Source organism: Sphaeramia orbicularis, chromosome 16, assembly GCF_902148855.1.
Source record: "Sphaeramia orbicularis chromosome 16, fSphaOr1.1, whole genome shotgun sequence".
NCBI classification, from domain to species: domain Eukaryota; kingdom Metazoa; phylum Chordata; class Actinopteri; order Kurtiformes; family Apogonidae; genus Sphaeramia; species Sphaeramia orbicularis.
The window spans coordinates 23,194,574-23,247,794 of record NC_043972.1 but is presented as its reverse complement, the minus strand read 5'-3'; the positions used below and the strand labels follow the sequence as shown (position 1 = coordinate 23,247,794).

The following is a 53,221-nucleotide window of genomic DNA, read 5'->3' as shown; positions in this document are numbered from 1 at the left end:
GTCATTAACCCTCAGCGCTATTATGTTAATTTGTCTGGAAGTAGTTGTAACGAGTCTACAGTTTAGTGACAAAACCAATATAACATTAGAAAGTTTATGTAGATTGTATAGACCTACACCTCATAGAGCAGACAGGATTTCAGAAACTATACTTAATCCTGAACACGGGCAGTTCTATGGTAACCCTTAAAGACCTAGAAACCTTTTTGTGGCAGCCTACAAATCATTTTTTTCTGTCATTTTCCTATTTCATTTACTGATCATGTCAACATTCATAAAAGCTCAGAGTAAATTCAAAAGTTATTATAGGTAGGTATTATATCGGAATAGAGAAAACTGAAGAAAAAGTGAACATGAAACACATAAAAACTGAACATAGGAACTACCATCTCCAACTGCGGTCATTTGTCAAACTACATGGGTTTATTGGTGAATCAATGATGCGCAAGATAACTGTTTCCACCTGCACTACAGAGGTTCTGAACGTCCAAATGGGTCATATCTGATGACCATGAAAAGATAATGAACTGCATTTTACCAGAATTAATCAAATGTATAAATGGGCTAAGTGTCTCAAAAAGAATTAGACATTTATAATTGGTAGATGCTTTGGTTGTTGGCAGTTGTTTAGGTGTTTGAGGGTTAAACAGGTCGATAAATGAGCAGCAGGTAGTGAGACATGCTCAGACTACCTGTTTTCACCAAGACATTCACATAATTCTGTTGAACAGAAGTGAGTTTTTCTCATAACAGATGATTATTTAGCAGTTTTCAATAATTATTTAAGGTGAACAGGTACTGAAATAGTACCCTGATGACAGGACTCAGAAACTGTTTGAAAAGTGTTAATTATTAGCTGCATTATTTATGTAAATGGGATTTTTTTGTATTGAATCACCTGTTGTTTTTGTCGGTGTTCTCATCTTGTGATTCATGATTTAGGTTTAATAAACTGATCCTAATAATAATCATAATAATCATTGCTTCATGTAAAGTACATTTATATTTATATTGAACATCAACATGTTGGTTTGTAAGACCCAAATGATCGAACTGTGTTGTGATTAATTCAGTTATTGTTTAAGTTTTAATATTTTAACATCAGTATTTTCCAACTGTACTTATTCTGAAATTAATAAAAATGCCTGCCTTTATTTTATTTTACTACAACCTTGATAAATAAAATGATTTATTATTTTATTTTTTCCATTTCCTCTTTTCTAACTTTAAACCTGTTCACAGAGTCTTATTTTGAAGGCTCAGGTGACTTCCTGTCTACAGGTGAGACTGCTCGGCTCCAACCCACACACACACCAGTTTGTCACTGAACGAGTTTCTGACTCGAATCACACCAACATTTCAACACTTTTAAACATAGAACCAGTAGTTCTTTCTCTATGGAGTCAAGACCCGGACCAGTACCAGGACCAGGACCAGGACCTGCAGCTGTGAGGAGGAAGTCCTGTCTGTTGCGGATCAGAGAGAACTGTCCATTCAGGAAGCTTCGCAGGAAAACATACGGTACAAAGAAAGCACATATATATATTTTAGAATTTATAGATTAAATTAACTTCTACAAGAAACTGAAGATTGTTTTTTTCCTTTCAAAACTCTGGTTCTATTTTTTTAGGTTTAAGGTTAAATGAACACATGCATGTTCAACATTAATCAGTCACTTATTCATTTTTATTAACATATTGTCTCTTTATCAAACAGTTGTTAATGTTTTATTGTTGAATAAATGGTAACTGAATGCTAAACAAACATAAAATGAGAATATGAGATCCTGTGATCTATTTAAAGGTTCACATTAGCCCACAAGGTTATTTTGATTCAGTGGTAATTTAGTGATTATTTTGATAATTTTCATTCATGACTTTGTTCATGGTTAACATTTTAATATTCAATGATAATGATGATAATTATATAATTTTTATCAGAAGTTCCCATTCATTTGTTTTAATGAACATTTTGTCACATGAGGATGTTAACATAAAAATATTTGAGTTCAGATAAACATATTAAACACTTAACTATTTATGAAGCAGTGACTTCAACATGTCATTAACGTGTCATAACAGGTAATAAATATCATCCAAACACTTAAATACATGTATCAATGTGATTTATAATCAGACAAAGCATTTAAATGAAGCCAGTGATTTATTATGTTTAACTGTTTAAGTGTAATGCTGCTAAAGGCCATTGGTTGCTGTTCCAAACAAGTACTAAATTAATCTTTTTTTTTCCCAGGCATCATTCTGATCTCAATAAAAACACATTTTTATCTTGACAAACAACTAAACAAGAATTATAGTTAACAAGTAATACTAAAAACACTGTTACTATTTTATCATTTCATCAAGCTAGCATTTAGCATTAGCTCACCCATGACCCCCTGCAGCTCTGCCCCTTTTGTCTAAATATGGTCACTACTGGATATTAAAGGCCAATATGGCGACATGTAATAAATATAATCTAAACACTTAAATACATCTATCAGTGTGATTTATCTGGGTGTTCAGACAAAGTGTTTAGATGAAGCCAATGATTTATTGTGTTTAACTGTTTAAGTGTAACACTGCTGATGGCCATTGGTTGCTGTTCCAAAAAAGTACTAAATTAATAATTTTTCCCAGGCATCATTCTGATCTCCATATAACACATTTTTATCCTGACAAATAACTCAACAAGAATTATTGTTAACAAGTAATAATAAAAAGACTGTTACTATTTTACCATTTCAAGCTAGCATTTAGCATTAGCTCACCCTTGACCTCCCACAGCCAATATGGCGACAGCTAAACTGCAAACTACTGTTTACAAAATGACAGCTCAGAAACCCATGGGACAGTTCCTACAACCACATGTACAGTCTATGGTTCAGACAATCAAACATTAATAAGTATTTCATAAAGAGACAATATGATATTTATGTATTTGTTAATAACACACCAGTTTTCTTCATAATTTCAAGCAATGGATGCGTTTAGTATGAAGTTGTGTTTTGAGTCACTACAGATGTTATAAGTCCTATGATCAATAACACTATCAATACTATCCTTTTCTATTAATTTTTTGGTTTTCAGCAATAAAATCAAACCTTTTTTTCACTTGCGTAACGCTATGACCTCTGACCTTTTAATAGATGTGTCATCAGCAAAATCTTCTGCCATTGGCCCATACTGGAACGACACCAACCTGCCCTCTAACAACAAGCCAATCAGTGTGGTGTCCTCGGAGCCCCTCCCATCTCTGAACAGGTGTCACATTGTGTTTGAGGACGACCAATCAGAGGCAGCAGCAGGTGAGCATCTGCTGAGGGAGAAACTTAGAATTAATGTGAAAAAATATGATATTGTGATACTAAACAATCACAACATGAACACCAATTATCAACATAACATTCAGCCACCAGGAGCAAAGAATATCACAGTCAGAGGCAGTGTCTGTAAAAAGGAGAGAGGCACAGACGTCATCATATATTTCATCATGTGAAACTATCAGCATACGATATTATCACCATATGAAGCAGTAACGATATTATAAGGATACATAACATCAGAATGCAATAGAACCACCACAATTCATGTATTAGGACTAGGTGATAAAATCTACTGTGGAACCTTGCCAAGGGGGGGTGAAGATTGCTGCTGGGTGTGTTTTTTTTTTCTTCAGGCCAGGACATGTAGCAGACAGAACAAATGTTTTTTTAATCAGAGCTCATTTTAGGGATGTACAAACAACAAATCCACTGCCATGGTGATCTGTCACTTGACTAGACAAAAAGTGTGAGCTTGGAGAATGGACAAATATTTTACTGGGGCGAAAAGAAAGAAGTGCAACGTTTCTGTTTTTGTACAGCTTGTACTGTTTGCAGTTTATTGTTCGGAGGATATGTGCAATCTAAAGCAGGCTCATTGCAGCCACTGATACTGGTCAAATATTAATCTTTGTCATGGAAAAGAAATTGTTCTAAAAATAATTTACTTATAGATAATCATATCTTTAATCAGAAAAATAGTCTCATGGAGCATTATTGTTGAATTTACTTGTATTGTTTTTAATTTGCACAACAAAGTATTCAAAGAAAAGCCAAATGAATGGTTATGATATTGATGTTTCTTTCAATAGAAGTTCAGTGTTTATTGGAGTTGAGGGGAGCCTGACAGAAAAAAATTTAAGAATCACTGCCATAAGGTGAAATAAGCAGGAATGACATTGAGTCAAATCTTTTGTACAGTCAGGCTTGACTAGTAACTTTAGGTGTGGTCAATAGTCGATATAAAGGCAGCAAAGAAAACACTGAAATGTTTTTGCCAGCTTATAATGCCACGACTTATGATACAACAAAGAGAACGTACCATTGACACATTTTGAGCAGGTCTGAGCTGTGGTGAAGTCGCTGTCTGCGCGGTCATCGCAGCACAATCAGTCATCTGAGTGCCAGATCGGCATTGGATTGGACCAGATCCCTCAGGACAGGATCACAAGACTTGTCATTTCCATGCGTGGTCACTGTACTGATTGTTTGGAAGCAAGAGGTGGACACACCCGATATTGAATGATAACACTTTCAATTTCTGAGTACCTGTATTCAGTCACTGAATAAACATGTTGAGCTGATCACTATTTGTCCACAATTCATTCTCTAATGACCAATGCTTCCCTCTTTAATATAAAAGTAACCCCAAACCAATCATATATATATATATATATATATATATATATATATATATACATATATATATATATATATATATATATATATATATATATATATATATATATATATATATATATATATACATATATATATATATATATATATATATATATATATATATATATATATATATATATACACACACACACACACACACACACAGGGTGGGGAAGCAAAATGTACAATATTTTGAGGCAGGAATTGAAAGACAGTGTATGACCAATTAGTTTATTGAAAGTCATGAGAATTTATTTGCCACAAGAAAATTTACATAATAGAAAATGTTTTTATTCTATGTGTCCTCCTTTTTTCTCAATAACTGCCTTCACACGCTTCCTGAAACTTGCGCAAGTGTTCCTCAAATATTTGGGTGACAACTTCTCCCATTCTTCTTTAATAGTATCTTCCAGACTTTCTCGTAATAGTTTTGCTCATAGTCATTCTCTTCTTTACATTATAAACAGTCTTTATGGACACTCCAACTATTTTTGAAATCTCCTTTGGTGTGACAAGTGCATTCAGCAAATCACACACTCTTTGATGTTTGCTTTCCTGATTACTCATATGGGCAAAAGTTTCTGAAAAGGTATGGATAATAGCGTTAGGTATGATTATGACATCAATATATGTTTGGTTTCAAAACAACTGACGTAGTGCTTGCTGAGAAAAAACAACTAAATGTTCATTGTAAATTTTGCTTCCTCACCCTGTATTTATATATATATATATATATATATATATATATATATATATATATATATATATATATATATATATATATATATATATATATTTATATCAACAGATGTACTTGATCCCCAGGGGAAAATCACTTCTTTCACCAGCTTTATCAAATGAAAGAAAGAAAGAAAGAAAGAAAGAAAGAAAGAAAGAAAGAAAAAACAAAACAAAAAAACGAAAACAAGGAATCATCAGTCCATTAGCCATCAGACTGTGGTATTGTCAGCTCTGATGGCATGATGGATCTTCTAAACCTGTCAGTCCTGCATCTTTATGATATTAGTCGCCCACTGCAACTGCTTTTCTGGTTTGTCAGAAAAAGACGAGGAGGTTGATCTGGATTTTCCCAGATGCCCCACCTTCCTCAGTGTGTATCTCGTAGTCTTACAGTCCCTAGTGTGCTCAGCTTCTCTTCAAATAAAACAGCTTTTTTCGACAGTTTGTCCTGCCAATTTGTATCCTTTTATCTGTAGTTACCTTCACAGCAGACACAGCATAGAAGAGAGCAAAACATGTGTAGTATCTAAAAGCAGATGTCAAAATAGCTGACTGTCCCAATTGATAGCATGCATCAGGAACAATTCCATCAGGTTGTCCAGATGCACACCAAGATATTTTTATATGGGTATCTCACCATCCACCTCACATATGTTGACTGGTTGAAGAGGAGGATTAGTCTCTCTCTCTCCATCATTTATTTGGTCTTTTCGGTGTTCAGAAAGGCACTTTTTGTGATTCCATTCACAGAAGATGTTGTGAACTGAATTAGTATCATAATAAAATGTGATTTCCCAATGAGTTTTAAATGAAAGCTCAGAACAGTGTTTTTGAGTTGAGGAGATACAAACTGGGAAAAGATGGGATTGTATTTTATCCTTCTGACAGTGGGCAGAGTCTGTGACCTATCAATCAAGTCTGTATGTTTTTCTCCGGTTTATCTTTTTACTGGTTTTTGTGTCTGAACTGCAGACGTCCACATGGAGGAGGATCCTCCTGCAGTACAGATTCACCAGAACCATCAAGTCCACCAGATCCATCAGAATCATCAGGTCCTCCAGAACCCGGCTGAGGACTGCATGGGTGAGCCAGATAGTTTAAGCATTATTTTCTCTGTCATTAGTTTGAGCGAGTCCAGAAGATGAGATGAATGTCTGTTAGAATTTATAAAAATCAAATAGTGAAAGAATTTGCTAAAAACAAGTGAGGTTTTCAAAAAGTGAACAAAAGCGTCCTCAAGTTACTCTCTATTAAAGTTATGGCCAAAAACCGCAACCTCTGGCCACTTGCCTTTCATCAGTCCACCCTTCATTCCAAGTGTATGTTTGTGGTAAATTTATAGACATTCTGTCAAACTGTTGCAGAGATATCACTTTTTACAAAAATAGTGCAGACTGACCTCACAGCGATAAGAGGATGTATCCAAAAGCTGACAGAATGACAGGTCAACTTTATTTTTTTTCCCAACAAAGTTAATGCTTTCTGCTGAATGTGGACTTTAAATAAACAACAGATTTCTAAATTATACCTTTCATCTGACCTTTTTTAATTCTCTTGAAACCTTGAAAATCTGAAAAAATCAAACTAAGACTTAAGAAAAACTCAGCAAAAACAGGCCAATTCATCTAAATAAAACAGTAACACTACTTATGTACTGGTAAATCTGCAGAATATAAGTTGTTTTGCAGCTTCATTTCCTCTGGACTCTGTAGCTGGAAACAAAGTGGATGTGAATCATGATTGTATTGCTGCTATAAATTTCATGTGGGAGAACTGTCAGCCTTTTGATCTCCTTTCTGTTGTCTGATGGTTGAAAGGTAGTTGCCGGTAGATCAGTATTTCGGTTCTATGTTCATCCTGTAGATCGAGATAATCTAACACTGTGAATTACAGTGTATCAGATTCACCACCTTCACAGAATACTAGGAAACTCGTCCACTGTTACCACCACTGGGAACCATCGAGAAATTCACAGAACCATAGTTACATTCATTATTTTAACATCATATCACTCTCTTGCTGTTACCATGACAACAGCTTGAGACGCTTTGACTTCTGGACAGATTGGTTAATGATGTATGAGTGCTGTATTTCTGTTTGTGGTTTCAGACCTGGGTGATGGCGTTGACCCAGAAACTGGAGAGCGAGCACAGGGATGATACAGTCCACTACCTGTCAATCACACTGACTCCAAGTGGCCAAAGACAGCACTGCAGCTTCAGCTTCCTGCAAACACAGGAAGTGTTGAGAGGATGACACCTGGTGATGTGACGTGACCTGTTACAAGCCCGAAACATATCAGTTACATGCTGTCTCCTCAGCTGACACCAGAGATGACGCAAACAGCTGACCAGTTTCTCCTTTATAGTTTAAAAAAAAACAAAAACATTCAGTCCATTCATTGTTTATTACACGTTAAGTAAAATGTAAAGACATATAAGACATAGAACATGGTGTTATTTACATTGAAGTCTGTTACATCCTGTTTGTTTTTTCCTTTAGTGAATGTGAAAAGATGTTAGTGTTTTAACAAGAAAAAACAAACATCCATGAGTTCATTACAGATTCTTAACTGATATAAACCAGATTAAACTAGTAAAAATGGAATAAATTAGTCTAATCTGGATTTATCTCTCTGTTATTCTGGTGTAAACTTGTCTAATCCAGTTTAATCGGGTCAAAACTAATTTAATATATTATACCTTTGTCTGATCCAGTTTTATTTGTTCTGCTGTTTAATGTGGTCGGATCCAGGACAGAAAACAGGTCTTAATGTAAAACTCTTTTATTGAAAAAAACTTATATTTTTACAAAAACAATAAATAATACATTTACATTTATTTACAGACTTTTATATGTATAATAAATACACCTTTTACCATCTGCTGTGAATCCTTTCAAAATAAAACTTCTGAAAAGTCTTCAACTATGTAATTTGTGTCACTGATGAACCTGAAACTCCTGTGATTGGTTCAGTTCAGTCTTCATCTTCATTGGCCACTGCTGCTTCAGTGGGTGGAGCTTCATCCTCTGAGCTGGTCTGACGAGCGGCTGTCCGAAAGAGACGCATCAAATCACGAAACCTCTGAGAGACCTGCACAGACCACGATAGTTTAAAAAAAAAACACTCTGAGGGACCTGCAGAGATGATGACAATTAGGAAGAGGACAGGACCACCAGCCACTCACCTCAGAGGGAGTCTTGTTGCCAAGCAGACTGGAGATCTCCTGGAACGTGTTCTGATTGGCTCCTTCCTGCTGACAGGTGGTCAAAATGACTCGATCAGCTTCTCTGAAAAAAAGGCCGCAAGAGTCAGGGTCATACTCAAGATTCATCTGGTTTCAACTGTTTTTTGTCTAAAGGGGAGGTCAGGTCTTATGAAGGGGCAACTTTGGAAAAATAATTTAATAACAACAGGAAAAAAGCTGATTAATGACAAGTATTAATCCAAGTCTTCATTATGTATATGGTGAAATGACCATGTTGAGGTTTACCTGGTCCACAGGATGACCTTCTCTCCACTCGCCGTCAGAGAAATGTTCTTGGCACAAACGGGGAGGTCAGGAGGAGGACTAGGCCGAGGAGGACTGGGCCAAGGAGGAGGACCAGCAGGACTAGAAGTGGAGGAGGCAGCAGGAGGTGAGCTGGGTTGGAGCGCCTCATCTCTCCTAGTCTTGTTCAAAGCTGGACTTTGCTCCTTCTCACTGCTCTTGGTCTCCTCCTCATCTTCCTCATCCTCCTCATCTTCTAATTCATCCTCCTCTTCCTCCTTCTCATCATTCAAAGGGAACGAGCCCTCCCATGATGCTGCTCTGCAATCTGTCGACAGAAACAGACTTCAGTTTCCTGTTTTTTCAATATCCTGCTTTCAGTGTTGGTTAGTTTTGTGTAATAAAGTACAAAATAAATACAACTACAATCAGTTAGCATTAGTGAGAAAAACCTTCCTGCTCTAAATATTGTGGACAAAAACTTTTACATATTCTTTTACATAAAATGTATGTGTTAAATATAATGGTTAATCACACCAAGAACATCCTTCAGAGGTGAAATTCAATATTTGCCTTCAACGTTACTGTACAATTTTGGATTAAATTGAAATTTTCGGGATTGAAATTTTTTGTATGGTTTAAACATTGGTTAGTAAATGAATCATGAAGTCATCAAATGCAATGAATGACATGACACTGGTGAGGTGATTTAAACAGCACCATAATGTATTACCTTATACACAGAATAGACTAAATACAGTTAAGTTATAACTTGTAAAGTGATCTAAACTGGTCTAATCTGGACTAATTTAGTCTAAACTAACAATCACATCTATGAGCAGGTTTTGATGAAAACAATGATAAAAAGCCTAAACTTGAATGAAGATATTCAGCATCACAAAGGCTCAGAAATTCCAAGCTAATCCAGCCAGCCATTAATAAATAAAACTCCTCAAACTGTTTCTATAAAGTTTCATATGTAGTTTCAGCTGAAGTAATACTTAAATAACTCAGGGTAAGACTAACAGCAATTAAGAACTTAGCTAAAATTAGTCTAAAACTACTTTAAAAAGTGATAAATGTTCAAAAGACAATAATAAATTAAAGCCGCAAGCGGCATCTAAAGGCCCTCGCCAAGGGCACGTCCAGTGGAAGTATGCTCATCGTTCAACAGGTGGCGCTCTAGCACCAAATTTTGTGTCTTCTGATGAATGGGTGTAGGCCTGGGACACTGACAATTGACTCAAATTTGAGACAAATCAGTGTTCATATGTCCGAATTGAACAAAATTTTGCATGAATAAATCTGTAGGGGGCGCTATGAGCCAAAATTCAATTTGTTCCATTGAATGGGTGTAGGCCTGCGAGATGTACCACTGAGTCAAATTTGAGCCAAATCGGTGTTCGTATGTCTGAACTGATGCAATTTTCGTGAAGGTAAATTTGTAGGGGGCGCTATTGTGTGAAATGGCATTTTCTTTTGATAAATGGGTGTAGGCATTGACAACTGTTTCAAATTTGAGCCAAATTGGTGTTCATATGTCTGAAGTGAAGTAATTTATGTAAAAGTAAAATTGTAGGGGGCGCTATAGGTCCAAATTTCAAATTTGTCTGATAAATGGGTGTAGGCCTGATAGATAGATGTCTGAGTCAAATTTGAGCCAAATTGGTGTTCGTATGTCCGAACTGAAGCAATTTGAATAAAAATTTTTTTTAAAAAGCTTGTAGGGGGCACTGTAGTGCGAAATTTCAGTTTTTTTGACAAGTAGGTGTAGGCACGGGAGACAGATGTCTGAGTAAAATCTGAGCCAAATCGGTGGTCGTATGTCCGAACTGATGTCATTTTTGTAAATGTACATTTGTAGGGGGCGCTATAGTGTGAAATTTCAATTTCTTTTAATAAATGGGTGTAGGCCTGGGAGATGGACGACTCCTTCAAATTTGAGCCAAATCGGTGTTTGTATGTCTAAGCTGAAGCAATTTTTGTAATGGTAAATTACCGAAGAAACTTTGCGAAGTTTGCGACATCGTCACACAAAAACAGTAACACCGATCCAAAAAATTCGGCTAACTTTTGATGCCCCACTTCTCTAGATACTGTATACCAATTTTGAGCTCATTTGGCCGAACGGCTTAGTAGGAGATAGTTAAAATACGACGTCAGCGAAAACGCTGACTCAGCATTTTGGAAATTTCAATCCAATATGGCTGACTAAGGGTGGGTTTAGGGGCGTGGCCATAATTATATTTTTTGTTTGTCTCCTCATGATGAATCTGTGTACCGATTTTTGTGGCTATACGACAAACTTTATGTTGGACGTGCTCCCATTGACGCAATGCATTTCCACTTTTCAAGGGGGCGCTGCAGCAACATTTCTTAACCGGCATCTACGAAACCTATATGTAAATTCAATTTTGCACATTTCTGAATTTTGGGCAAAATTTGGTGAGTTTTCGTAAATGTTTAGGGGGTCAAATTTTAGCTCAAAGCGCAGGAGAAAGAAAAATAAACATTAAATAAAAAATAATTAAAAAAAAAATAATAATCTGAGCAAGAACAATATAGCCGTTTCCGTGGCAACCAGGTATTTGACCTTATTTGAAAGTTGTCGAGCTCCCCCACATGTCTGTAGGGTCAGAGGTCACGTGTCGTGCACTTAAACACATGTGACTGACCCCGACTGAGTGTGTCCCATTGACTCCCATTCATTCTGAGCAGGTGTAAATATGCGATTTGTGCACATGTCATATACATCGTCGGAAAGGTCTCAGTGCCGTGAATGTGAATATGTGTGAGAGTGGCGACAGTGGCGAAAGGCGACCGCGTCACTGGCGATTTCGTCCCCATGCGCCCACTGCAGACTCAATAGGCCCTGCGCCAGCTTTACTCGGCTCGGGCCTAAATATTAAAAATTTTTGTAGGGGGCGCTGTATTGCAAAATTTCAGTTTCTTTTGATAAATAGGTGTAGGCCTTGGAGACAGATGTCTGAGTCAAATTTGAGCCAAATCAGTGTTCATATGTCCGAACTGAAGCAATTTTAATAAAAAATTTTTTTTTTAAACTTGTAGGGGGCGCTGTCGTGCAAAATTTCAGTTTCTTTTGACAAATAGGTGTAGGCCTGGGAGACAGATGTCTGAGTCAAATTTCAGCCAAATCGGTGTTCGTATGTCCGAACTGATGTTATTTTTGTAAATGTACATTTGTAGGGGGCGCTATAGTGCGAAATTTCAATTTCTTGTAATAAATAGGTGTAGGCCTGGGAGATGGACGTCTGAGTCAAATTTGAGCCAAATCGGTCTTCGTATGTCTGAGCTGAAGCAATGTTTGTAATGGTAAATTCACAAAGAAACTTTGCAAAGTTTGCGACGTCGTCACAAAAAAACGGTGACACCAATCCAAAAAATTCGGCTAACTTTTGATGCCCCACTTCTCTAGATACTGTACACCGATTTTCAGCTCATTTGGCCAAACAGCCAAGGAGAAGATAGTTAAAATACGACGTCAGCGAAAACGCTGACTCAGCATTTTGGAAATTTCAATCCAATATGGCCGACTAAGGGTTGGTTTTGGGGCGTGACCATAATTATATTTTTTGTTTGTCTCCTCATGATGAATCTGTCTACCGATTTTCGTGGCCCTACGACAAACTTTATGTTGGACGTGCTCCCATTGGCGCAATGCATTTCCACTTTTCAAGGGGGCGCTGCCACCACATTTCTTTACCGACATCTACGAAACCTATATGTAAATTAAATTTTGCACATTTCTGAATTTTGTGCAAAATTTGGTGAGTTTTCGTAAATGTTCAGGGGGTCAAAATTGAGCTCAAAGCACAGGAGAAAGAAAAATAAAAAAAAATAAAAAAAATAATAATAATAATCTGAGCAAGAACAATATAGCCGTTTCTATGGCAACCACGTATTTGGCCTTATGTTAAAGCTCTCGAGGTCCCCCACATGTCTGTTGGGTCAGAGGTCACGTGTCGTGCACTTTCACCCACGTGACTGACCCCGACTTGGCGTGTCCCATTGACTCCCATTCATTCTGAGCAGGTGTAAATATGCGATTTGTGCACATGTCATATACATCTTCGGAAAGGTCTCAGTGCCGTGAATGTGAATATGTGTGAGAGTGGCGACAGTGGCGAAAGGCGACCGCGTCACTGGCGATTTCGTCCCCATGCGCCCACTGCAGACTCAATAGGCCCTGCGCCGGCTTTACTCGGCTCGGGCCTAAAAATAAATAAAAGTGGCAAGTACAAGTACAAAGTTCAACAAAGAAAATGTTTAAAAAATTGACAAATGTTAACTAATCAACAAAAAACATGTTAAAAAATGTAAAGCTTTTGATTGGATGTTACTGTGTCAATATAAACATCATATGGATGGAATACAACCAGACCTGGTAGTGGACTGTCGTCGTCTTCCTTCTGGACCAGGTCTCGGTCTTTGTCAACTGGTTCATCGTGGGCTGAGCCCATCTGAGCGTACAGAGGGTCCAGACTTTTCATGGCTCTGGACACGCCCCCTGAGCTCTGGGAGAACATCAACAGGTGTTTCAGGTGAGTTTTCGGTCAGTGACTCACTATATACATCATAGGTTGAGGACGTACCTTGTTGCCATGGCAACGGGAACATTCTTTCTTCCTGTGTCTGCGGATTTTCACCTGATGGCAGAGGCAGGGCCAGGCTTTATCCGGCCAATCACATTCCTGATTCAGACATGACACATGTTGATCAGTCACAAGACTGTTTGCTTTGATGTTTATCTGTTTGTTTGTTTGTTTATTTACTGACCTTATAGTTCCTGTGAGTCTCTATCTTCCTTCTCTGACGCCGAACCACCATTGGTCGTATTTTATGCCCCTCCTCCTCTTCTTCAAGCTCAGGTAGTGTGACCTCCTCAAAACCACTGCTTGCTCCACCCCCTAAACCTAAGCCAATGCCCTCTCCACCGTCTGACCCACCTCCTGCATCCTCTGGCCAATGAGCTTCCTCAAACTGGCCCGGGCGAGCTGGAGGGGGGCGGAGCTCATCAAAAAATACCCAGAATTCAGCCTGAAGATGCGTGTGGCCTTTCAGAAGGGCAGCCATCTGTGCCTTTAGCTGAAAGAGCAAAAACTTTAAACTACACACTCCTGTTTCGGTCATTGTTAACTATGCCAAATCTAGAGTTTCAGATTTAATAAACTCTGCTATGTGCGCCGTATGTTTTAGTTTCAGTAAACTCTGCCACACATCAAGTTTCAGGTTGAGTAAACTCTGCCATACCTCGTGGATACTGGTAGGACTCAAGTCTGGACCAGTCTGTAGGGCCTTGATGATCTTCTGATAGTGAGACGGATTATCTCCAAAACTAATCTCCAACTGTCTGAGGAAACGACGACTGCGATCAAAAGCCTGTTGCTCCTCAAACTGAAAACCAGAAGCAGGAGACACAAGAATCAAGCTGCTAGTTTATGTACATGCATCATAGAAAATTTAACAGTAATTTTATAATGAATGGTTTGTCTCAGTTATTCATTAAACAGTCAAAGTTATTTGTCATTCTTTCATCAGTCTGGATATTTAGGATGTTCACGTTTCAAACAGATTCTCTGGTTAAAAAAATTCCGTCCTGTTCCTCACCAGTCCACACTCCAGAGCCTGATCTGGACGTAGGAAGGCAGCAAAGTCTCGAAGGAGGTCTGTCCGTTCTCCCAGGATGGATCGCAGCCTTCTGAACAGTAGCACCACTTCCTGTCCTTCTCCAACCTGTTCAAACTCACTCAGCAGAGACACGAACTCCTCCACCTTCACAGGTGCGTCCTGCAGTGCTTCACGTACCTGAGCACATCAAAAACACATCAACAAGTCACCTCATGCACCCAAACACATCAAAAAGATATCATCAGGTCACCTCAGGCACCTGAACAAATGTTATTAACGGCCCAAATAGAGCTGATACCTGTTCCAATATAAACACAGATCCAGGTTTAAACTAGAATCCATGCCTCACGGTTGTACCACCTCCACAACCAGTCACTTTACATCCTTGTCTCTTCAGACTCATACATGTAGGGGGGATTACATAAGTTTTTGCCCATGTCTAATAGTTTCTGTATGAAGCAACACACTGGATTGGAGCATTTATAACGAATTTTATCTCTAAGACAAAGCAGGCACTTTTGAGTTGAACAAAATGAAACTGTCAGGACACTGAATTAGAGTGTAGCACTAATGCAGCTGGTTTGACACTCACCAATAAGCACTAAATGAGGCTAGAGTGAGGCAGCACCATGTTAATCATTACTGATGCAAGTTGGATTTAGAGTAGAGTTTTTCTTGTCATTGTTTTTTAGCATGCATGTTCTCCCCATGTTTGTATATTTTAGCCCTGTGATGAACTGGTGATATATCCAGGGTGTACTCCACCTTCACCCCCAGGTAGATTACCTGTAAGACTATGACTACAATAAGTCAGGAGAAATCAAATAAAAGCCCTAAAAATGAACTTTACTTGAAAAATAACAAACAAATGTGCCTTAACAGACTCACCCTGTTAAGATAACTCTGAGCAAAGGCCACATCTTTGCTTTCTCTGTGAGGATCGTTGTCCAGTATGTTTTCGTCGTACAGCAACAGCAGTTTGGATGTATCCTTACTGTGACGCTCCTGACGACTCCTCCTCAGACCACGAGGAGGCCGACTCCTACCTGAGAAGACAGAGGAGGAGGAGGAGATTTTAGCCTGTTATCAATGAATTGAGTAAGCAGATAACAGATGTCTGACCAAACAAACTAAATATGTTTATAGTAGAAATGTGCACATCTGACCTCGCCCTCGTCCTGGTCCTCGCCCTCCTCCTCTGGGTGTCCCCTCTCCAGACGGTGTCTCCTCGTCCCCTCCCACCTTGTTGCCCCTCCCTTCTCTGGACTCCTCCCCTTTAGTAGGCCCCTCCTCTTCCTCTTCTTCTTCTTCTTCCTGAGAACCAGCTGATGTTGGAGAATGATCTTCCTCCGAATCTCCATCTGCACAGAGTCTCCTCTCTGCTGCAAGCCACGTCAGCTGCTTCATCGTCTCCTACAAAACCAGGTTTATTACAGTCAATGCAAACTGAAACTAAAAGCAGCAGTGAAAAATTATTTTGTTAGTGTTCAAACAAAAGAAAAATAAATAAAAAGCCCTCCATCCCTGCCCCACTCATAAACAAGACCCTGAGATAGTAAAACTCCTCTACTTGAGGAACTAAATCAACCTCAACCCAGAGCAACACTCCATCGTTTACTGACTGATGGACCATGGCCTCAGACATGAAAGTGCTGATTCTCAAAACACTGGAGATCACAGCTCAGTGAAACCAACAGTGTTATCATCCACAAAAAGACGCTATGTGAACTTGAATTGAAACAGTCACCTTTCACCACTTTGGGACACCAGTAAATTATGTCCAAAAATCATCAGAACTGGTGAAGGGCAGCCCTGGAGGAGTGTGCAGCTCTGGCTCTGGGTATCCAAAGACCAAATGACTTGTATTGGTGGGTCCTGTAGTCCATGCTCAGGATATGGAGGACATAACCAGGGACATGTTCAAATGCCCTAAATATGTCCACAGAGCACATTTGGACCAGCAGGGCAAAGCGCTATGCACCCTATGAACAACCGGACTGGGCTTCAAGGTTTTTCAGACCCAAGACAGCAGGGTTAACCTGCTGTTCGCAGAGAAGCTGTTAACAGCCAGTTGAGCTTCTGGGATGCTTTGAGACCCCAGGGGCGCAAGTAGCAAATTGCTCTCACAATAAGACAGATAACCCCAGGGGTGGCGGTTTCTGCCAGAGTAGAGCATCTTTTCTGCACTTCCATTTTGTTTGTTTTATTCTGCTATTGTCCTACGTAATTTTATGTTTCTATGCATCTGTAAATCACTTTGAATTGCATTGTGTATGAATGTTGCTATACAAATACATTTGCCTTGCCTTGCTTTACCCACCTGCACTTACTCCACAATCAGAACAAAAACTGGGTTGTTCTTAATGTAACTAAGGTTTCACTAACCAGCCAGACACTCAACTCCAGCATGTGGCATAACTCCTCTGACAGTTGAAACACACCTTCAAATCACACCTTCTTTAAAAGGGAAGCCACCACCCAGTCTAATGATCCAGATCACTGTCCCCAACCTCTGCATGATGTTGAAGAAGTGCATCAGCCTGGACAGATCCACAGGATACTCCACTGCTTCCCCCTCCTAGTTCATGTTCTCCCATTACATAGTTTTGCCTCCATATCAGCCAAAGTTGGACTCTGCCAACTCTTTCCATGCGGACTGATTCTGGTGTCCCACAAGCCAACTAGACTCAACAGGACTCCTCCTTCAGGACACTGTACACACCAGTGACCTGACAGCCAGAACTCAATACAGCCACTTTCACAATAGAGGTACAGAACTTCATCCATTTGGAATCAATGTCCCAGACTCAGGATGTAACAGAAGCTCTGCTGGAAGTGAGATTTGAAGATCTTCAATCTCCAGATTTTCCCAATTCACCTTCAATATATGTCCATCCCCCTTGCCATCAGATCCAACTGACCATGAGGTGAGGATCAGCTGATAGATCAGGTCCTCTCTTCACCTAAGATAAACAGATACAAATCTAATAATGTGGCTAAAACCTGTCCTGGTGCCATGGGGACTGATGAACACCTTTCCAATAACAGACCACAGGTTCAGATCAGGCAGTACCTCCTACACCCCCACCCCCCCACACACACACACACCCCACTCCTAGAAGTGAGTCATTTACCTGTAGCTCTGGAACAGATAGGACCGACTCCTCTGAAGCTGAAGACATAACTTCCTCTTCATCTTCATCCTGTGTGAGATCGTCAAAGTCTTCCTCCTCCTCTTCTTCACCTTGACGTTCCTGATCTTCATCCTTATCTTTCTCCCCATCTTCCTCCTGGTCGTCCTGATCTCCACCCCCGTCCTCATCCCGATCTCCGCCCCCATCCTCATCTCGATCTCCACCCCCATTCTCGCCCCCATTCTCTTCCTGATCTCCGCCCTCATCCTTGTCCCGATCTCCTCCTTCTTCCCCATCCTCCCTCTGATTCTCCTCCTCTCCTTCTCCTCCACCTGGATCCTCCTCACTTCCTCCTCCTCCAGTGTCTCCTCCCTGCTCCTCCACCTCTTCTTCGTTTGCAGTGTTTTCTCCTTTGTTCATGATGATGTCTTCAATCATCCACTGCTCCTTGTCTTTATCATTTTTCTGTTCCTCCTTCACTCTTGGACATATGGACATCGGGTGGACTTCCTCTCTGACTGGTCCCAGGGGTTTTTGGAAAGTGCCCGAGGGTGGAGCTGTGGGTGTCCACAACATCTGTAAGAGGACGAAGCCTGGCTCCATGCTGGTGGATGAGGAGGGTATGGCAGCGGCTGTGGTGCTGGGACTGGACAGTGAGGAGATGGGGAGAAGAAGAGGGAGTGTGTCTGTATTGCTTTGCTGTGCTATCTGGCCAATGGGAGGGCAAAGTTCTTTGATGTCAGCACTCACAGGGTGGGTGGGTCCAGGTTTGACTGCAACTGATTGGACAGACTCACATTTTAAAGGTGGAACAAAAGATCTGTCCTCCTGTTTGTCTTCCGGAGCTTTGGCAAGTGGCAGCAGTGAGGCATTGTGGGCCAGGGTGAAAAGGCGTCTTTGGGGGGGTGGGCGTGACTTAGGGATCCAGTAGGGGTGGAGCCTGAGGATGCAGCCAGGCGGCCGGGAGGCAGGGTAACGAGGAGGACAGGTTGAGACCAGACGAGTCTTCTGGATGATCTCCTGACTGTTCTGTGGGAGTAAATCAGAAAACCAGTTACCAACAGTAACCACTGCTCACTGCTCCCTCTGCTGGATAGTCAGAAACACAAATTTACAGTATTCAATATGAGGTGCTGTAAAGATCTTTCTACATCATACAACGACCATAACAAAACTGGCAAGTGTAGAAATGCTAGTGGTTTAACTATGACCTCAGTAGTGGTGAGCATAACCTCCAAAGTGATTTGATGAAGGATGAGAGACACTGACAGCTAATCAGAAAACGTCTGAATTTACAGCACGTCACATGCAACATGCCACATTACCACTGCATGTTACTGACTTAAGTTATTATCCTGATTATTATCAAGAATTAGTTTTCAGACCTTGTGAAGTATGCTGAATCTTGTGGATCATTTTTTGTGGAACTTTTGTGATGAACTGCAGGATTTTGTGTTGAAATGTGATATCTTTATTCTAGTATGCAATACAGTGGATTAACATCCCCTGTTCTGTCTTTTCTATGATGCAGGATTGTCATGAATTCAAAGTCAAAACATATATGGATTTCAAGTTGGAACATGCACAGATTTTATCAACATCAGGTGATAAGGATTAATTTATAAGCAAAGTAGAAGGTTCTGGCACAGCCTCAACGACACACAGCCTCAGACAGGACTCAGATAACCGGAGCTGCTGTTTGCAAAACAATATTATAATTAGCTAACATTCTCAGTGTGGACAGCCCTTAAAAGATGATTAAAAAGGTTCAGTCCTGTTCACACTTTAAGGACAGTATAGGATGGTTGTTTAAGATTAATATGTAAGCTGATTACTGCATATTCAGCTGTGAAATAACACCTGAAAGCCCAAAGCAAATCGTGGTTGGCACATTGGATCACATTTTGCATCAGAAATAAAACTGAGATGATACACATTTGCATTCCATGCTCCATGTCTATTCAATATATCCACTGAAATTTCTCAAACAAAATATTCAATACTCTGTTGTTAAATAAAACTGTAATATGATACAAGGCACATCCAAATTGATTTGCTCATAGATTTCACTGGTTTGTTTATTTAATGTAGAATTGTGTTCAAAATAAACAGAAATACTTATTTCAAATTGAGCGTCTCAGCTTGACTACAGATACTATCCTCACCTTCAGCCAGTTGGGCATGGAGCTGCTGTCTTTGTCCACTGGGGGGCGCTGGTCTCCTGCCAGGACTCTGCTGCAGGCCAACGGCAGTGAAGGGACGACTCCATGTGTCAAAAAGTACTGAAAACACGGGAAGAATCAGCTTAGTTAGGTTTGATTGATGCTTATTCCATTTAGGTCATACAGCATTCAATCCTCATCAGTGAAGACAAATCTGCTGTTGTAACAACAATCAACGTGGCTTTTAACAGCTACTGAAAGAAAGTATTTACTTGTTGCAGAACCAACTTCTGATTTACAGTTTAACCAGTTGTTCTACACAAGGTGTTTGTAGAAACATATAGTATGTGCTAATGCTAGTGGTTTGATTAATCCGAACATTCAACTTGAATCTGAACATTTCAAATTTCTCCACAAAATTTCAGCTTCATTCACCCCCTGAAACTACTCTTATGGTCAGATGTTGAACAGTATTATTCTTTTGGCCTTTTTTTAGTGACATCTTTAGTGGCGTTACCTTCACGACGTTGTTGGCCGGCGCTCTGGAACCATTCAATTCTTTCACGCGTTTCATCAAGTTCCAGTGTTTCTTACACAGCAGGTAGGTGCTGATTAGCTGATTGGGCTGAACCGCTCCCTCAAAGTGCTTCATTCCCAGAACAATCAACCTGCACAAGAGCATGATTGGAGGTCTTATATAGTGACAAATCTGTATGGTTGTAAATCTAAACACTCAGTAGGTTTGTCTACAAGTACACATACATACCCATCCTCTCCTTTGGTGAACATGCTTCGGTTGTGTCGCATGTGGAGAGCGGGGTCAAGGCTGCAGACAGGAAGTAGTTCAGGGTAGAGAAAGACAGGCCGAGTGGCAAACAACCAGGCGGTGTCGGAGGGCAACAGAGGGAAGGCACAGCCTAAACAAGCAGAGGAACAGGAACATCTCAGAGAAACGTGATATTGGAAACAGAACATCATACTGGTTTCAGTTGTCCTCCATACTGTTGGTGGTTGGTGTCATCCTAGGCAACAAGCGTCTGGAAGCAGGGGCTGGACCAGGACCAGGTGGTCTTTCTCTTTGCTCCACCTCTTGTAGCAGCTCCAGAGACCCCTGAAGGTTAGACCCTCTGAAACTACTGACAAGGACAACCTCCTCCTGACGACATGCAAATTGATGCAGCTCCTCCTGCAGAATGAAGTCATTAATAAGACATGTAGAGAATACTTGTCTTTCCCTATCTCCACATTAGCCGTTTAAGAGTTTGTATTGTTAAATAACTGAAGATACAGAGTTTGCTTTATTTGTGCTGTTCACTGACCAGGTATCTCCTACTGATGATGGCTTCATGGTCCAGGGCACTGATGTTGCGGCTCAAGAGGTGAACTTGTGTGAGCAGCTGAATATGCTGTCATGAAGGTGAAAAAGAGGAGCTGATTACTGACACTGAGACTCAGGACCAGCATACATCACATTCAGATTCATTAGGTCTGCGTAACACAGTGTGACTAATAAAAACTGATCAGACTGAGACCTGACCGTCTGTAGCAGTTTTAGAACTCAGCCTGAATTTGCTGGACACTGATAAATCTTGCTTGGACCTATCTGATCATATAACTTCAGTCCGTACCTGCTGGATCTGCTGCTGAAGCTGTTGTTTCTGGTTGTGGTTCAAGTGCAGGGTGGGGTACACCTGTCCTGGCAGCACTAATACAGGTGTGTCGGAGTCTGTCTGTGTGCTGGGCGCATCCTTCAGGTGTATGTGGTCCAAGTTGTAATTGGTCGTGTCCTGCAGGGCCCTCCTCTGCTGCTGGGCCTCGTACTGCTTCCGGACCGTCATCCGTCGCTCTGTTATCATATCAGCTAATGGTGCCTCAAACCTATACAAAACAAAATGAACCCCACAGAAAAACCACATGACCCCTGCTTCAAACAGATGAGATCTGAGAGTGAAGAGATGAAATGTTGCCTCTCAGCTTGACTCTTCTTCACATCTGTGAGTGAAGAAGCAGCAACAAAGACTGGTTTTCTCTTCCTCCTGACCCAAACAGATACAGCACATCTCTGCTGCCCTGTCCCAACAGGAGGGCCAAAACCACACCACACCTCAGAATGAAACACGATGGGCCAAGTTACCGGAGAGCCTGAGGGATGTTGAACTGAGGTCCAGCCTGGGCCAGGACTGCTTCCCCCTGTTCCTCCTCCTCCTCTTCTTCCTCCTCCTCTTCCTTCTCCCTAACTGAAACCTGCTCCTCCCGAAGCTGCAAAAAAAGCAAAAGAGGCTTAATGTTATTACAATAAATGTTTTTATTTATTGTATCACAATAAAGGTCAAATCATAATTTCTTTAACAACAGAGCCACCAACAATGGTCGATTACGGCTTAAATAAAACATTGGAAACTCAGTTTTTGACTTCCCAAATTGTGAAATTAATAAATGAATTAAGTAAAGTATTCATAAAAGATGTGATGAGAGGAAAACAATGTAAAATAAAAAACAAGATGAAAACTACAAAAATAATAGAAAAGCACTCTGAGAGCACAGACCTCTGCCAAGGCAGATCAGTGCCCTCCCCCTTATCACCACCAAAATTTAATCATTTGTTCCTTGTGCCAGTATCAACATTTCCTGAAAAATTTCATCCAAATCTGTCCATAACTTTTTGAGGTATCTTGCACACGGACAGACAGACAGACAAACCAATGCTGGCAAAAACATCACCTCCTTGGCGGAGGTAAAAAGAAGAAATCAAATTAAAATATGAAACAAGACATAGAGGCCCCAACAGGACAGAAACAAACAGCAAAAAACTAAAATCTAACCTAATTAGAAAGAGTTTTTAACAGGTGCTTCTCGACATAAACCATTTATGTGTCCACTGTAAACATCAGAACCAGAAGTGAACTAACCGTCTCAAAGAGCTCTTCCAGAAGCTCATTCACCTCCTTCTCTGAAAGACAGGTAGAAAAGCAGAGGAGTTAATGGTTGATTAATAAAACTCATCTTGACTTTGCTAGAATTTATTTGGAGGTGCACATATTGTTAAGCTTTTTGTGATTTATCATCTAATTTAGATTCTCTAAATTTTTGTACATAAATATGGCAATTATGGCAGTAATAATAATCTAAAATGATCTGAAACTGCATATTTTTATCAAATTTAGGTAACCACAGTAGCTAAGGTCTTCAGAACCCTAGGGAGAACCTTACTGGTGATCTGCACAGCCCGGTCTGTTCTGTAGTCCTCCAGGTCTGGTTCATCCAGATCCTCCAGGAAGTTGTACTCCGGGTCATCGTCATCATCAGCCTCATCTGAAACGAAACAAATAACCAGGTTGATAAAGCTGTGACAATTGTAAACAGAGTAAACAGACCCCGAACTCTGACCTCCATAGTCGGGGGCCATCAGCCCTTGCAGCCACCGAGTCCAGTGTCGATCCTCCTCTTGGTGGGCGGAGTTCTGGTCATACATGTCAGCGGTGATATCGGGAGGCAAAAGCTCCGCCTCTAGCTGATCCAGGGGGACGTTCACTAGAGGACGTTTGGAGCGTGTGCGGAACGCCAAACAGCCAGAGCCTTCATCGCCACCACCTCCTTGTTTTCTGTCTAGAGACTGACAGACAGGGAGACACACAGACAAATAAACACATACATAAACAAGCAAGATGACAGACAAATAAATAAATCACTAAGTTACTATAAAATCTGGTGGGACAGGCAGGGAGGATATCAGTCTTTTGCTGCTTCAAACTGTCTTTATCATATCAGCCTTGAAATCCTCTCCACCATAACTGGCAGGTGGGACTTTACCTGTAGGTGTTGGTGTTTATCTTTAGGACATGTTTACCTGGTAGATGTAGGCGGGGCTACAGTCCAGTTCCTCCTCCACTGCCTTCAGTCTCTCCATGAAGGATGTTTCAGGTGGACCACAGAGAGGGATCTTATTTGTGCAGGAAGAAGAATCTACCGCCTGTCCAACCAGGTTGTCTGTAGATCCCTAAATAACCAGAGGTGAAAGTTTTAAAAGGTAAAGAGGAAGAGGATTGACCAAAACATACCATTCAAATGGCCAAATGCTTTCTAAATCTATCAGATGACACACCATACATCACAGTAAGACTCGTGATTAAGAAAAGGACATTTGTTTTGTCAGGAGGTGGAGCTCCTACAGATGATTAAAACAAAGAGACTATAATGACAGTACATGTTTGATTTTATCAGATTTGCTGCAAAATCAATTATGTACTGATAGTGTTTTGACTGAAACTAAATTTCAGTCTCTAAAATGTCAGTAAAATAAATATCTGAGTGAAGTTAGCGGTTGGATTCATCAGTGTAGGTAAATCAATTGTCAGAGGTTAGACAGCAAATATACCTGTACCTTTTCTTTGAGCCGGTCTACAGGCGCTCCACGGTGACAGTCCAGATGCATTCTGGGAGGTGAAGCCAGGCTGTCTGCATCGCTGAGGAAGATCTACACAAGGATACACAACTCAGCCACACAGATTAATGAACCTTATTCATACAGTATCATAATATCATATGAACACACTGACCTCCTCAGCTGTGTCATCCTCATCTTCCTCATCAGGACAGTACTCTTCATCTGATGAGTCCTCATCGTCCGACAGATCGATGTCCACGAACTGAGCCGACTGAAAAGAAATATCTAATGTCATTCTGAACAAAATAAACAACTTCACACAGTTCATTTCAAGGTTTGATGAAAGTGTATTTACCTTTATTGTGTTGTTCATTGCAGACAGACTCCAGGTCACAGGCTGTAAATATGCAGATAGACAAACAGACAGTAAAGCAGGTTAAACAGGTTAAACTGACTGTAGATAATCTAAGGTGAGGTGTCACTGATGTTACAGGAAGTGGCATTACCTGTCCCTGTTCAACAGCCTGTTTCAGTCTGGATCGAGTCATTTTGGGCTCCTGAGGAAAACAAACATTTTTAAAACCACTTACTACTGATTCATGGAAGTTTATTAATATTTGTAAAAGTACATTACCATGTATTGGCAGCTTACCAATCATTTGTTAAGAATGAACTATTGATTAACAGGTTGTTATTATTATGTATTACATTTATTACCATTTATCTACTGTTTAATATTTACATTCATCAATGCTTAGCAACTATACAACATTATTCCCATTTTCCACCTGTTTATTAACCCTTTATTAACACAAGATTCAAGTGTGTTGTGTTTTAAACATGTTGTAAACATGTGAGGACTTAGAACACTTACAAACATGGGCAAGTCCTGTGTGTCTCTGATGGCAGCTTTCATCATGGCCACCACATGCTCATGGGTAATGACCTCCTGATGATGACACAACACAAAATGCTGTCACATACAGCCCAGTGTGGAACATGTAGTATGAGGATAGGCTGAAAGGTTCATCAGCTGACTATGAGGAAATATTGTTAGAGTGATTACTAACTGCACAGGTTCCATCCAGATGAACCCACATTTGGCAGTTCATAAGAGCAGTGGGCGCATCATGTCACTGGACAATTTCAAACAGACCTAATCAATTTCAAGGAAGGTTTCCTAACCGAAGATTAGTGTTGGGTCCATTACTTTGAAGCACACATGAAGACACAATCCATGTAATGAAAATACCACTCCATGTTATGTGCATATGGATAACATGTATGTTGTATTTTGTGTGCATTGATTAACATGTAGCATGTTATGATGTGAGAATTGTGATACAGTATATTCATGCGGTGAATGTGTTTGCAACATGTTTTAGGCCTGTGGTTCTCTTGTATGCACTATGCTATATGTGTGCAGTTACCCGATGTGGGAATTGTATTTTTTGTGGCGTAACATGTAGTGTTTTGTAATGTGGTTAGCATGTACATACTGTATGTATGAAGAATGTTGTATGTTCTGTGTGAGTGTTATGTATGTAGTATGTTGGTCCAGACTCACATGGAGGATGGCCCGTACATTCCTGGATGTCAGATTGTGTCGTCTTGACTTCCAATCCAAGTCGATGTCCAATCGTCCAAGTTCATTGTCACTGGAGTCACTGGTTTCCATGGAGACAACTTGTTCACCACCTGACCAATGAGAGACAACATGAGGAGGATGAGGGGCTCAATTGTCTCATATATAAGTATACAACACGGATTTTTAGAGGCTGACTGATTACTAAGTGATCGATAAGACTGACAATATTTAGAACTGATTTAAAGTAAAAGTTATAATCTGTCAGACCTACAATTGTTGCAATGTTGAAAGGAAGGCTTTGAACTTGAACTATGCAAGGAGGCTGCATCAAAGCTGAAGTTCAACATTTTTATAATTAGGTACGTTATGGGGTTAAAAAGTAATGGCAACTTTAGTCTGAAAATACCAAAAATCAGACCTGATAATCAGTTATCCCACTTAGTTTTTCTAACTCGTGGGCAACTGTTTACTGCTCAGTAATGTTGTCAAGGAAATATCAAGAGTTTACCTGTGGGAGGTGATGCTGGTGAGGGTGGACACTCTTCCTGTCTAAACCCAGTGGTTTGGCCATCTGTTCTCACAAACTTGGACCTCACAGGAAACACTTCCTGTTCAGCAGGATGGCGTTTCTCTGCCCGCTAGAAACAGAGCAATACCATTAATCTAATACTGACCAATACAAGATGCATCATTGGGTCTGGGTATCACATAAAACATAAAAACTCACAGCTAAATACCACTACCTAAAGGGTAATCTTTTGACAACAATTTTCCTTTTTAACTACATTAAAATAACATTACACATATATGATATTAATCACTAGTTAGATATGGGTATATGGATGGATTGTTCAAGTTCCACACAGGTTTCGTCATCTGCGTTTAAACTATAGACAAATAATGATTTGCGTTAGAAAACATACATTTCTAAACAATCAGTAATCTGTGCCTTTACATTTAAAACCAAGGAAATAGACTCAACCCCACATATTGTTCATAATAATCATATATCACTGTTTCCCCAAATCGTGTTGCTGCACTGTGGACACACGAATAAACACTTTAATTCAGCTTCAATATTATCTTGTTTGCATTAAACGAGAATGTTTTACATGAGCAAACTGACAATGCCCACCGAGATAAAACGTGACTTAGTATATGAATGACTTTAACCAGGTGTATTAAACCTAATACTGAGACGGTGCATTTCATTATTATGTTTGTGATGTTCATCCGGCGTGTGTCTGTTATGGAAACATTGGGTCCATTAGCTCCTTTAGCTCCGTATACAGCCGCTTACTGGGTTATCATTTGCTATAGATGGACCTGAATATGCCGTTAACCATCACCGACTGTCTCGTTAAATGTTTAGATGTGGTGTTAAGACACAGACTGACATATTAAATTAAAGTTTAAACACTTACCCGCATCCTGCTGATAACTGGGCTAACAGTGCTAACAGTGCTAAGGCTAATGTTCCGCCAATAACATAGCCACTTCCGCTCACGAACCTTCACAATAAAGGTTTGATATGAGTTCACCTTCACAATAAAAGCTTGCACTCTTTTGTATCTTTAGGCATTGAACTACAAACAAACACATATGCGTGTGTGCATTTAACATTTCAAGTGCATTTTTCTCAAGCTAAGCGAAAATAAAAGACAAAGGACTCAATAACACAAAGTATTTCATATTAGTTTAATCTTATCAAGTCATGAATGATTAGTTTTGTGTTGAACATGTTCCAGGGACTTAAACTCATTCTCCTGCTGGTTTACTCATTTGTTTTTGTTTGTGGTTTAATGAGGTGAAATAGCTGCTAAATCTACAACTATTGTTGAGGCAACTCCCAAATTGTTCTTCTTTACCTTTAACATTATCTTCTGAATTTTGCATATTCCTGTGAAAATTAGGTATGTTTCAATTGCAATTTTTTCTAATCGTGTAGATGTTCATAAAAGCACAGAGTAAATTCAATGGTTATTAAATCAAAATTGAGAAATCAGAAAAAAATGTGACTTTGTACATCAAGTACCATTAACGGAGCATAAAAACAAGTGTCTACAATCAGTTATTTATCAAACTACATGGTTTTCATTGGTGACTTAATGCTGCAGAAGATGATGGTGTTTCCATGTTCAGTACAGAGACTGTCCAAATGGGTCATATCTGATGAACCTGTAGACATTAATTTTACCAAAATTATTGCAATGTAGTGACAGAATTAATGGCTGAAAATATATAAAAAATTTTAGATTAGTGATCAGTGTTGACTGTTTAGGTCTTTGAGGGTTTAACAGAATCAGCAGTAGCTCAGTGTTAGCTCATGAGTTAGTACCTGATATATGCTTTCAGAACTAAAACAGATTTTTTTCTGATAAATATTTCATTAACTCACACACAAAAGAATTACGTGAGGGAGTGTTAGTTGTAGTTTAACCCCTGGTTCCCTTTATTTTATCTTTTTTAGATTTAGTTGTTTCTATTTTCTGTTCTGTGTTGTATGTTGTTTTCTGTCAGTCATCTTTCAGCCTAATTAGTGAACTGCATTCTATGTAGTGTTGAGATCTATTTAGATCTTTTTAGAACCCTATCACTGCAGAAGGGGAACACCCAACAAGGCCTATAGTTTTAGAAATATTCTGACTGAGTCATCACCATCGCAGTGCTGCCCTTGTCAAAATCCCCGAAATCCTTACACTGCCCCACTGGCTGCTTCTGTCACATCAACTTCAACTGAATGTTCACTTCCTCCCAAAGTGATATCACCCACTGATAGATGCAAATGTAACAAGAAAATCACCTCATTACCACTTTACTTCTCAGTGGTCACTAATGTTATGGCTGATCAGTGTTTAGCACACATATTACATATACTGTATATAACGTAACGTAACATAACATAACATAACATAACAGAATATAATATAACATAACATCTATCCAGTTTTAACCACAGAGGAAAAAAATGACAGGATGAAATCTAGGAAAGAATGAAAAGTCACTTTTTTTATGTCTTTTTTATTTGTTGTGGTTAGTTGTGAGATTAGTCCAGTGCAGTCCACTACAGAATCCACTACAGTCCAGTCCAGAGTCCGCCAGTACACTGCAGTCCACTGTAGTCCAGTACAGTCCACTACACCACAGGATGTTAGTGCTGCATAAACCAGATGGGTTGTGACGCCGTCAGGTGGTTTACAATATGGTGACTCAAAGCTGAGGACGTCACATTTCCTTTAAATAAAACTGATCTGAGAGGAGTCATTGGCTCTGACTGATCATCGGCATATTTTAGATCAGTATAAATATAAATAAACATGTCAGAGCTCAGTTCAGATCTGCACACATGATTAGAGACACATTATTCTGCAGTGTTAACATCAGCCTGTGTTTCTGCTACATCAGCATGAAAACAGCTCCATCTCTCATTGTGTGTGTGTGTGTGTGTGTGTGTGTGTGTGTGTGTGTGTGTGTGTGTGTGCGTGTCGCCGTGGGAACACTTCTGCAAGAATCCAGCACATCAGTTGCCATAGAAACTGTGTTTCCATAATAGCAACAGCCAATGTGTGTGTGTATGTATGTGTGTGTTAAAGTATTTATTTTTATCATTAACTAGCCTATATTATTCTTATTATTCTTTTTATTTGTTTAGTCTCCTGTTGAGATTTCAGGTATATGTACTTAACTGTGCACTTACATTTCTGAAAACAGCCTCTTTTCGATCAGAGTTGAGAACATTTTCATTGCATTTTAACATAAATATTTGTACTTTCTACTTTTTCAAAAATAACCATAGTTTTAATGACAAAAAATCTATATATAAAATTATATACAATTTATGTCATATGTGTGTGTGTATGTATATATATATATATATATATATATATATATATATATATATATATATATATATATATATATATATATGTGTGTGTGTGTGTGTATATATATATATATATATATATATATATATATATATATAAAGCCATTAGTGATATTAGGCCTATTGTTAAATTTCAGGTAAAGATTGTGGGTTTGGATTACAATGTACCTATTACCATCATTAATTCCTACATGTCAGAAAATGTTTCTGTCAGACTCATTTGTAAATATCACACTATAGTAGATGGTATACACATTACCTGCATGTAAATTACATAAGGATACATGGGCACAAACAGTCTCTGTCATTATGGACACCCCTCTGCGTGTACATGTCCACAAAGGCTGGTTCACTCCAGGTGAATCCACAGGAATCTGAATTCAAACCCAGTATCACAAAGTTTACAAAAATTTAATTGACATTAGGAGTGAGACTACTGTTTTTATATTCACTCTTATGTTCATGAACTGTTTCTGAAGGATTCAGGGTATGATCTGCTCATAAACTGGGAATAAAATGCATTAGGCTGATGCAAATGTGACCTCCAAGTCACTTATAATGAACACATCTTTAACAATAAAGATAATGATAGTTTCATACCCATACTTTGAAAACAACAATAAACAAACAGCGAAGAACCATTAAAATAAGTCAGACAAAATTAAGTGTGTATGCGCGCGCGCGCGTGTGTGTGTGTTGCGGCTGTGACAGACTCAGTCTGTGGAAAAGGAGGAAGAGGAGGAGAAACGGGAGGAGGAGGAAGAGGAGAGACGGTGCAGCAGCTCCGGCAGCCGCGCGCACAGCCGGTAAAACAGCCGGTCCAGATCCTCAACCAGCCGGTGACGAGAGGGTAACCACAGGGTAACCAGAGGGTAAAAGCAGCCGGTAAACGGACCGTCACACGGTGAAGATGAGGCTGATGATGAAGATGACAGTCGCTCCGCTCGGCGGTGAGAGAATTAACTCAGCTGTTTTTTCTGTTTCCTCTTCATCACCTCCTCCTCCTCCTCTGTTCATCCATTCATCTTCATCACTTCATTCCGTTCGTTCGTTCGATGCTGTTTAACGATCTCTGTGTGCGCGCGGTGCACGTGTAGTCGCTGCAGGTTTCAATGAATTAAAAACATTTTACACCGTAAAAACAAATTATATTAATGATGGTGATGATGGTGATACAGCAAAACACCATCTATCTGATCGTGTGTGTATGTGTGTGTGAGAGAGATGGCGTGCCCGTGCGCGTGTCCGTTGCCGGTGTGTAAATTTAGACCTCACTGCGTCAGAGCAGCAGACTGACGTAAAAAAAAGAAGAAGAACCGCATTCCTCCACATGCAGCCTCTTCATCCTCATCGTCTTCATCCTCAGTGTGTGCACCTGTGTGAGGGTAGACACGTGGCCGCTGCAGGTGCATGTTCTGCACAGTTTACACGGTTCCACTGCGGAATTAAACACAGACACGTTATAATCACAGCTGAGCTGGAACAGTCATTAACTAGGCTGTGTTATTGTTGCTGTTGTCATTATTGTTGTTATTAGAGATCACATGTAACAGACCATACAGTCTGTCACAACACTCAAGTCTGTTTTAGTGTTTGTGATTCGGATTCATTTTAACAAATCAAACATTGTGTTTGAAGAGTCTTTGTGGGACAATTCAATCCAGTCAGTTCAGCAGTTCCATATCCCCTGTTCCCCTTTCTAAACTACAACAAAGGTGATATTATATTGGTTATAGACAGGATGCAGGCTTTTATAGCACTGTAAGAGGCCATTGCTCAGTGCAGTGAGATGTTTCCTTAAAGGTGGAATCAGAAGCTGAGTTCAGCATTCTATATCAGTGTGGGACAAAGTAGGACAGTGTTGGAAAATGTGGGACAGTGATGAGTCTAAGGTGTGTTTAAACGTTAGTGTCATAAACACTTAAACAAATGCATGTGTAAATATACTGTACATCTGCAAAAGATTCATAAAAAGATGGGAGTAAAACTACAGTGTTTCCCACAGAGTCCTTCAGTGTATAGTGTGGGGATGGGGGGTTAAAGGTCCTTATTTTTAAAGTTTGAAGGTTATTTTACATTTTCCCATTATGTTTTCCTTACTTGATTAAAGATTAACTGAAAAGATTAGATGAAACCATAGCATGTTTGCAAACTGTTTGTTATTACTATGATATTAACCAAAAAATATAAAATTGGTGCATTTCACTCTTGAGGTATTCATAATTTTACAAAGGCTCAGTGACAGACACAGTGTCCCAGTTACTTCAGTGATTAACTTTAACTCCTGCGTGCAAGTGCTGTTTTGAAGCTCTGCTTCATCTCATGCATCTATTAATAAACACATCATGCACAGAGCATGTGTTGGCTTTATAATGTATTTTTGGATTTTCTGATGTCACATTTTTACGTTAAAATACCATTTATGCTTTTTAAACATGAATATTATTAATGAGATGGTTGCTGCTGAGGAGCTACTTAGTTCACTGTAAAACCAAGTCACATACTGGCTGTCACTATTTAGTTAAATAAACAAAAACAACAGTATCATCGCTGTTAACTTTGAGTTTATTTTACTGATCTGGGTTGATTTCTCCTTTGCAGACGTGGTTTTCGTGGTTTCAAAGCCTGCTGGTTCTATGTTTGGCTCAGTTGTTTGACAATATCCACACAGATATATTTTAAAATGTACTTTCTGTGGTTAGTTTAATTTTCCTTGTTATGCATTGGAACATTATTTGCATGCTCCAGGTTCAGCCAAAAATGAATTTACATTGTTAGCAAACAGATAGGAGAGACTCAGATCAGATCTTTCTATCTGAGGTCCACTTTTCAGACCTTTTATGAGATTTCAACAAATGTGCAGGAGAACAATCTAAAGACACAAGAAACTACTCATGATTTAATGAATTTGATATTTTCAGTCCATTAAAACATTTAAACTTTGTAAATCTTTTGTTTTTCAAACACTGAGGTTCAAACTTTCATCTGATTTTCTTTCAGTTTGTAGATATGACATGATATTATGTGATATGTATCCTGTAGTGCTTAGGTTTAATGTGGAGCAGAAAACCATAAAACCTACAAATCGGTCCAAAGTCCACCTGAGTCCACCTGTTCATCCTCTCACACTGAATGCAAACAATGAGACGCTCTGCCATCATTCACACAATAACAGGCTGTTTAAAGACTTTATCTGTCAACAACACAAAACACTGGTACACATTAGAACGGGTGAAATGAAGCCTGAAGTCTGACTCAGGTGTGTCCATCAGACTGTTGTTATTTGATTAAAACTGCATTTTTGCATCATTTGAGTCTGACATTATGAAATATCCATATTTAGAATTAACATGAAACCCGCATAGCAAGACGAAAAAGATGTTTAACAAAATTTTAAATAAAAATGAAACAAAAGGTCCACCTGTCCTTCAGTCAGAGTCTGACAAACCTTTTTTCATTTTCTGACACGAACTCAAACAATTATATCAGCCCATTCTGAACCTCTAGATTCTCTTGAAAAACCACAGTTTTTCATGTTATACGGCTGCCTCAAACTTTACTTTGTCATTTTGGATTTTAACTTGCGTGTTAAAACACTTAACACACAGTCACACAGTGTCTGGATGATCAACGCAATGCAAAATATTTTCTTCTTTCTTTGGTGAGTCTGATTTGCCTGAATAGAGCTAAAGAAGGATATAGGGTGTTCTTAAAATGAAGGACACTTAACATGGGAAAGATGAACAAAACCTAAACAAACCCTTTTAGACTGTCATAGATACAGAGGTGTGATTCTGTCCTGATATCCCTGAACTACTCGTGTCTAACATCCAAATCTAGTCATTCAGGCCCTCATCACCTGCACCAGCCTCTGAAAGACTGTAGTACATTTCAGAATCACGCAGTGGGTGGAATTTGACTCAGGAGGGTAAAGTTACACTTGACCACTCCTACTACCACTACATTCACACTGCCAGTCAAAGTGGCTGAGTTTTTGCCCATATGAAACTCCTATCTGATATTTTAATGACAGTCTGAACAGCACAAATCTGATGTTTTCAAATCAGACCCAGGCCACTTTCATATGTGGTCCTCCATTGGGTGCATATCTGATATTTTGCAATATGACTACAATCTAAACACTCATGTCACATTTCACCCAAGTCTTACATCATTGAAATGCGACAGTTGTCACAGATAGGCTATGTGCTGGAGGAGGCGGGACCCAGCAAGATCCATAATTTCTTTGTAAACAGTGTGCTGTGTGTGTAACGTCATGTCTTCATCTGTGCATGTGGGTCACTTCAGGACCATAGACTTTACACATGAATCTGGTGACTGTTGCACTTAGATTATGATGTGAATAACTACACACACACACACACACACACACACAAAAAAATCAGATTTCAGTAAAAAAAAATCTGAATTGAGCAATAAAACCTGCAGTAAACGCTGCAGGTGTGACCTGTTTGTGGGCGGAGCCTGTTCAATGAACTGACCTCACTTGTGTTTGCCCTGCAGGTCATGTGCCTTTCGGTGGAGGATGGCCCATTAGCATTAAGCTCTCTTCCGTCAGTCAGGAGGTGTGAGAAAAGCAGAGGATCATGGGAGATGGAGGCCCTCTGCAGACAGAGGGGAACGCCCTCCTCAAAGCTGTCTTCCAGGGGAAGCTGAGGCTGACCCGCCTGCTGTTGGAGGGTGGAGCTTACATCAATGAGGGTAATGAGCGCGGGGAAACACCCATCTCTGCCGCATGCATCGCCTCCTATGACGAGTCTCAGACCCGTCAGAGGATGGTGCGCTACCTGCTGGAGAAGGGTGCCGATCCGAATATACCGGACAAAAGTGGGCGCACGGCGCTGATGCATGCCTGCGCAGAACGGGCAGGGAAGGAGGTGGTATCACTGCTCCTAGAGAATGGAGCTGACCCCAGTCTCAAAGACTACAACGGCTCCTCTGCACTTGTACACGCCATCAACCGGGGAGACCGTGACACCCTGCAGGTGCTGCTGGATGCCTGCAAGGCTAAAGGCAAGTATCAAGAAGACCAGTACACAGTATTGGCAACATCACATAGATTAGGGGTGCCAAACTCATTTTAATCGAGGGGTCACATACACTGTTAGCGAGCACTTCTTTGCCGAAATAATCCATCCACCTCACAGGTGTGGCATATCAAGATGCTGATTAGACAGCATGATTATTGCACAGGTGTGCCTTAGGCTGGCCACAATCAAAGGCCACTCTAAAATGTGCAGTTTTATCACACAGCACAATGCCACAGATGTTGCAAGTTTTGAGGGAGCATGCAATTGGTATGCTGACCACAGGAATGTCCACCAGAGCTGTTGACCGTGAAGTGAATGTTCATTTCTCTATGATACGCCAAACTCCAAAGGCGTGTCAGAGAATTTGGCAGTACATCCAACCGGCCACACAACCACAGACAATGTGTAACCACACCAGCCCCCAAGACCTCCACATTCAGCATCTTCACCTCCAAGATCATCTGAGACCAGCCACCCGGACAGCTGCTGCAACAATCAGTTTGCATAACCAAAGAATTTCTGCACAAACTGTCAGAAACCATCTCAGGGAAACTCATCTGCATGCTCGTCGTCCTCATCGGGGTCTCAACCTGACTGCAGTTTATCATTGTACCTGACATGAGTGGGCAAATGCTCACATTCGATGGCGTCTGCCACTTTGGAGAGGTGGTCTCTTCATGGATGAATCCTGGTTTTTACTGTCCAGGGCAGATAGCAGACAGCGTGTATGGTGTGGTGTGGGTGAGGGTTAGCTGATGTCAACGTTGTGAATCGAGTGGCCCATGTTGGCGGTGGGGTTATGGTATGAGCAAATGTACGTTATGGACAGAGAACACAGGTGCATTTTTTTGATGGCATTTTGAATGCACAGAGATACTGTGACCAGATCCTGAGGCCCATTGTAGTGTCATTCATCCACGACCATCACCTCATGTTGCTGCTTGATAATGCACGGCCTCATGTTGAAGGATCTGGACACAATTCCTGAAAGCTGAAAACATCCCAGTTCTTGCATGGCCAGCATACTCACTGGACATGTCACTCATTGAGCATGTTTGGGGCGCTCTGGATCGGCGTATACGACAGCATGTTCCAGTTCCTGCCAATATCCTGCAACTTTGCACAGCCATTGAAGAGGAGTGGACCAACATTCCACAGGCCACAATCAACAACCTGATAAATATGTGAAGGAGATGTGTTGTCCTGCATGAGGCAAATGGTGGTCACACCAGATACTGGCTGGTTTTCTGACCCCCCCAGACCCCCCCAACACAGTAAAACTGCACATTTTAGAGTGGCCTTTTATTGTGTCCAGCCTAAGCCACACCTGTGCAATAATCATGCTGTCTAATCAGCATCTTTATATGCCACACCTGTGAGATGGATGGATTATCTCAGCAAAGGAGAAGTGCTCACTAACACAGATTTAGACAAATTTGTGAACAATATTTCAGAGAAATAGGCCTTTTGTGTACATAGAAAAAGTTTTACATCTTTGAGTAAAGCTCATGAAAAATGGGAGCAAAAACAAAAATGTTTGCATTTATATTTTTGTTCAGTGTACATCCCAGTATGATGTCAGCTGTGCCGGACAAATAATAGCATAATGACATAAACTCCAAACTTTTCTCTTTGTTTTAGAGTGAAAAAAGTAAAATCACATTGTGAGAATGTTTACATCTACAAACTATCCTTTAAAACATGTTAATAACATGAATAACCTGAAATTTCTAGAGAAAAATAAGTGCAATTTTAACAATATTATGCCTCAGCTTATCATTCACATGTAGATTGCAATTTACAGTTCACAGTAGATCAACAAAGGCACAAAACATTTAGTAACAGACATAATATTGTTAATATTGCACTTACTTCTCTTAAGACATTTCAGGTTGTTCATATTCAGGTTATTCACATTTTTTATGAAAGAATTATTTGTCAATTTAAACATTTTCATGTAATTTTACTTTTTCATACTAAAACAAAGAAAAATTTGGTGTTGTCATTATGAAAGTATTTTACTGGTCCGAACCCCTTGAGACTGAATTGAGATGTGACCCCTGAACTGAAATGATTTTGAAACCCCTGATTCTTATTGTCTTAAGTGTATTTTTTGCATTTCACGAATTCATCCCACAGGTCAGATTGGACCCTTTGACAGGGCAGGTTTTGCCCATGGGCTGTATGTTTGACACCCCTAATGCAGATTATTTAGGAGAATAGAGCCCAGTAGAGCCTTCAAGAACACAGTTAGCGTTGACAAGACGAGAGTATTTTGTGGCATTTTTTCTGTTTGTTATGTAGTCTATTAGTAGTCCCCTATTGTTTATATTGTAACTGCATGTTCATTGTCTGCTAACCCTCTAGGTAAAGAGGTGATCATCATCACCACTGACACATCACCATCCGGCACCAAGAAGACCAAGCAGTACCTAAACTCTCCACCATCACCAGGCATCGTTGACAAGCTGACGCCCGCCTGCATGTCTCCATCCGAGGTAGAGATTGGCACTTCATCTCCGGCAGACCAAAACAAGAATGAAGAGGGAATCTTCAGCTTTGCGCTTACGTCGGCCCTGCCACTGCCATCGGCCAGGCCACCAGGAGAGAAGAGGCTACCGCCCCCCCGTAAGCTGCTGAAGAGGCTGAACTCAGAGCCCTGGGGCCTGGTGGCTCCATCGGTGGCTGCATCAGTGGCTGCGTCAGTGGCTCTGCCGACAAACACTGTCCCTCAACGTCCTGACCAAAACCTGGAGGAGGAGGAGGGTGACCTGAGCCGGACCATCACCGAGATTAATGGGATGTCCATCTCTGAGCCTGCCAGACCTCTGTTGTCACGACGACACAGCATTGAGACCCACGACCCCAAACTGATCGACCGATCCTGCTCTGAGGACTGCAACACCCTCAGCGGCTCCTGGGCCGAAAAGGTCTGTACTCATTTAATTTATTTTATATTCCATCTGTTACATTTATCTTTTAAAATGTTTAGGTCAATAGGCTACTTTCACAATATTTTCTGTTATTTATTCCTAACAGAGTTCACTGTTTTCCTCTTGAATGTGGCATTGCTCTGTATTAATGCACCTGTTGCTTTTGTATCCCATGCTTATTTTTCTTTTAGTCTCTTGGCCTAATTGTTTTTTAACTACATAAGTGTGTATTTTATCAATAGTCAGGTTTCCATCCAAATGTATTGCAATTTTAAACCATATTTTCAGAAAATCTACTGTTGTTACGTGAATATTATGGTTTATCAGCGTCACATTACAAAATGTTTCAGTGTGATGTAACATTTCATACGATGAGTGTTTTAACGCTTTAGTTAAGATCCAAACTGACAAACTAATGATTACTGCTGATTGTGGAACTATTGGATGTACGAGGTAAACAGTCAGAAACTTCAGTCTTTAGTTTTAGTCTCTGAACTGAATCTCTGGTCTGGATCAAATCACATTGTTTCGATATTTGCAAGACTTTGTCTTACATTTATTTCTGCAGCTCTTCATTTCCAACTCGTATGTCAGTTCCATTTGTTTTGAGTCCCCCCCAACTGAATACACACGAACACACATATTTGTTCACAACATCTGCTTACATTTACCTCCTTCACATTTACCTTTCATCCAGACAAATATTCCTACTCCCCCACTAACAGGAAACAATTTTCAGAGATATTTTGAGAATTTTTGCTGTATCCACTCGGGTTTTCATTGTTTGTTGCAAAGCACTTAATAAGATTGTTTTGATAAGTGCTGCACAAGCAAAGTTTCCTATTTTTTATTTTTATTCTTAAGGTCCAGCAGCACCAGATCCTGTATCGCAGAAACACGGCCCCTGAGACCCAGGAAAATGCAGCAGGCCCTGGTCTTGGTCCAGCAGCTCGGGCCCTGGCTCACCCCAAACTGACTCGGATGGAGCACTACGAGTCGGACACCCACCTCTGCCCTGAGTCGATTCCGGGCTCCCCAGATTCGGGCCGGGTGTCAGTGGAGCGGCGCCGGTTCAATGCTTCGCCCCTGTCCCTGGTCACCAGCTCTTCCCGGGAGTCTCTTGAGAACATCCCCAACTCCGTGTCCCCCCTCACAGTGCGGCGGCGGCCCCCAGGGCTCCTGGAGCGCAGAGGATCTGGGACGCTCCTCCTGGACCACATCTCCCACACTCGGCCAGGGTTCCTGCCCCCCCTCAACATTAACCCGCAGAGACCCATCCCTGACATCCGGGCCAATGGGAAGCCCACGTCTCCAGTTCACTCCCACAAGATCCTGGTCCCGGTGGCCCCAGCTTCACCCAAACGGGGTCCAGATTTTAAGATGAAGAAGAAACTGATGAGGAGGCACTCGATGCAGACGGAGCAGATGAAGCAGCTCTCCACCTTCCAGGAGATTCTGAACGAGAAGGTCATCGAGTCCAACGGGGACTGAGGACCAGGAGGGAACAGGGCATGATGGGTAAAACTGGGGGAGGGGCACCAAAGGCACTTATCTCCAGGTGTTAAGTATTCTACTGACTATATTCACATGGCAGCCATTTGTCAGTAAAGTAAGAATGAAGAGATGGTCTTGAACATGGAGTTGGTTCTGTCAGTGTCATTTGATCAAACTGATCAAATGGAGGATAAAAAATACTGGAAATACAGGAAGTCATTGTTACAATAGAAGAGTTTTCATGGGTCAAGTGAGGTGGGATTCCATCTTGATCATATCGTCCATGTGTTTAACTATTGACTGAAGAAAATGAAAGATTTAAACAATTTGACATTTAGTTTCACTGTTTCTTCATTAAACCCTTCAAATAACCAGTTCAGTTGCTGTGAGCACAGATTGGCTGATTATTTACTGACTGTTTTTCTATTAACACTTCTTACTGGCAGAAACTTTTATTGCAGAGGTTTGTTGACAGAATCTGACATCTGCTGTGTAATACTCTGAAAAGGAAAAAGCCTGGAGAGCAAACACAAAGTTTTTAAATGAAGATTAATATCAACATTAGGTTTGTTGAAGCATTTACATGACAAAACTATCCATTAGTTTATACCAACATTATAAAGTAACTGACATATGGTTTAAGGGCATATTTTTGATGCTGATCAAGAGATTTATTTATTCATTTTTTCAGTGTAGTCATTCACTTAATTATTCATTTAAGCCAAGTGATTGGTGTTAATATTATCTAGCTATCATAATCAGCAAAAGGTAGCACTGATAGTATGTTTTAAACTAGAAATACTGAGTTAAAATGACAGCTCAAAGGTTTAAAATCATTCTCATCTAGATTTATTTTACAACTGGTTTGATGGTTGATCCTGCATTTATCAACCAGTTACTTTAACTTAGATGTTAAGTTCAACTCTTCTCTGGTTTACAATGAAATGAAAGAGTCTTAATTTCAGACACACGCAAGGTGTTTTTAGTATTAACGAACGCCTGGGGGTGATATCTGCTGAAAAACGTTATCAACTTTTTCATGCTTCAAACAATTGTTATTTTTGCCATTAGAAATTCACAGCTGCTCAACTTCTGCTTAACCTGCCTGCCTCTAGTCACTCTATACAAACTTTTATCCAATTTGTAACCTCTTAACCCTTAATAGGGCACTCATAGAAATACCCTGAAATTAAAAATTTCAACCTTGGTGTGCTATTGGAGGACCTAACAAGACTTTATTACTTTTGTGAAATTTTTCACATTTTTTTATTATGTAGAAAATCAAGGTCAATAAAATTACCATATGTGGTTCCTTACTCGTATGTGACCTCCCAAAAAATCCAAGTAAATATAAAAAATACAAGAAAAACATATGTAAGGTGAAAGGAACATGTATTTTAGAACTGTTGCTGTCACTGTCTTATAAAGTTTGCAGAAATTACCAAAAATAATCACTTGCCTGATAAAAGGTTAATTATAAGTTTGCTTCAGAGCTACTGGATATTTTATGGAAAAAGTGTCTCCAAGAAATTGATAGTTAAACTGTGTGACATTAGTTACTTTTTAAAGTTTTCACAGGCTTGTGAATTGATTTGTTATTAGTGGTGCTAATGTTGAAGCCTGGTTTTACCTTCAACACAATGGATGTAATATGTAGTCCAGTCTTTGTTTGCTTTATAAGGTTCTACAAACCAATACTGACGTCAGAGAATGGCTGCCATGTGAATACAGTCAAGTGTTAATTGAAAGTTAGTAATAAACTAACAACTAAAGTTTTCAGCTTGAAACTAATTCTGCTGAAACTTAGATCCCATTATGGTTCAACAGGTCATCATTAATTGGCTAATATTTAGTTAAACATCTTTAAACCAAACATTTAAAGACTTCGGGGTATTTAATATTTGAATTGAAAGATCATCCGATGAAGAACTTGAAAAATAACCATAATCTGTAGCTCAAAATAATGCTTTCATTCACAATGTTTACTCTTGAAACACATGTTGAACCTCCTGAAGATGCTTCTGAGTCAGATTTTAGCATTTTGGTACCTCGCCTCCCGTTTCATTTCATCTTAGTGCTCTGAATTCTCTGTTCAATGGAAAACATGAATCATATAGAAGAACCGGGATGTGTTGATGTTTACAGATGCACAATTTGCACCGAGGTCTCGTCATGTGACTGATGATAAACTTTTAAGTGATAAACTGAACTCTGCGCTGTACGCTCTGTAATTATCTTTAGTCCACATTATAGTTGGTATTTCAGTGTCAAAGATCCAAAACAAACTATTTCTCCTGGACGGATGCTCCAGACTCTGTTTCTGTACTTTAATCACTTGGAGGTGTTTTTATGATCCGTTCGTGTCCAAACAAGTTCAATGACAACGTGTTTGTGGTTTCATACAAATCCAAAGAAGAAGATGAAGAAGGAGTAGAGGCTGGAGCCAAAACCTGCTGCTGAGACTTGAAACCCTGCAAAGATCTGGAGCCTCCACCAGGGGGCACTGGCAGTTAAAGACATGTCTGATGCCTACAATGACCTCTTTCTACAGACTCTGAATCACAGCAAAATGATTTACACAAAAGATGGACTGCTACTTTAAAACAAAACCAAACTTAGTTCACAAAAGAAAATATATTAGACACATGTTCTCATAATTATGGCCTGAGCTGCGACCAGCATGAAGGTCTGGTTCAAACTGTGGATTCTACTCACAAACGAATTTCACTTTGAGGAGCAGAAAATAGTATGAAATTCTCAAAATTTTGTACATGTGTCAGAAAAAAACATACTTTATGGTCCTTGGTCATGGATCTGCTAAAAAAAAGGCTCAGCAGCTCCCCCATACACAATTTACAAGAATTTTTGTTCCATTTTTTATTATGTCTTGTCATTGATTTTTCAAGTCTAATTTTAGAGAAATATTATAAGATATAGAACACATCATGATTTGCATAAAATTTGAGTGAAACAATGTAGTTTTGAAATTAAGTAAAAATAGTGTATATGAATTTACATTTATCCCAGACTCGTCAAACGTTGTTCTTCAGGGGTTAAATGTTTAAAGAATAATCAACGCCTTCTTGAAAACAAAATCACAACATATACAATCCATATATTGCTTTTTCATAGCAGCCATTTTGGTTTGCGAAAGCACTCAATGCACTGACATTACTAGCAACATTAACAATGGCCCTGTTCCATTTAGTTTTCTCAGGAGGTCCTTATAGTGTAACATGCACAATTCAACAGGCCTTAAACTGATGCAGCTAAATGGGATGCAGCCATTATTAACCGACCTGTTCCTCCTGTGTGTATTTTCTGTCTTTTGGTCAAAATGTTTGATGTAAAAAAGGTATAACCCACTTCAAGCTCAAGAGGCAAACAATAATACAGGTCAATATGTGAAAGAAATTACAGCAACCATTATGTTTTTGTCGCTTTAGTGGTTGCATGGATCTGAGAATCAGTATGAATCATCACATGGCCTCGCCAATGTGGTTGGGAAATTAAATTAAATGTCATGCATGATTTTGAGAGATTTTATGAGCCAAGATGATGACATGATTCACAGTATTCTTAATGAAACCAAAATGCCTTATATGTACAATATCAAAAAACAATACGGTGTGCATTAGTTGGCAAAAAATATAAATATTTGATACAAAATGAGTAACCACTGTAGACAATGACTGCACAAACAATTTTTATTGAGTGGGAAAGGAAGTGCTAATATGGAATTATGATTTTTAACATTAGATTTGTTTTTTGTTTTGCAAAAATCTGCATTTTCTTCAACTGATTCCACGTTATGATTATGGGTAACTAAGTTGAAACATTTCTCATAACTATGAGATAATGTGTCTAATTGTTTCTTTCTCTGTAAAAGCAATGTGCATCTGTTCTTATAAAAAAAAAGGGTTTTACCAAATGAAGATGTTTGTTCTGCTGAGTCTCCTGTCAATGAACAATCCATCAAACTCAACATGGTCCGACTCTGTCTCACAGAAATGACTCTCAGTAACTCACAATACATTTTATTATTGACAGTCAAAGTGGTTAAAAAGTTTCTCCAGATCGTATGTTGTTCACAGAATGTAGTTCAAAACACATTGGAACTGGATTTATTTTATTATCTGATTTTGAGTTGTTTATGGTTCAGTTTGAATGAATGTATTTACTAATATTTAAAACAAACTAGGATCTGTTTCATCTATTTCAATCCATATTTGTTAATAATGAATGAAAGTATTTATTACATTCATTCATTACCAAACATGTTATGGATCCAGGGTCTTTTCCTAACCTGAACCAAAATATCATTTATGTATAAACCTAAAAACAGTCAAGATGTGAAGTAGTGAAGTATGTTTATAACAAAACATAACTGTACTTACAATTAATTAGCATATGAACATAATTTCTGAGAGACAGAGGTGTTGTGTTCAGATGAAACTGTTTGATTCCAGATTTCAGTCCTGATCTGTTTCAATCCTCTTCAGCTCAGACAGACGTTTAAAATCACAGTGATCTTCAAACAGCTGCAGGTTAAACCCAGTTCACTGTCAGTTTGATCTGATCATCAATAAAATGAGTTTAATGAGTTTAAGCCCCGCCTTCACCTGGAGCTCTGCCTCCAGGTGAACATTGACTTCAGACCTGTATTTATTTATGTTTTTGACCGTCTGAGCTTAAACTCCACTTCCTGTCCCTGTTTACAGACATCCAGTCCAAACCATTCCCAAAGAATTCTCCTAATCCAGTTTAGTCCAATGTGATCCAGGGAAGTCCAGTTGACGATAAACCTGAATCAGGTTTAATCTGGTTTAATCCAGTTTAGTCCAATTGAATCCAGTTTAATCCAAGTGAATCCGGTTGGTTTTATAAAGGACCGGACTTGTCCTAAGTGCTCGGAGGTTTGTGGAGACGTCGTTGTTCGTAGATACTTGAAGTTTAAACACAAAGTATTTTTGTATTTTTGCCTGTTAGCATTTAGCATAAAGTCCAATCAATATGTCAATATATCTATTTTTCTTCTTTGATCGTTATTCAGCTGTGAAATAAAATGTTTCCTGTTTAATGCTCACATGTTTCACTTTTATTAACACCAGAAATGTTATGAACATTGTAAGATTAATCATGTCTTTTTTCAGATATATTGCTCTCCTGCCCCCTCTGGACACTCACAGTACTGCATTTCCCCACAACAGTTTCATGAAACAACTAGTAAACATTTAGCTAAACCTGTTAAAGTACACACAAGAGATAGGAAATGCACAGTCTGTGGATGTAGAAATAACAGAATACACATCTTTTCCAAGTCATGTTCAGGGTTTTCTCCCATAATTTTCTCTCTAAAGTTGTGTTCAGTCTATGTTTCCTTGTAAAGTCTTAAATCCTTTTTAGGTCTGAATATTTGCAGTTTGTAAGGGAGGTAACTGTCATTATTTGAATCCCTAGGAGTCAACAGGTGATTATTTGTTCCTACATTCAGTTGAAATTTGTTCTGAACATATAAAAAAATTAAGCAGTCATTTACTACATAATGCATTGAAACAGATGGAGCTGTGTATTGTGAATCCACAGCTCTGCTCTTTCAGTGTTTTATGGTTTTATCCTTTTCTAAATGTGTTTGTTTTTTAATTTCATTACGGAAAATTAAACTCCATGACCTTAAACATCACAACACACCATCAGATTGGATCATGTGACACACCTAATGTGGTCATAAACTACTCATGTGACTGACACTCTATCTTTAATGTCTTAAGTCAGTCATAGCAACCACACCTGAGGTCAGGTGACTTCCTGTCTGGGTGTCCAGTCAGAGCATGTTATTTCAGCACACTCCTGCTCAACAAGATATTAAAGACAACAACATGACAGATCAGGTATTAAATCATGTGCTAATGAACTCACTCCTGTATTTCAGTTTATTTTTAATAAGTCCTTGCAGACACAGCATGTGCCCACTCTCTGGAAGGATGCTGTCATGGTCCCTGTCCCTAAATCCAGCCATCCAAAAACTTTGAATGATTTTAGGCCTGTTGCTCTCACCTCAGTAGTTATGAAAGTCTTTGAGAGACTGGTTAAGACTGTGATACTAAAGGAGACTGAACATAAACTGGATCCAATGCAGTTTGCATACAAGCCCAACAGAGGAGTGGAAGACGCCACACTGACTCTTTTAAACATGATTTTTAAACATGTGGAGGATAAAGGGGCATCTGCAAGGCTTTTATTTATAGACTTCTCTTCCGCTTTTAATACAATCCAGCCCCACATTTTAATTAAAAGGCTTTTAGAACAGTTTAAGATTAGTAAAAATCTGATGGGCTGGATTTTAGATTTTTTAACAGACAGACCACAAAGAGTGAGGATGAATGAGGTTCTGTCCAACCCAGTGTTCTCCTCCACTGGTTCTCCCCAAGGCTGTGTCCTGTCTCCGCTATTATACATTCTCTACACAAATATGTGTCAGAGTAAACATGAAAACAGGACCATCATTAAGTATGCTGATGATTCAGTCATTGTCAGCCTGCTAAAAGAGGGGGAGACCAGTCACAGCCCTGTCATTGATGACTTTGTCCAGTGGTGTGAGGAGTCCTACCTTCACCTGAACATATCAAAAACAAAAGATATGATCACTGATTTTAGAAAACAGCAGGACAGGCACGGAGTCACTTTAATTAAAGGTCAGACTATAGAGCAAGTGCAATCATACAAATACCTTGGGACTATAATTGATGAAAAACTGAGTTTTAATGAAAACTGCATGTCTGTGTGTAAAAAGGGCCATCGGCGCCTCCACTGCCCTAGGAAACTGGCACACTTCCACACTGACCGAACCATTTTAACTTTGTTTATTGTTCCTGTATTGAGTCTGTTTTATCTTTTTGCCTGGTGGCGTGGTTCGGTCAGACCTCAGTTGCAGAGAGAAACTCACTAAATCAAATAGTGAGATGGTCTAGTCGCCTGATTGGTGAGTCCCAGTCTTGCCGTGCCTCCCTGTACACTAAACAGGTACAGAGGATGGCTTCATCAGTTCTTAACAACGACTCCCATCCTTTACAAGGTGAATTTCAGCTACTTTCCTCTGGACGGAGGTTCTTAGTCCCAAGGTGCAGGACACAGCGTTATAAAAACAGCTTTGTTCCTGTCGCCGTCACTGAGCTCAATAAGAAATAGTGACATTGCACTTTCTAACTTATTTTAGTTATTTATCCCATTTCTTTGCTCAATTTATTATTATTATTATTGTGACTTCAAATTTTTAAGTTTTATGTTCTTATGCTGGTTTTTATCCCAGATTGTTCTTATCTTTTCTGGTTTTTATTGTGTTTTATTGCATCTTGTTTTTACTTATTTGATCTTATTTATTTATTTTATTCTTTAACTTATCCATGCTGCTATAGTGATGAATGGTGGAACACTGAGCACTTTTTGTCTTTTTGTCCTGTCTGTAAGCGGGATCAAGTACCTGTCTTACATGTTCAGTGTATGTACTGTTGTAATACCAAAGCAATCACCTAGACTGCAAAAGAAATCTACCTACGGGTACAAATAAAGTAACCTTGACCTTGAGGTATTATATTCAGATATCACAACACAGGGCATATTTAGTCGAGTTAACATCAAAATAAGGCAGATGATAATCGCACCTGAGTGGAAATCCTTCTGGCAGAAGGTTAGTCTTTTTGATACATAGTTAATGTGTGAACGGGTCTGTTTTAACACAAACTATGATCTCTTACCTAAACCTGAGTACAGGTAGTTTAGTGTCTAAACTGAATAGTTCTAATTCAAACCCAGCAGTTTAAACCAGTACTTATGATTCTAAACCTAACCCATTAGTTTGGTTCTATAACTAACCCAGTAGTTTTGATTGTAAACCTAACCTGGTAGTTGGTTGTAAATATAACCCAGTAGTTATGTTGTAAACAGAATCCATCAGTACTGGTTCTGAACCTAACCTACCCAGTAGTTTATGTGTTAAGCTTAACCCAGTAGCTGTACATGTAAACCTAACCATTTGTTTTGGTTCTAAACCTAATGTTCAACTGTTTCTTCAGTTTTTGGTTCTGTGAAGTCGGTCTTAAATTTCAGGCTTAATAAGTCTGAAATCAAGAACAGATCATCAGTGTTCACTTGAAATCTGTTGAAAACAAATGATTTAAAGCAATGAATATGTCAAGTAAACTCTGGGTATAAAGGCCATGTGAGAAGAAAAACAAAGTCCCCATAGAAAGTAAAAACCTGAAACAACCCAATACTGTTCTGTTTCCACATTCAAAACAATACAGATTCATCCACACACTTCAGGTGTTTTTATGGCTATGAAAGTCTGAAACTACACTTAAACTCTACATAAGGTTCAGAAACCTGGGTGAAAGTGAATTTGTTTAATGTTTATATTGAGCAATTTTATTCAGTTTTTATGATTTTATTTCCTTCCTCATCATATGATTTTTCCTCCATGAGCTCAGATGTGAACAGACCAGCTGATACAATCCATGATCAATAATTAACAGTGAGCTCAGTTAAATCCCACCAGCTTCATTTGAATTTCAGAAATGTCTCTGAATCCAGAAAGAGTGGTGCAAAAGAGACCGGAGGTCCCCTCTCCAGTGGGATGGAGGAAGGTGACCATCACCTACAAACGGGACCAAACTATGATGTCTGCGGTAAGACCCAGCTCCACCTGAACAGACATTTTAACACAATCTTGAGAAAATCTACTGAAAAAAAAAAAACAACACTTTTTATAATTCATGTGTGCTTCCATCCATTGCAGTAAACTGCCAGTATTTCTGCTGACTTTCACAAAATCCTCAAAAGACATTGTGTATTTGTGCATGTTTCTCCGATTGCAACAAACAAATTATTTATCTGACTTTTGAGAAAGTCCTACAAAGAACATCTGGATTCCTGTTCATTTATATATATCCAGAATATTGCATATTTTTATTGAATTTTCAGAAAACCACCAAAAGAAATGTGACTTAATGTGCATTTTAATCATCACAAATCCATCTCGGTCACTGATTTAATGATTCAGCACCACATTCAGCCAGTATTTAATTCATTAACCGACAGATACACATTCATTCCCATTAAGGAAATTCCTTTTGTTCATTTTGTTTGTTTGTTTCATTTTGTTAATATTTTAGTTAATTTGTTGATTGTTGGTCTATACTAACGATTATTTTATTGATTTTGTTTATTTTCTTGATTATTTTGTCCATATTTTGACACAGTTTATAGTTACAGTTGTCGTTATTCCGTTACATAACGTTTGGTTTTGCACATTCATTTCTTTTCATATCAGCAGCAGTGACTGTACCTTTTTTCAGGTACTTCAGTCTTTACCCACAGGAAACACTTCTTTTCAAAATTTTCACTTGTTTTATTCATTTGTTTATTTATTAGAAATGGAAATGTGTACTTAAAGAGCTGGATGGAAACACACTTAATGGTCTTAGGATGTAGTGGAGACCAAAGCAGAGCTAAAAGGACACAGATTTAACAGGTAGTAACAGGCAACATGACGGCTGGGTTCACCTGTCTGTTTATCTGTTTATAGGTGGTGATGATAGTGGCTGGTTTGCTGCTCTTAATGTGTGGGTCCACCATCGCATCTTGGGAATCTACTCTGGCTGTTCGGAGTTGTTTGTGTGTCACAACACCTCTGTTTGTAAGTCACATTTACTTCTGAACCAGACACATTCAATAATCTAGAACAGTCAATCATGTCAGAAATATGTGTGCATGTTTCAAATGCAATGGATAAAGAAGTATTCTGAAATTACCTCAGATACTACACTGTAAAAAAAAAAAAATATTTAGGCTACGTCCATTTTCAACATTCCATGTTTAGGAGGAAATGGACAATTAAAATCTAAATGAACACAAAAAGGAGTTAAGCTTTAATCCTTCTAAACATTTGTGTCTTTTTTTGTTGAGAATATTGTGGTATTTTGAGCCTCAGTCATGCTTTGTTCCTTGGCTTGTTTTATGATTTCATGTTGCATTATTAGGTTGATATAAAATATATTAATTATAATTCGAATCCCAAAGGAGGTGACTAAAGAGTTATTGAGTCATGAAGGAGCATCTGGGAAAAGCCTATTATTTAAAAGCTGCTCCCTCATCCATTAATCCATTAACCCATAAACACCCAGGCTGACTTTTGTGGCAGTTCCTAAATAAATTTTTCTCTCTATTTAACCTTTCCTAAGTTATTTATTGCTAGTTAGTATAACATTATCCTGTGCATTTTACATTTTTTCAGTGAAATTCATCTATTCTCCTATGTTTAATTCACTGGTGATGTAGATGTTCATCAAAGCTCAGAGTAAATTCAAAGGTTATTGTATCAACACAGAAACAACTGATGAAAAAAGTGACTTGTTCAGTAAAATCTATCATTAACTGAACATAAAAACAAGTGTCTCTCCATCCACTGTTGTTGATCCAACTCCATGGGTTTTACTGATGAATAAATGTTGTAGGAGATGACAGTGTTTCCATGGTAACTACGGAGCCTCTGAACGACCAAATGGGTCATATCTGTTGATCAAGAAAACATGACAAACACCATTTCACCTCAATCATCTACATGTGTTGATAGGATTCATGGATGAATAGTTGCTAAACAATTAGATCAGTAGATGCTTTTGGTCAGCAGTGGATGTTTGAGTCTTTATGGGTTAATGTGACTGAATGGAGCTAAAGCTAACAACTACAGTGGAGTAGAAAGAACAATATAATCTCCTAGATGTGGTGGAGTAAACAAACATAGGTGCAGAAAACAGCCCTGAAGATGTCTCAAGTGACGTCCTATATAAAGGTGCAATCTATGTTCACATGTGACCTGTTATGTTCAAGTGACAGTTGTTGTATCTCTGCTTTTCCACAGTGCATCATAACTGGGGTACTGACGCTTGCTACACATTCCGTAGTGCCCAAAAGCTCTATGGTGAGGAATTCTTTATTATGATAAAACTGCTGGGGTCCAGGTAGTTCCGATGGATCAGAATTGCTGACATGTGTCTGCTCTGCAGGTGAAAAGGGTCCTCATCCACACCATTCTGTCAGCTCTGCTTTCATTTGTTACCGTCATCCTCTATTTCCTGGATACGATCTATTACAGACTATATAGGGTGAGGACTTGGTTTCACTGTGTTTATCAGTAAAACATCACCTTAGCTGAGGTTGTAGTTAACCCATAAAGACCCAGTGCTACTTTTGTGGTGGTCCCCAAAGCCTTTCTTAAGTGGTTTATTGACATTTATAGTAATACTATGCTCAGTATTTTGCATTTTTCAGTGATAAACAGGTATTTTCCTATATTTAACTAATTGATCAAGCAGATGTTCATAAAAGCTGAAATTAAAGTTGAGGGTTATATCAAAAACAGAGAAAATGGAAGAAAAAGTTACTTTTTCAGTAAAATATATCAATAATTGAACATAAAAAATGAATGGAGAAACAAGTTTCTCCATTCATTGTCATTTGTCAAACTCCATGGATTTTACTGATGAATCAATGTTGCAGAAGATGAAGGTGTCTCCATGTTCACTACGGAGCCTCTGAATGTCCAAATGGGTCATATCTGATGACCGTGAAAAGATGACAAACTGCATTTTATACCAATTATTTACATGTATTGATAGGATTAGTGGATTAACAGGTATTACATTTTTTATATCAGTAAATGATTTTGGTTGCCAGTGGATGTTTGGGTCTTTATGGGTTAAACTGTTCAGAATCTGTTTTGTTTGTGTTCGTAAATAAGATATTCTATAAAGTGCTTTATACAATAAATGCATGACACACACAATAAATGAAAAATCCTATTGTTTTACAACTAAATGATAAAACCTCAAACCAAAAAAAGGTGGGATAGTATGTTAAATTAAACTTAATACTGATAAAAGTGATTATTAAATTATTTTTGACCTTTACTCTGAAAGACAACAAAACATAATGACTTTCAACTCAAGAAATGTATTGTTTTTTCAAAATGTGGGAAGATGTGGGGTTTTACATGATGCTTTACACTGATTTACCCATCAATAATATTTATATGCATGTTGTGTTTTCATCAGGATGACAGTTTCACAACTATATTATTATCCGGGATTTGTCTCATTTTCACATCATTGGAGTTGGTTCTGTCCCTTCATATCACTTTGTCTGTGTCAAAAAAACACTCTCTTAAGGTGAGTTAAACTAAGCACTGTCAGTGTGTTACCGCATTATGTAGAATCACTATGTAAAGGTCAGTTAAAGTGCATCCTGGTGGTGAGGTGAAACATTACTCTGTCAAAGTGTGTTTAAGTTTATTCATGTTGTAAACCATGGGGTTTCAAATATATAAATACTGTTTTGTTTATCCTTCTGAATTTTTAGCAAATCACCATTGTTAAACCATATGCACCATATGGTACAGTGAATAAACAGACTCTACCCAAAAATCAGACTCCACCCACAAACAAGACTCCACCCACTGAAGCACAAGCTCCACCCATTGTCCATAAGGTCAGTGAGGACACTGTTTCCATTCACACTAATATTTAGGGATGTAAGAAGATTCTATACACATTATAGTTTTTGATAATCTGTTAAGTCTCAAAAACTCTACATGAGATGTTTACAGAGAATAACAACTCATTTTCTGTTGTATGTAGCCTCCACGTAAGCAGAAGGTCAGCTAAAAGCCCAACAGAACACAATCCAAACAACAAGCACTTAAATGGGCAAATATCTAAAACAATCTAACAGTCCCAGACCAGCCTGTGTCATGAATAATTTAATAAAACAGACCAATGTGACAAATTTACGCCACTAAGCTAACACTAAGCAGATTCAACAGTACAAGCATTATTTTTCTATTTCTCTGTAAAACTCACTGAGCGAGCCAAAGAAGAGCAAAAATAAGAGTTTATAAAGGCATCATAAAGTAATGAACCTTCATCTTACCTTAGTTTTTTTCTGATCATAACTTGGTTTTATATGAATGAAGCTTCTGCTATCAGCTAATCCATTGTTTTGTGTTACACTGAAATGGTTCCAACTGGAAACAAATGGCCCAGGGTTTAACACGTTAACGGAAACAAGAAGTTTGGTAAACACTCTAACCGACTTGTGTTCATTGTAATTCAATCCTTAATGATTGAATTACAGATTACACCCTGTATTCTTAAATTTCTTTGACAAAAGCGTCATGTCCGTCTTATCTGTGATTGGTTTACGTGGCGCCTGTTAGTCCCATCTTCATATTTGGATTCAAACCCAGAATTCCAGACGGATTTCTTATTGAGAAAGACGGACAGGGTGCAATCTGTAATTCAGTCCTTATTTTTGAATCAAACAACCGACAAGAGTTGTAAAAAGATTTGCAGACTTAGAACTGACTTGGCGTATGATGCATTGTGAAATACCCACCTCCCAGACTTGTGACTGGTCTGGTATAAAATAGATCAGCCATAATTCACAGCGAACGGAGCAGGTCCAGGCTGTTTTCTCAGTACTGAATACACTGAGAAAACCAGATGGCTGGCCAGGCTAGTTCCTAAGTGCTCTGTAATGATACACAGGAAGGACTGAATCTAAAAGAGATAAAATAAGTCATTTTGCTTTTGATAATAAAGGTCTAATTGGATTAACAAGTTATCTGTATAATCAAATACTCAAAAAACACAATGAGCATGAAAGCAATTATTAAGATGCTGAAGAAAAATGTGGGGTTATCATTATTTATAGTTTTTTATTTATTATTTTACTGGTCCAGTCCTATGGGGCTGTTCTCGGTGCTTTTCCTGTCTCTGTCATTTAACTGTAGTCTAAAAGTCAAACACAACAACACTGGTATAGCTGTCACTGAATCATCTCTTTCTGTTGTGATGTATCAGCACATTTTGTGTGAAGCTTTGTGCCACATTTATACACATTTTGTGAATGAAGCCAAAGAGTTATTCAGAACA

At 39.1% G+C, this 53,221-nt stretch overlaps 2 protein-coding genes and 1 long non-coding RNA gene across 6 annotated transcripts; 1 reads left to right on the top strand and 2 right to left on the bottom strand.

The window, feature by feature from the left end:
• Positions 1-8,233: 8,233 nt before the first annotated feature.
• gon4lb (gon-4 like b) lies at positions 8,234-27,355 on the bottom strand. Of its 2 annotated transcripts, none has more exons than XM_030158974.1 (30): positions 27,297-27,355; positions 26,381-26,510; positions 25,852-25,982; positions 25,159-25,233; positions 24,791-24,841; positions 24,640-24,681; positions 24,457-24,555; positions 24,276-24,374; positions 23,748-23,897; positions 23,288-23,513; positions 23,111-23,212; positions 22,810-22,850; positions 22,035-22,159; positions 21,529-21,778; positions 21,220-21,306; positions 20,903-21,086; positions 20,667-20,817; positions 20,418-20,568; positions 19,904-20,020; positions 17,739-18,767; positions 15,771-16,017; positions 15,493-15,650; positions 14,584-14,781; positions 14,227-14,370; positions 13,753-14,061; positions 13,569-13,667; positions 13,358-13,490; positions 8,959-9,283; positions 8,653-8,755; positions 8,234-8,558 (listed from the first exon to the last, which is right to left on the bottom strand). In XM_030158974.1, exons 1-30 carry the CDS (start codon positions 27,300-27,302, stop codon positions 8,442-8,444), a joined length of 5,079 nt encoding a protein of 1,692 aa, XP_030014834.1. In that variant the 5' UTR covers positions 27,303-27,355; the 3' UTR covers positions 8,234-8,441. The 2 variants fall into 2 exon arrangements, with proteins under 2 accessions (XP_030014834.1, XP_030014835.1); XM_030158975.1 differs by having other exon boundaries at positions 24,282-24,374.
• A 3,170-nt stretch (positions 27,356-30,525) lies between these two features.
• ankrd34a (ankyrin repeat domain 34A) lies at positions 30,526-42,587 on the top strand. Of its 3 annotated transcripts, XR_003937768.1 has the most exons (5): positions 30,526-30,705; positions 34,280-34,789; positions 37,174-37,736; positions 38,604-39,299; positions 39,742-42,587. XR_003937768.1 is itself a non-coding variant. In XM_030158737.1 (4 exons), exons 2-4 carry the CDS (start codon positions 34,363-34,365, stop codon positions 39,228-39,230), a joined length of 1,617 nt encoding a protein of 538 aa, XP_030014597.1. In that variant the 5' UTR covers positions 30,526-30,705; positions 34,339-34,362; the 3' UTR covers positions 39,231-42,587. The 3 variants fall into 3 exon arrangements, 2 of the variants coding, with proteins under 2 accessions (XP_030014597.1, XP_030014596.1); XM_030158737.1 differs by having other exon boundaries at positions 34,339-34,789; positions 38,604-42,587; XM_030158736.1 differs by having other exon boundaries at positions 38,604-42,587.
• Positions 42,588-43,098: 511 nt separating this feature from the next.
• LOC115436036 (uncharacterized) lies at positions 43,099-44,293 on the bottom strand. The gene is made up of 2 exons (XR_003937769.1): positions 43,880-44,293; positions 43,099-43,795 (listed from the first exon to the last, which is right to left on the bottom strand). It is a non-coding gene; the product is annotated as an uncharacterized LOC115436036 (long non-coding RNA).
• Between the last annotated feature and the right edge of the window lie 8,928 nt (positions 44,294-53,221).

Excerpts from the sequence above, each read along its gene's own strand:
- gon4lb (XM_030158974.1), bottom strand. Across the intron at positions 23,514-23,747 it reads GCCCCGCCTACATCTACCAG|TCTCTAGACAGAAAACAAGG; the intron begins GTAAACATGTCC and ends CCTGTCTGTCAG. Across the intron at positions 22,851-23,110 it reads CCGGGCTGTGCAGATCACCA|AGAAGGAGGTGAATGAGCTT; the intron begins GTAAGGTTCTCC and ends CCTGTCTTTCAG.
- ankrd34a (XM_030158737.1), top strand. The coding sequence starts at position 34,363 with ATGGGAGATGGAGGCCCTCTGCAGACAGAGGGGAACGCCCTCCTCAAA. Across the intron at positions 34,790-37,173 it reads GGATGCCTGCAAGGCTAAAG|GTAAAGAGGTGATCATCATC; the intron begins GCAAGTATCAAG and ends CTAACCCTCTAG. Across the intron at positions 37,737-38,603 it reads GCGGCTCCTGGGCCGAAAAG|GTCCAGCAGCACCAGATCCT; the intron begins GTCTGTACTCAT and ends TTTATTCTTAAG.